General features: G+C 40.0%; 2 protein-coding genes across 6 annotated transcripts; both read left to right on the forward strand.

The window, feature by feature from the left end:
* The first annotated feature begins 3,333 nt into the window (after positions 1–3,333).
* Positions 3,334–14,889, forward strand: LOC105486870 (small nuclear ribonucleoprotein polypeptide B2). Of its 4 annotated transcripts, none has more exons than XM_011749949.3 (7): positions 3,334–3,461; positions 5,074–5,175; positions 5,571–5,743; positions 10,900–11,040; positions 12,141–12,191; positions 13,636–13,724; positions 14,155–14,889. In XM_011749949.3, the coding sequence occupies exons 2-7, from the start codon at positions 5,112–5,114 to the stop codon at positions 14,312–14,314; spliced, it is 678 nt and encodes a 225-aa protein (XP_011748251.1). In that variant the 5' UTR covers positions 3,334–3,461; positions 5,074–5,111; the 3' UTR covers positions 14,315–14,889. The 4 variants fall into 4 exon arrangements, with proteins under 4 accessions (XP_011748251.1, XP_011748252.1, XP_070935799.1 ...); XM_011749950.3 differs by lacking the exon at positions 3,334–3,461 and adding an exon at positions 3,532–3,796; XM_071079698.1 differs by lacking the exon at positions 3,334–3,461 and adding an exon at positions 3,679–3,699.
* A 2,950-nt stretch (positions 14,890–17,839) lies between these two features.
* LOC105486868 (otoraplin) lies at positions 17,840–24,833 on the forward strand. Of its 2 annotated transcripts, XM_011749945.2 has the most exons (5): positions 17,840–18,155; positions 20,752–20,827; positions 22,136–22,275; positions 23,135–23,242; positions 24,333–24,833. In XM_011749945.2, exons 2-5 carry the CDS (start codon positions 20,785–20,787, stop codon positions 24,354–24,356), a joined length of 315 nt encoding a protein of 104 aa, XP_011748247.1. In that variant the 5' UTR covers positions 17,840–18,155; positions 20,752–20,784; the 3' UTR covers positions 24,357–24,833. The 2 variants fall into 2 exon arrangements, with proteins under 2 accessions (XP_011748247.1, XP_011748248.1); XM_011749946.3 differs by lacking the exons at positions 17,840–18,155; positions 20,752–20,827 and adding an exon at positions 21,451–21,786.
* The last annotated feature ends 46,867 nt before the right edge of the window (positions 24,834–71,700 follow it).

Consider the following 71,700-nt stretch of genomic DNA (forward strand, 5'->3'; position numbering starts at 1 on the left):
TAATATTTTGTTTCATGGGGGCATCTCATGGGACTGAAATCTTAATTTTCTAGTCTCAAAGAGAACGGCAGTTGTATGATGCTACTTTAGCTGGCTTTAGGGGAGGGCAGTTGATACAATACTGAGCACAACCTACACGTCTCACAAAAAGTTCACCAAAAAAGTTCAGGTTTTCCCCACACTTCTTTGGATTAATGATCAGGTTCTCAAAGAAAAACTACCATTTCCAAACTTTATGGAATGCACACATTCTCATAACCTATCTGAGATATCACCCATTCTGGGGAGAGGGTATTCTGGTGCATGTGAAAGACACACTATTCTTAACATTAATACAGTAGTACACATCAGAGGCAATAGTCATATTCGGGTTTTTTTCATTCCTAAAAACAAGACTGTATCCACAAAGAATAAAATAGTAAGAAGTAAAATGAAAGAAAATTAATTGCACAAAATTATTTCCTCCCTGAACTGGGGGAGGGAGAGTGGTGCTTTTTAGGAAGTTTCAGCCAATATTGTCCCAACCTCCCAGGAAAACATAAACCTGATTTGATGCTCAACAATAACGCCTAGATTTGTTTAATGCTTGTTGTGAAAATAATTCCACTCTAGATAAATTTCTTAATGTAATCACCATCTAGGGAGAGAAAGAAGATACAGACGAATTGCCATACATTTTGTGGCTCTATCTAACATAAATAAGACAAAATTTATCCACCAGTTTTATGATACATTTTCCTTTATACATGGCTCCTCAAAACTACTGCAGCAGGATACCAAAAACATTTAATGAGAAACATAAAACAGGTGCAGATAAGGTAGAAAATATATGTGTATTCGGAGTCACTAAGAGACACCTCAGTTATCATCCTTACAATTTAGACATCTTGGCACAGTTTTATTCCCTACTGTTTGTAGTAATTTTTCTGCTACTCCGAAAATAAGCGAGTTTTATCATCTGCAGATGCATGACACTTGGATAGGGTGGTTATGGCGCTGCCTTCTTGTTTCTCTCGATTAAAAAAAACCTGTTTCACAGGAAAGTAAATCATGATGCCTAACCCAAATATGAAAGAACAGACTGAGCAGAACTAACAAAACTCATTTTCCCTTCTAGTTTTAAAAAATGTGAGTTTTGGACATCTGATTCCTGATCTGACCCTCAAGAAGTGGATCTGGTTATAAAGTGATGATGTTTTACAGTACATGTGACCATAGTTTAGCTGCTATAATATCCTTAATATAGTTATATAACCAGGCTATGCAAGGTTTCTCACAAAACCAGAAAAGCTACTCGATCCCTATCATTCCCTTCCTGCACTGTTTTCAATTACTGGCTTCTCAGATCATTCAGGAAACCACTGAGAATCATTAACGGGTTACTGGAATGCACAGAGTGACTTCCCAAGGACAGTGCACTGGCTCTTTTCAGAAGAACCTGGAAAAGTGCATGCAGACCATTGCAGCTGAGTTGGCAATGGATGATTTGCTTCTCACAGTGTAATGTACAATAGCTGTAATTTAATTGTTAATAGAACATGATATGCAGTCTGTCTTCAGGCCTCTGTGTTTCCTGTGGTATTTTCTTCTAGGTTGGAGTGTCTTTGCATAATCACATCTTATTCTCTTTTAACAGTTATCAACTCTTGGCTAGATCCCCTTATATAATAAAGAGTATAGTTTATTCTCAGTAGTTTAGCCATCCTCATTATCAACAAATAGAACTAACTGTTGAGATGCTCATACTAATACGCAGAATAGCTTGTCCTTTGTTATTTAGAAATTGTTTACATTAAGTTTATATTCTCTTTTAATTTGTTAAAGATATAATTCTTTGACTGAGATAGGAATTTCTCATTTATTTCTTCTTATTTATTTATTTATCTATTTATTTCAGAGATGAGATCTCACTGTGTTGCCCAGGATGATTTCAAACTCCTGGCCTCAACCAGTCCTCCTATCTCAGCCTCCGCAAATGCTGGGATTACAGGTGTGAGCTACTACACTCAGCCATTTCTTGTAGTATTAGATCTATATAATAAAAGGATGTTTTTCTGTGATCCCTTAACATTTTCTACACTCATCTGCATGTTCAAAGCATATTTGTTTACTGTTGCCTAGTTTTCCATGTCATTCATTCATGTATCCAATACATATTAATTATCAGTCACTATTCTCATTACTAAGGGTACTTGAGTGAACAGAGCAGACAAAATCCCCACCCTTAAGAAGCTTATATTATTTTCAAGTTGTTGCAACTTTAGGTGTTTTTTAAAAAATAAAAATTCCCAGCTGATAAAACTAACTTATTTGACAGCTACCTGCCTCACCAATATAACCAAGTTATAGCCAGAACTCAGAAATAACATTTTTGAGCCTCACCAATATAACCAAGTTATAGCCAGAATTCAGAAATAACATTTTTGAGCATTTATTTTGTGTCTGGTAATGTGCCAACCACTTTACATTTATTTTAGCTCATTTAATGCCTACAACAACTAGAAGGAGATACTATTAGGATCCCTATTTTACAGACAAAAAGAGTGAAGATCAGAGAGATTAGTTAAGCAGAGGGTACAAGATTAGGTTCCACTTGACTCTTAACAACCATTTCATATTCCAGGTGATGCTTTACAGACATCTGATGAATGGATGAATGAATGAAAGCATGGGAATTTTTTTTGGGAATTCCCATTCAGCTTGGCATAAATACTAACTCGTTAGACTACCCTAGAAAAATCTAGACTTTTTGTGGGAAGAAAAGAGTGGGAAGGGTGGTAGGGAATTATTTTTTCGAGTGAGTTGAGGCAGATGATCTTACAGATGATTGGGTTCTACTCAGCATGGTTGCCTTATCTGGTGAGAGATAAGAATTGGGCAGACACCAGTTCTGTTTGCCCTGGGCCCTCAAACTGGGTAGCCTCTGAGATTCAAGTTCATCAGCAGAGTGTTGGAGGACAGTTCCTGCAGAGCCCCAGGAATCAGAGGAGACCTGGAGGCCGGAGGAACCGGCTATCCTAAAGGTGATTTTAAACCGGGGCAGCCAGAGCCCAAAGAAGGGCGAAACCAGGACTAACTGCCCCGTAGCATGAGAGGCAGAGCCTGTAAAATTACATAGGATTTGTAAAGGTGGAAGGCACTCTTGCGCGGGGCAAAGCTTCGCAAGGTCGTGGTAAAGGAAATGATTCACTCTTCTTCCCTATTCCCTCGCAGCATTGTCCCCACAAACCCCGTCCCTTTCCCCATTTCCATTTCCGGACTTTTCTCCTGCCCGCAGGGCATACGCACGCGCAAAGAGATTACCTACCAGCCTGGGCCGCCAGAGACCAGGAAGCATCGATCTGCTCTGCGCTCGGCTTGTAGACTTGTGGGCGCTCGATTGAGGAGCGTGGCAACGTTACTTCCGGTGCCTGGGTCCGTTTCCTGCTTTTGGTTCTTACGGGAGACTGCGTAGGCCTTAGGTGGGTTCGTGCACCTTTTACCTCGCTGTTTCGGTTTTCCTGGCTCCTCGGCCCTTCTCTCCCCTGTTGCAGCTGGGAGCGGACGAAGCGCGAAGCTGGGGTGGGGACGCGTTTGGCCCGGATTTGGATCTCGGAGTACCCGAGTAGGCTGGGGGCGAGGAAGAGATGGGAGACTGACTCAGGGGCCGGGCATCGCGTGGCAGCTCCCTCGGACTTCGTTAGGGGGCCTCGGGCGAAGGTGCTTGTGTCTGGAGAGGCGGGAGGCTTGCGCTTACGAAGTAAAGGATAATGTCCGTCTGCTTGTGCGAGGCGCTGACAGTTCACTGCGCTTTCAGGTGTCTTCCAGCGGTTTCCTTTTGGTAGTGGCGGGTAATTCAGGGTGCCCCTGTAACAGTCCAGCCCACGATCAAACCTCGCATGAAACCCCGCAAGAGCCTCCCCTTTGTCCCCCTACCTTCAGTTTGACCTCTGCCTCAGTCACTTCCCTTTCGTCGTCTCCTTTGTGACCCTTGCCGCTTCTCCAGATTTCGATTTAGGGGGTCCCAAGGCTTGGAGAAGCGTTATGTTTTACCTGTTACCTGCACAAGTGCAGCCCCTGCTTGTAGGCTCTTCCCTTGTCAATCATCCAATGCTATTCACGTACAGTGGATGCTCCGTAAATATTTGTGACATAAAGGAATATGTGGGGCACACAAGGAAATCAAGCAACTTCACAGTTTGCAAGTAAAAACCACGTTAAAAAAATGCAATAGTGTGGTGGACGAGGAAGAGAAGTGTAGAGGAGAAAGCAAGGGCTGAATTTCCAGGCTTGATGCTTATTAGCTGTGTGACCTTAGGCATGTTCCTTAACTGGTAATAGCTGTTAATAATAGCTACTTTAAGTGCTTACCGTTGATTCAAAACTGTGCTAGAACTCATTTAGTCTTCTGAGTTCGGTTGGGTAGGTTCTGTTACCATTCTCATTTTACTGATGAGGACCTGACAGATTAAGGAACTTCCCTCAGGCAAACAGCTAATAAGAAGCATAAATAGGATTTGAATTCACATATGGTTGGTACTAGAATCTGAGTTTAACGGTCATGCCACACTGCTGTCATTGAGCTCCCTTCTTTCAAGTCGGTTAGAGGTAACCTTGGAGTCCAGACAGCTTGGTGATACTGTATACAAATTAAGTAATAGGTATGGAAGGACTTTGTAAGTGCACCCAAGAAGTAGTTGACAAACTCCATTAATGTCTAACCTTATGATTTTCACTGGATGTACATTTGCTACTTGGTCATTTTTCTTCAAATCTACATTTTAAATTATTGAGGAGGTGGAAAGAAAATATCACTTGTCATAAGTGAAAAGTAAGTGTGAAAATAAATGTGTTGAATTAAATGATGTTACTAAAATCTGGCTAGGTATTGGTGCTCCAAGTTTTGAGCATGAGAAACTCTTCTCCTTTTGTATGAAAAGGAGGGCTAGTAGGTGCTGGAGGTACACTAAAGGCTTTAGCCAAACTGACATCATCTAACAATTGGGATTGAAAGAGAAGTGAAAGGTTAATAATTCGTGTGTTGTGTCCTTATGCCACAGTCCAGTATAATTTACTCCTTCCTTTTTATAACAGATTTTTTACTGTCTCCTTCTGAAGAATTTAACACAAACATGGATATCAGACCAAATCATACAATTTATATCAACAATATGAATGACAAAATTAAAAAGGAAGGTAAGTGCTTTTAAAAATACTTGTTCACTACTAAAATGTGTTTATTTACTACTGTCTTAAAAATTGTATTGCCTCAAAACCTCTTACCTCATCGTCTTAGTGCCTGAAATAATGGTTTATCCCATTACCTATAGGGATTTGAAGACTTTTAAAAAACAAAAATAGGTAGGAATTGACAGTGTGTACAGTCTGTTTCTACTCATAGATATAATGGTTTCATCTGACTTATAAAATTACATATAGCCAATGGGAATAGTATATGTTTTTATAAACATTAAATATATATAACTATAAATAAGTGAATGGTGGGGAGGCAACTCAATGCAGTATCATTTTATGAAGACTTTTGTCATTATCTTATTACCAATGACTTGTTTCTTTTCTAATTTGGACAGAATTGAAGAGATCCCTGTACGCCCTGTTTTCTCAATTCGGTCATGTGGTGGACATTGTGGCTTTAAAGACCATGAAGATGAGGGGGCAGGCCTTTGTCATATTTAAGGAACTGGGCTCATCCACGAATGCTTTGAGACAGTTACAAGGATTTCCATTTTATGGTAAACCAATGGTAAGCCAATTCTATTATTTCACTTTAATCAAGAAATTAATGATATTGATGGTACAGTAGATTTGTAAATATGCTTGAAACTGTGGCTGTTGCTTTCTGCTTTTAATTACGTGTGTTTGGGTTTATGTGTTTTTATAGAAAAACAATAGCAGTAGAGTTTAATTTATGACGGTTAAGATGGCTGAAAACAAAATACATTGAGATGTAGAATATTTAAAAAAATAATGGCAGTCTGGGCAATAGTCTTATCTCAAAAAGTTAGAAATTAATAATAACCTGGAAGACTTGAAAAGAAACCTGTTTGTAAACTTGTAAAACATTACAAAAGTCAGAAGCTAAAGGGGAAATTCAGTCTGAAGTTTTAGAAAATGCTATAGTGAAATACTATATGTCAGAAGCTACACAGTCTAGATGAAACAGTGATCTAAAGAAAAATGATAGGTTCAAACTCATAGGTTTTAGGAATAACAATGGAAATGAAATTGTTTGGGGAGTTTTAAACTCAGGAATGACATAATGAGATTCACATCTAGCTGCTGGATGAAGGTCTCATTGTGGGAGGGACAGAAAGGAAGTGGGAAACTCAGGAGGCCCTTGATGTAAGTCAGAGATGTAGAGGATTAGATAAGGGTGACCACAGAGTGTGAAGCAAGGGATTCTCTATGTCTGAGGGAATATACCGTACCTTGGGTGTGGATTCCAAACTGCTTTTTTTCTGCGATTAGAATGTGATGTGAAGGAGTGTTGGACAAAAAACCAAAGGCCAGGGTTTAGAGGAGCTGGGTCTTCATTCTGGTTGTACTGTTAACTGGCTCTGTGCATGGGTCAGTTTTACCACCTCTGAAGTGTAAACAAAGTGGTTCTTTGGTCTAATGCAGGCATCAGCAAAAACTGTAAAGAAGTACCTAATACTTTAGGCTTTGTAGGCCATATGTGGTTTCTGTTACCTATTCTTTTATGTGCTTATGTTTTTTAACAACCCTTTAACATTATCAAAAAAAGTTCATGCAGGCCATGGGCAGGGTTTGGCTCAGACTGTGGTACAGACCACTGATCTAATCCCTTCATTTTACAGATGAAGAACCAGGCACAGAAAGTTTAATTGTTCATCTAGGTTAAAGTAATATAACCAGCGGCAGCATCAGGAGTTGACAACTAATCTAACAACTAGTATTGTGATTTTTTTTTTTCCTGTATTACAGGTCAGCAAACTTTCCATATAGTAAATATGTTACACTTTGCAAGCCAGATAATCTGTGTTGCAACTACCACTTAACTCTGCTTTTATAGCAGGAAGAGCAGTCACAGATAAGAACAGGCAGTGTTCGCTGCAGACAGTAGTTTGAGGACCCCTGTTTGGTTGGTTGGTTGGTTTGTTTATTTATTTATTTATTATTATTATTATTATTTTGATACGGAGTCTTGCTCTGCCGCCCAGGCTGGAGTGCAGTGGCGCGATCTCAGCTCACTGCAAGCTCCACCTTTCGGGTTCACGCCAATCTCCTACCTCAGCCTTCCAAGTAGCTGGGACTACAGACGCCTGCCACCATGCCTGGCTAATTTTTTGTATTTTTAGTAGAGATGGGGTTTCACCATGTTAGTCAGGATTGAGGACTGCTGTTTTATACCACGATGTTTAATTCAGGACTGAACACCTTTTTTTCTGTTACTAGAGCAAGTTCTTCTCATCCTCTATCCAGCCCTTCTTTTCCCATCACTTCCCAGCTGACTAGACACCATTTTTGTGGAAAGGCTTATCCCAGGAAACTGTGGGATAGTATCTGTGTAATCTAATTTTTAGTAAATTGGTGTTGCCTGAAACCAGTGGGTCTCGCATGGTAGTATGAAGAAACACCATAATTGAGATCTCAGTTGGCAGCGGCACGGGGTCTGGGTTTTAGCTTACATCTAAAATTACCTTAACTTGAAAGTACAGTTTCTTCCCATAGAGGGTTTAGAGCTATTTTGCTAAGTGGAGATGACAAGTTTGCATGTGTCTGTTACTCAGATACAGGAAAGGAAATGGTTTGCTGTGTTGGGCACCAGCTTCACCTTGCCAACTAATTATTTTTTAAAATTAGTGGGAAAAGTGTATTAGATTGATTATTGTATTGAAGCATTTTGGGAGGTCCATTCTTTTCCTACGGAAAGGTAACAGATACTGCCAAATCTCCAGCATCTTAGAAGAGGGGAAATAGAGTTTTTTGGGCTGTCTTGTTTATGTCTTATTGTGGTTTTAGTTGCTCTTCTGTTTTAACTCCAACATACCAGATCAGAAATGAACAAAATTTGCTATGACTTGGAACTCAGAACAGAATTACTCTCTCTGATTCAAGGACATTTAGTTAATGCCAAAAGTACCTTAGTAAAATAGAACCGTCTTCCTAAGGGCTTCGTCATGAAAACTTTGGCATAAGTAAATCTTGCCCTTCTCTAAGTTGTGGTTAGACTTTTATCTCTAACAGGTATTTAGTCTAGACTAGGGTTTCTCAACCCTGTCACTTTGGACGTTTTGAAATGAATGATTCTTTGTTGCAGGGGCTGTCTTGTTCATTACAGGCTGTTTAACAGCATCCCTGGCCTCTACCTACAGGGTGCCAGTAGCATAACAACGAGTAATGTGTCCAGCTAGTGCCAGTTGTGCTCTGGCAGACAAAATCACCTCTGGTTGAGAACCACTGGTTTAAATGAACCAGCTAAGAGCTATTGTTGAGATCAGATATTTTCACAGGTGACTCGGTCATAAGGACAGACAAATCAGGTCACCCAAGATCTATTCAGGTCAGGCACAAGGTTGTAGATCCAAGGGAGTTGTGAGGGAACCCTTACGATGAAGTCAGAAGTTAGTCTAACCCTTCAAGCTGTCTCCTTTTGGTTAGATGATGATGGCAAGACTAGCAGAGTTGCATGCAGGGATAAGCACACTTAGAGCCACTGCGGTACAGCAGCCCAGACCAGCCAGAAAGAGCCTGGGATTCTGAGGTGTGGGTTTAGGCTTACTCCTTCCCCTCTTGTTTCCCCAGTGTAGTCATCTCTAGCTGAAGTAAAAGAAGAGGAAGAATTGATCTTGGTTTTGACAAATTCTCTGCTTTGTTAATCCACACTACTTTAAATTGTTTCTTGTTCTCTTCAGATCAAGATCAAATTCTTGTTATACAATAAAAGGCAATAAAATTTTGCATACCTATTTTATACAAAGTAATTTGTACAGATTACTACAGAGCAGTAATTTGTAGGATTATTGCATTTTGATCAGAGAGGCAGTAATTCTTTCAGCTCCGGGGAGGAAGAGTTTGCTTGAAATGGAGGTTGGAGATTACAGATAGTCATATCTACATAACAGTTTAACTCATGGCAGAAATATTCAGACAGTTCATTGGCGCTGAGTGTAGTTATGTGATAATGCTTTAGGCCAGGGCTACTCAAAGTGTGGTCCCCAAGCCAATAACATTACCACCTTTGTGCTTGTTAAAAGTGCAGAATCCCAGGTTCGCCCAGACCTACTACATCAGAGCTTTTACCTGCTTTCCAGGCATTTGGAATGCAAACTATAATTGATGAAATGCTATCCTGGACAAGTTTTTGAACCTTTCCCTGTTGTAACAGGTGCCTCTTGGTGCCAGCATGGAAGGAATATGCAAGTGGTCCAGTCACACTATCTGTGATTCCATTCTTTTGTTTTCTTTTAAAACATTTTAAAATTTGGTAAGTTGTTTCCGCTGTTAAAGTCATTTCACGTAAAGGTGATAGATTCAAAGGAAAGTCATTCCCAGTCTTCTTCTGTACTTTAACTATTGGAAGTAACATTCCATATGACACATCCCACAGCTGATTGACACGTCGTTGCTTCTATTGAGAGTCACTGGTAACGGGAAGGCAACTCTCTAATGCATTTTTTGTTGTTGTTGTTTTTGTTCTTTGTGCATCTGTTTTTTTAAACATACGTGCTTATAGCAGCTTTATTCATAATCGCCAAAAACTAGAAACCAAATATCCTTCATTGGATGATGTAAAACAAATTGGTACATCAATACGATGAAATACTACTTGCCGTTAAATGCAACGGCATAGATGAATGTCAAAGGCATTATGCCAAGTGAAGGAAGGCAGCCTCTGGGTTACGTGATGTATGATCCTATCTGTGTGACGTTCTGGAAAGGGCAGCAGGGACAGAGAACAGATGAGTGTTTGGAAGAGGAGGGATGGGGTAACAAAGGGGAAGCATGAGGGGATTTTTAGGTGATAGAACTGCCCTGTGTCCTGTTTGTGGTGGTAGATACATTAATCTATACAAGTGTTACAACTCAGAGCAGTACATCCAAAAAGTTACCAGGCAAAAAAGTTATATTTAAGGCCCCAAATTTATGATGTTTAGAATTCTGAAAAATGAAAAAAAAATTCAAATAAACTTATTAAAAATGGTTTAAAAGAAATTTTCCATCTAATTTTCTGCCAGAAAAGTTGTTCTGTGGGGGCTCTGCCACACTAGCCCTAGTGTTCTGTGGGCCTATTCTATCTGTAAAACAGCATTAGTCTAGAACAGTGATTTTCTTTCTTTTTCCCAAGCTCCCTCAAATCGCATCCCCAGGTGCTCCCTCTGTGATTGTGGGGTGCGGGTAGGTTTGGAGGGAAAAGGGCATTTGGCCTCCACTGGGCTCTGGAGCCACAGTTCTAATCAGGCTGAGCAGTTTTGCTTTTGTTTGTTTTATATGTTGTTTGTTGAAAACCTCTGGATTAGAATAGCTGGTTCTGAGCCGGATTCCCAGGCACCGAGGAGATTTGAACAGTTCTGGATTCCAAAGCCCGCTGATGGAGCCCACTCATTTGTCCCTTTAACACTTCAATGCACTTTTCTCTGTTCTTCGATTACATGGAGAGAAGCCGTGGCACAGATATTTCAAAGTCCTATGTTTCTCACACGAAAATGTATGGGTTTTTTAATCTAATAAACACACTTGAATCTTACTTTGTCTAAATTATGAATTATATCCCACAGTTTATTTCCATTTGGCACTCAGTATATTTTGACAGATTTCCTTAAGGATGTGTTTAAAATTAGCTTGTAGTGTATTTGCGTAATGAAATTTGAAATATTAATGACTAGTGTAAACATCCTTCAGCATGAGAAGTAACCTGTTTTCAAATAATTAAAACAGCGAATACAGTATGCAAAAACAGATTCGGATATAATATCTAAAATGCGTGGAACTTTTGCTGACAAAGAAAAGAAGAAAGAAAAGAAAAAAGCCAAAGCTGTGGAACAGACTGCAACAACCACAAACAAAAAACCTGGCCAGGTAAGATAGACCAAAAAAGTTCCTGTTTGTCTTAGTGTTAAAAACTTGATAGATGCTTGTCTTACAGGTGAGGAATGATCTTAGGCTTGTCCGTATATGTGCATAAATGTGTGTTTAAAAGGTGGTTTTAAGAAGCTAGAATGGTTGACTTCTAAAATTCAGTACTAAGAAACAAAATATAAACCTTAACATATGCAGATTTATAGTAAGCAACTTTAAATTTGCATGGCATTTAATTCCATCATTCTCTAAAATATGTTAATACTTTTTGGTTTATTTCTCAAGTTTTGCTGCCTATAAATAATACCGTAGTTATTGTTTTTAATCATGAGTACTTCACTCAAAGTGTCTTTGAACAATTCAGTAATACAAAATATAATTTGAAATACCAGATAAAAGTGAAATTAACTGCTGGGCCTCATGGTGGCTCATGCCTATAATCCCAGCACTTTGGGAGGCTGAGGTGGGTGGATCACCTGAGGTCAGGAGTTCGAGACCAGCTTGGTCAACATGGTGAAACCCCATCTGTACTAAAAATACAAAAAATTAGCCGACTGTGGTGGTGGATGCCTGTAATTCCAGCTACTCAGGAGGCTGAAGCAGGAGAATCGCTTGAACCCGGGAGGCAGAGGTGGCAGTGAGGCAAGATTACGCTGTTGCACTCCAGCCTGGGCGACAAGAGCAAGACTCCATCTCAAAAAAAAAAAAAAAAAAGTGGAATTTACCAAAAAGTAATTACTTCTGGATTGAAAGTGATTAAAAGTCAGTTTTACTAAATGACTTATGTCCAGCTGTTTTTAAAAGTAAGACTAGACCTTGGTTTTCTGTTATATTTCTTCATAATTTTAAAGCTAAGAGGTTAAATTTTATAATATACTATGTAAAGTTTAGGGCTAGCCTTAACAAAAATAACCAACAAATTAAGAACATGAATGTTTGAGTCAATGTTAAGATATAAATTCTTAAAGTAAAATTAGATGGAATAAGAAGGATATCTGTTGGAATTAATGTTATTTTTAATGCAGTATTTATAAATATAAATACCTGCTGCCTTTTTGGAGGGATTGGATATTTAAACTCTCCCTATTTCTTTTGCTTAGGGAACTCCAAATTCAGCTAATACCCAAGGAAATACAACACCAAATCCTCAGGTAATTTTTTTTCCATGTCGTGCTTACCTTAAAATAAGATTGTAAAAATTACAACGGTAGTATACAACAATTTGCATGTCTCCAAAAACAAACTGATTTCATCTGCAAGACATAGTGCGTTAAATTGTCCCCACTGTAATGTACAAACTCACTCCTGAAGAACATTTTAATTCCTTTTTAGAGGGAGAAAACAACACCTGACTTTATTTCTTGTTTTCCATAATGAATCAGTGACAGAATCAAAATGATAGACTTTAAACTCTGCGAGGGCTGGGAGCAAACATTTTTGTTTTCCCTGCAGTACCTAAAGCTTTCCACAGTTGCATGGGTGAGGGTTAACTGGAAGGGTCAGGGGCTCTCTTCCATTCCATTTGGTTGAAACGCTAGTGTTTTCTGGAGACTCATACACTCTTTGGGCATATAGTTTTATAGTTACCTTTGCACTTCCTGAACACAAATAAATTTCAGCCTTTTTTTTTTTTTTTTTTTTTTTTTAAAGCCTCCTTGTACAAATGTTTTGGAAACTCCGTATTAAATCTCCCCACAATGTACCTCAAAGAGAAAGCCTCAGTAATGTGCTGATGGTTTCATACTTTTGTTTTCAGATGCTGGAGTCTGGCAAGATCCTTAAATCCATAGAATTCTCTGTACCACTGAGGTTTTTCTCCTCTTGTTTTAAGTTACTTGGATTTTTCATCTCCTCAGCATTTATAGTCCAGTTCACAAATGCCAGCACTTAATCCTCTAAGCCTTGAGTTGTTCACTAATTGTTTTTTACACTTGCTCTTTTCTCTTTAATGAAAGTAGCCTGAAGACAGAGCTCTTTTCTTATATACAAGACCCTTTCTCTGGTTCCCCATAACCTCTGGGTGGGATATCAAATGAGTAATATCTAATAAACTAAGTGTTTGTTACTGCTTGTGTGTATGTAACTAGATGCTATGCATATCTCATTTACTTGCCAAAAATAAGTACATTAAAAGTCCCTAAGCAGTGGTTCTCAGTGGTAATCGTTCTAGTTCCTTTTTTTTTCTTTTTTTGGGTTTAATATGCTGGGAAGTAGTAATAGTAAAGAGGAATCAAGTATCTGATACTGAGTTTGGTGACCAGCTATGGAGGGGTGACATTGCTGGCCATCTGTAATTTTGTTAAGATCTTTGATTATGTTATCCAGGTGACAAAATTCTCCAATCACGACTCACCTCCAGATGTGTAAAATATAATTGTTTCATATACTGTTAAACACTTAAGAGATTTGCAATTTTCCAAACCTTTAATGTCTTGACTTGAATGTCTGCCTTGCTTAGTTACTGTAAGGTTTTGATTTATTTCTCCAGTGTCATTGTTTTTCAGCTTTATTGTTTGATATAGTAAGATTTCACGTGCCTAGCTTACAATGCTGTTTAAACTTACAAGCTAACTTTGCCTTTTTACTTTTTAATAGGTCCCTGATTACCCTCCAAACTATATTTTATTCCTTAATAACTTACCAGAAGAGACTAATGAGATGATGTTATCCATGCTGTTTAATCAGTAAGTTTTTTCATAAATAAGTCTGTTTTCTGAGAGCTTCCTCACAGGACAAGTAGCACTTCCATGGGTTGAATCCATTGATCACACAGCAGTAATTCCTTACAGGTTCATTGATTTGGTCTGGGATGAATCATGAATTGGAGCCAATTTGCCGATTTAGCAAATAAAGAGCGAAATTTCCTCTAATGTTTGAATTCTTAACTCTGATTGATATAACAAAGCTTTGATATAATATAAAATAGAATTAGTTTATTCTTGCAGTTCCTCCATGGTGTTAATTATATTTTAGGCTCTTCCATCTACTCAGTATTCTTGGGTAAGGTATGGTTATTTTTCTTGGACTAGTATTAGGAAGTTGCTTAACAAATTTTAACACAAAGCCAACATTTATGTACTTGCTGTATACGTGAATTGTTTTCCTTCTTTATAGGTTCCCTGGCTTCAAGGAAGTGCGTCTGGTACCAGGGAGGCATGACATTGCTTTTGTTGAATTTGAAAATGATGGGCAGGCTGGAGCTGCCAGGGATGCTTTACAGGGATTTAAGATCACACCGTCCCATGCTATGAAGATCACCTATGCCAAGAAATAACATTTGGGACAGTCGTCTTTAAAGGACTTGGTGTTATTTATAGTGTTTGTTTTGATAACATTTGGCTGGGTCATTTTAATAGTTAGAGATTAGGGGGAGTAAAAGTGAAATTTTTGTGAAGGACTTAAATTATCCAGTGTTTCTTTAGCCTTGGTGAACTATGAAATACGAAGACCTTAATTTTGTACAATAAACTTTGTATTCTGTGTATATAATGCTTTCTTTATTGACTCATTGCCCTATCATCAAATGACTGTTCTGGTCTAGAACACACTTAAGGTTTATAAAATTGTGTAATAGGATGCTTTTCTAGTGTTATTTTGATGGAGCTAATGATACAACATCATTGAACCATTTTAATAAAAGTTAAGTAGAATTAGATCACAGAAGTTAGTAGGTGACTGTTGTATTAATGGTAACAATGATTGTTCTGGGTATTAGAAGAAAATGAGATCCAGGTGGGATCTAAATTTGATCTTTGTATCCTTTTAAGAAATGAATATATTATTTTGCTGGTAGTAGGGATTCCACAGGTTTTCTTCATTCAGTATTAAATAAAGGCTGTGCTTACTGTTTACTGAGAAAACGGAACGGGAATGGTGTCTTCAAACTGCATTTAATGCTCTTTCCTTCGTGAGGCAGGACTGTTTTGAAGTTAATGCCCAACCTCTTTAGTGAAAGACCTCCAGGGTAAAAATGTTACTATCTATAGTCTTTTTTTTTTTCCCCTTAAGACAAATAGGCTGATTAATAAAGAGTTGCCAGTGCTAAGCTTGCTACTTCTTTGTAATTCTTAGACACCAATGTTCAAATATTTCCAAAGCCCATTTTCTTTAGCTTTTGATTTATATTTAAGCCTGTTGATTCAGTCCTCTGCTGAATAAACCATGAGTATCTCCAGAAGTGGACAATTTGTTTTTACAAGTATAGTACATATTGATAGTAACAACAACAAGAAAACAGTACTTTTTTTTTGGTGTTCCTGTGTTACTATTCCTTGAACAAAACTTTTATCACTTGGAATTTTTATTGTCTACTTATGGAAAGACCACTTTTAGACTTATGTAGACAGATTATCACATCACTCTTATGCATACATAAAGGGGAAAAATTTTTTCCTATAACTGCCACATTTAGTCTGACTCTCCTGAATAACTTTTTTAACCCAGTTGTCAAGCTCCTGTACTTTTGTAAAATATATTAATAGTGAATTACTAGAAAATGGGCCATGCTCTTGTATATTACAGTGATGTCAATTGCTGATAAATTTTCTATACTGTACTTTTCTAAGAACTGAATGTAATTCACAGACTGATCCCGTGCCCAGGCCTGGCCATACTTTGAGTGGCTGTATTGGAGCAGAAAGGTCAGGGTGGCTCACCTGGGGTGAGAATGAGGGGGGTGAATAGTAAGAGGGGTCGTGTAGGTCTTCTTAAGGATTTGCTTATAATCCGAGTGACATGGGGAACAATTTTAGAGAATTTTTTAATGTGGTTTAGAATTTACATACAATAAAGTTCACCTATGTTAGTGTTCCCTTTGATGAGTTTGGGCTATTGTATATAGTCATGTAATAATCATAAGTACAGAGCATTCCATCACCCCCAAAAGTTCCCTTGTACCCCTTTGCAGTCAGTCTATTTCCCCCTACTCCTGGCGCTAGTCAACTACTGATCTGCTTTCTGTCCCAACAGTTTTGCCCTGTCTGGAATGCTTTGGAAATGTATCTATTGTTGCCTATACCAGCAGTTCCACCAATGAATGGGCATTTGGGTTCTCCAATTTTGAGGCTATTAAGAAAGTGGCTATGAACATTTACATACAAGTCTGGGCATATGTTCTGTTAGATTTCAAGCAGAAGAGTAATAAGTTAGTTTGATACAATTTCTGATTTATATAAAAGTTGCAGAAATAGTACACAGAACTCTCATAAACACTTCAAATTAATCACCAATGTTTCTAGGCTTCTGGGCTATTTGAGGTTGTGGTTACGTTGACCCCATTATTCCATGATACTTCAATGTGTGTCTTAAGTACAAAACCACCCTCCCACATAACCACAATATGACCATCAAAACCAGGAACTGGCTGGGCGCGATGGCTCATGCCTGTAATCACAGCAGTTTGGGAGGCTGAAGTGGGAGGGTCATGTAAGACCAGCTGGGGCAACAGTGAGACCTTGTCTCTACAAAAAGTAAATAAGCTCGATGTGGTTGCGTGTGCCTAAAGTCCCAACTACTGGGGAGGCTGAGGCAGGAGGATTGCTTGAGTCCAGGAGGTTGAGGTTACAATTATGTGTGATCATGCCACTGTACTCCAGTCTGGGCAACAGAGTGAAACCCTGTCTCAAACAAAACAGGAAATAATCCCATGTTATCATCCAATCCAAGTTTTGTTTGTATTCCAATAATGGCTCAATAATCCAATCCAGGATTGTGTTGCATGTAGTTGTCATGTTTCTTTAGCCTCCTGCTGATTCCTCAGCTTCTCATCTTTCATCATGTGAATTTTATATAGTCTGTCTACCTTTGGATATATCTACACAGTTATGTTAAAAACTATGAATGTATAAGAATGTCTCTGCAGTCTTAACAGCGTTGAGTTCATCCTGGCTTTCCCCCTTCCCCTGTGTGTAACTCACTTCTCCACCAGTCCCATTAACTTCAATATATTCTATTCACTTATTTTCCCAAATCTTTCCTATGCAATCAAACTCTATAAAGTAATCCTTCAATAAGGAGCAGGGGAAAGGAAAAAGGAGTTAGCGATGCTTTAAAGAAGATTTGATCAAACTAAGATCTTTTGACCTTCCCTATCTCACTCATCTTTGGGAATGTGAGTTTTGAGGAATGATTGAAGGGAGTAGATGTTATTTAATATAGTGGTTCTTAACTTTGGCTGCATATTAGAATCATCTGGTAGCCATTTTCAAATACCTATGCTCAATCTACACCCCAGATCAATTAGTCTCCAGGGATGAAGCCTAGTCATCAATATTTTTATAACCCAACCCACCAGGGTGATTCCATTGTCACCCAAGGTTAAGAACTAACAAAGCAGGTTTCTACTTTCATGAAGTAGGGTATAATAGATCATTGGCTCAAATGGTGTTTTTCAAAAGCAGTATATTGATAAATAGAGGATAATGTTAGATCTGGAAATGGTTGTGATGCAGGGCAGGCAGGCCTCAAGCTTGGGGCTTAGCCTAGGAGGGTTCTTGGCTTTGCCCAGGAAAGAATTCAAGGGTGAGCTGGTGGTGTTAATCAACAGTCTTTGGGTAAATAGTACTGCCTCTTGCAGAGCAGGGCTAATTCATACACAGTGTGCCCAGAGTTGGCAAAGTATTGGCTCTTGGCAACTGCATTTACACCCAGTTAAACTCACTTTTAGTTACATGCAAATTAAGGGGAGGCTCAATACAAATTGAGGGGCAGATTATTTAGAACTTTCTAGGAAAGGGGTGGTAACTTCTGGGTCATTGCCATGGAAAGCGACAGTAACTTCCAGGTTGTTGCCATGGCATTTGTAACTGTCATGGCACTATGGGAGTGGGTTATGCTAATGAACGATGAAGACAGCTGAGGATTGCTTCCCTTGACATCTCCTTGTCCCTGCTGGTTTCTTCACTTTATACTGCCTGGACCAGATCCTATTCTGGTCAGCAGGGTTGTGACCAGAAAACAAGTTCTGCTGGTCTCCTACCTCAGTTGCAGGAGACTCAAAACTCCATTTTAAACTTTAAGCCTTATAGTATCTTCTGTTTGAGTATTTAACAGGCATTTGTTTTCCCTTGAAAATATATCCAGCCAAGACCTTATGAAGAATGTGAGCTAAAATTACGGTATTTTACTTGCCTGGGAACAGTACTTCTCAAATGTTAATGTGAATACAAGTGACTTGAGTATCTCGTTAAAATGTAGATTTAAGATTGTGTCTCGGGGGTGAGGTCTGAGAAACTTCATTTCTATAAAGTGATGTCAGAGTTACTGCTCTGGGGACCATGTTTTGGTGGCAAGTTGCAAGACCCCAGAATTTCTACCCTGGTGATTTATTAAATGACTCTTAGAGGTGTTATCAATCTCTTTTTAAAGCCAGGGACTTTGCCCAGGGGAAAAATACATACATACATATACACACACACACACACACACACACACACATCCCTATGCATACAATTTCAGAGCAATTGTGCATTCATTCAGTGAATACCTATTTAATGCACACCAAGTATCTTTTCCGGGTGCTAATGACAGAGTGAGGAACAAGATAGCAAAGATCCCTGCCTTGTGGAGCTTTCATTATAGTGTTGGAAGACAAACCGCCACCAAGTAAATAAAGCAGGCATGTCAGCTATGATACGTGCCTTAGGACAGTGTACTGCAGCCACGTGATACAGGGATTGGGTGGAGGAAGGTTTGAAGTGGCTCTTTTAAATTGTTGTGTCTATGGAGGCATCTTGGCCAGGGACCTGAATGCTAGTATCTGGGGAAAAGCATCCTAGGCAGTAAGTTCAGAGTGCCTGAAGCAGAAATGAGTTTAGTGTTTTCAAAAGACAGAGAGAACTGGTATGGGAGGAACAGAGCGAGTAGAGGAGAGAGCAAGAGGTGAAATCCCAGAGGTAGAGGCGCCTGATCCTACAGGAGCTTGTAGGCCATGACAAGGAGGTTGCCTGCACTTCACCGAGTCCATGCTTAGATCCTAAAGGAACCATGGCCTCCATTTAAGAACTCCAGACAGAGAATCTAATTTAGGAACTGAAGGGGAAAAATGTCATTTAGGGATTAAATGTTTGGAGAATACATCTGAAAATCTAGAGGAACAAGTATGCAAACTGGGGCCAGAACCCTTACTGAACCCCCATTGGCCCCAGTGTCTTCGGCATAACTGCCAGACACAGCTACTTGCTGAATTATTGCAAGTTCAAATTCCTATTTGCCTGCAATTTTACCAAGAAGCCTCTAACTGCTGTCCTGTCTCTGCCACTTTAGAATTCCAGAACATCACAAGCTTTCGCAGGCTGCACTCAGAAGGCTTCGTTAAATCGTTACTTTATTTCTTCACCTTCAAATGTCCAATAATGGCTTCACATTAGCATTAGCCTGATTTTCTAAGTCGTGATAGTTTGAATGTCACATTTTGCTTTTTGTTTTTAATCATTTTATTTTGCTTTGGAGGGTCCTATATGCTCCCCAATGGGGAGTTTTTGCAGTCCCCATTTCTTCAAGTGCCTCTTAAATGACAATTGTCTTTTAACTGTCCTATGCTGAGGGCTGGTTTGAGACTGGAACAGTCCATAAAACAGCTGCACAATCAGGATTAAGAAGATTTAATCAATGCTTTAGTTTTCCCAGAAATTTAGACCTTTAGCTTGATTATAGCGGAAAAATCGCAGAGGCATTCTGCTTTCAAAAATAATTTCGAATTCAATCTTTCCTTGATGTGAAACAGGAAATAAATGATTTATTCTAATTTGTCAATTCTAAGTTGACAGTGATGAACTGAAACAGCACCGAACCATGATCCCTCTGGTAACCTTTAGATAGGATGGTTCAAAAAGACCACTCCAGGACAGGTGCGGTGGCTCATGCCTATAATCCCAGCATTTTGGGAGGCTGAGGAGGGCGGGTCACTTGAGGTCAGGAGTTTGAGACCAGGCTGACCAACGTGGTGAAACCCTGCCTCTACTAAGAATACAAAAATTAGCTGTGCATGATGGTGCACACCTGCCATCCCAGCTATTCGGGAGGCTGAGGCAGGAGAATTGCTTGAACCCTGGAGGCGGAGGGTGCAGTGAGCTGAGATCATACCAGTGCACTCCAGCCTGGGAGACAGAGCTAGACTCTATCTCAAAAAAAAAAAAAAAAAAAAAAAAAAAAGCAACAAAAAACAAAAAGACCACTCTGGCATTTGCTGTGCCTGTTTCCTTGTCTATAATGAAGGTATTGAATAAAGCAAACTTTCCAATCAGGGCCAGCTATATAAAAGATCCTCCCTTGAAGGTCACACACACACACACACACACACACAGCCACACATACCCACACCCATAGCCACACCAAAACTCTTCTACATACACACACGGACACACTCAAACAAAGCAATAAAACTCTATCACACACACACACATATACCCAAGACAAAAAAAAGTTTTTATTATATTTTGCTTTACCAATTTATCCCTTGGAAAATTGTTTTGCACCAAGTTATTTAGTAAGTTAAGTTCTTGTCCCTCATTTTATGAGGTTACGAGTTTGGGGTTGGGGGAGAAGCCACTGCTCTGAAGTCATATGATCAACCAAGGTGGAGAGGGCATCCTGACAGGGATCTCTATTCTAGAAGCAATGGATAACAACAGGGGAAGGGCCACATGATGGGAGAGATGCCAGCCTCAAACACCCTATAAAAAGCGGTAACTTACTGTCTCTCTCTTCTAATAGAAAGCAACCCTCGGGGCCAAAATCTTTTAAAAAATGTACTGCTATATCTTGAGTGCCCAGAGCAATACCTGGCACAGTAAGTGCTCAGTAAGTATTTGCTGAATAGATGGAGCTAGGTACTGGTCCACTTTGGTGCCTCTAGGAGTGCTCCTCTCGCCATAGGAAACATGCTCAGAAGTAGGAAGTTCGGGGTAACATAAACTTGTAACTTCATTCTCTTCTCTTTGACTTGTCACCCTTGAGCATTTGAGACTGAATTGCGAAAGTCTTAGAGAGAACAGGTAGGGGAAAGATTGGCCCATTTCTCCCAACCCACCTGTCTCTTTCCCCACTGGTAGGGTCTGAATGTGGCATCAGCTAGTATGTTAGATTTCATCTTTGGCCTGGGACAGGCATGCCTTCTAAGAATCCTACCATGAAAGATTTATAAACATAAGAATCCTTAATTTATCTGTTATGTAAATCCAGATTTATTAACTGGATTTGTTCAAATCAAAATTATTTGTGCTATAGATCTCACATTGTCAACAGATCCTACAGCTGGTCTGTTTTTGCTCATAAGCTGAAAGAGAATTAGGAGTGAGTTAAAACGAAAAATGGTTTGAAATTCTCATAGTCCTCTCAGCAAAGCCCTGCTGATTGATACAATAAACCACTGTTAAAGCAGCATTAACAATAGTGGACCATTTTGGATATTATCTGTGTGTAGAAAGACACAGAGTTTGACTCTGTTTAGAAAATCAGATGCTAAATAGCTCCTGAAACCGGGTAGCTTGTTATGAAAACAGAGGGGTGGTAGGCCCTTCTAATTGGCCAGAGTATTTACCCAGAGGTCTGGCTTTCACATAAAAGGCAGGAGGAACCACTGGAGTCAGTCCCCGCTTCCAGTAAGAGGTTAAGGTAAAACAGAAAAAAGGAAGATGGCAAGAATATTGTTACTTTTCCTCCCGGGTCTTGTGGCTGTGTGTGCTGTGCATGGAATATTTATGGACCGTCTAGCTTCCAAGAAGCTCTGTGCAGATGATGAGTGTGTCTGTAAGGATTTTTTTATGCTTTTCATTATCTTTCTATTACATAATGGAAAATATATCCACTAATAGCATAAAATTGAATTGTACTTTGAAGTGAGTCTTCTCCAATGTGTATATTATCAACTTTGTTTCTTCTGGTCTGCATTTTGGTGTCTTACTATGGAGAATTCACTTGGCTGAGTTTTGTTGCAGCTTTAATATCTTGGCTGTCTTCTTTCTCTTGGATAGACACCAGCTGTAAACTGGAAATTATCAGTCACTCTGATTTCCTAGTTTTTCTAATACACACTGCCTTTTACTGTTATAAAATTCAGGAGCCTAAAATGTAATCATTTATTTATTTTTTCTTCCAGATACTATTTCTCTGGCTAGAGCTCAAGAAGATTATAATGCCCCGGACTGTAGATTCATTAATGTTAAAAAAGGGCAGCAGATCTATGTGTACTCAAAGCTGGTAAAAGAAAACGAAGCTGGAGAATTTTGGGCTGGCAGTGTAAGATGAGATCATTTAAAATGAACACCTTCAACCTATTTTAATGCTTAATACTAGTTGTTAAGAACCATGTAGCGATTATAGATGGAAATGCAAAAATTCAGGTATAGTTGCTATTATTGCACTTTAAAGAAAGAAAGATCAATTTCATAACAAAACCAAATGTAGGTTAATATGATATTTTGGCAAAAAAAGAGTCAAATACATGGGGGCTTGAACATCCCAAAGAATTTGAATCTTATCCGAAAACGTCTGAGATTTGCCAAGTAGAAGGCGTGTGTGTTGGCAGTGAGTCTAAGTATCAATACTCTTTCAGGAAACCTTGCACCCTCATTAATTCCAAAGAATCAGCGTTTTTCAGTTAAAATATACAGGGGTGGTCTCTGGGGAGGGATGAAGCAGGGTTGATTTTCTGTCCTCATCTGCAACCCTAAAGGTGAATTCTAAATTAATGAAGGATTACATTTAAATCCTTTTAAGTCTGTTCATTTGAATTGTTGAAAACTGAGAAATTTGCATCATTTAAAATAAGTGTCTACAGTACTTTAAAAAATGTACTGTCTTTATATATTTATGAGTTCAAAAAAGATTTCAGGCAACTCACAAGACTGCATAAAATAAAGTCATGCCAAAGTAGTGAAATAAGGCTGGGCCACTAAAGAGTAGATGCACAACTCCTGCGGGTTAACTTAGTGCTCCAAGTAAACTTCGGATTTTCCGCAGAGCCCCCTGGACCCCAGGGTGAAAGAGAGGTATTGGCAGCTATGATTTTCACCGTCAGCAAAGAGGATGCCTGCGGGTTTCTCAGAAGACACTCAGCATCAGCTTTTTCCTGATTGCTATTCTTCTGGGCACTTAGGTTTATGGCGATGGCCAGGACGAGATGGGAGTCGTGGGTTATTTCCCCAGCAACTTGGTCAAGGAGCAGCGTGTGTACCAGGAAGCTACCAAGGAAGTTCCCACCACGGTAAGCATCTCAAAAGTGACTAGACAAGGACTCAGATCTTGGGGCAACATAGACTGGTGTCAAAAATGAATCATGCAACCTACAAGATGTATAGAACAAAACCCCCAACTTTCAATGACGATTTTTCTGAGAGAGTGAGGTTTGGGGGACTATGTATAACTATTGTCAACGTTGAAAGATGAGTAAACTTTCTGTATACCACCGCCTTTTGTCTTATTTCAGTTTACTATTTTTTTGTCTCATCTTTTTTCTTTATTTTTTCAGCTTCATTGGGTTATAATTGACAGATAAAAATTGCATACATTTAATGCATACATTATGTTTTGATATACCTTGTGAAATGATCATCACAATCAAGCTAGTTAACAGATACATCATCTCACAGTTACCTTTGTGTGTGTGTGTGTGTGTGTGTGTGTGAAAACATTAAGATCTACCCTTTTAGCAAATTTCAAGTATACAATACAGTACCTCTTTTGTTTTAGATGCGAGTTATCTTGCAAAGCAGTCTATGTAACAAAGAAACAAACCAAAGTCAGTACTAACTGACTCTTACTGACGGTTTTCACTAAAGATAGACTGAGAAAAAAATTATCACATGTTTTTGATCAAATGAAAATATTCTAAAACAATCTTTGAATGTCTTATTTTTGTGGTAAATAGATTCTATTTATGTATGAAATAAAATTATACTCTTCCTAATGCCCTGGGGTCCTGTAAACTCAGGACAGAAATAAAAGATGCTTTCTGAGCTACTTTGCAAGATGCTTGTTTTGAAGTGATTCTCCTGGAGCTAATTGCTGTGCTTCAAACACTGCCCATCCTACACAAATGGGACTCAGTTGTCGTCACTTCTTAGCATTAAGCTGAAATCTGTCAGATAACCATAAATTAAAGGTTCATTTGAGGACCTTCATTGTAAGTAGTTTTTGACTTAAAGTGGTAATTATTTCATATTTTTGGGGGGTCAACCTTTACTTACTTGAAATTCAAATTTCTCTGATTAGATATGGTTTTAAATACAGAATCTACATCTGTTTTTTAGCCTAGCCTATTCAGTTCAATCTTTTTTGTTTTTGTTTTTTTCCAGGATATTGACTTCTTCTGCGAGTAATACATTGGTTAAAACTGCAAATAGAAAGAAAACACCAAAAATAAAGAAAAGAGCAAAAGTGACCAAAAAATGCATGTCTGTAATTTCTCACTGACATTTTAAGGATCTGTTACCTTATAGAAGAGCAAGGGCTTAGGGGTTGGAGGTGGCAGATAAAAGAGGATTTTCAACTCAAAACTTGTTTCCTGCTGGCCTGGTCTTCCCACGAGCTAGAGCGGGGAAATGTTGAGCTCAAATGGGTAAATTGAGACCCGAAAATTATTTTTTCAACCTAGAGAATCTCCTCTTACAGGGGGATGCATATAAAAGATCATGTATGTGTAGTTATTTCTAAGTAGTGATTCTTCCCAGCTCTTTGATTTCCCGTATATAAAATAGGTGGGTCATAGGTGGGTCATGTTCCCTTTAGACATGACATTTTCTACTCATTTGTCTTTCTGGCCAATTGGATTATTAATAAAGGGGCTGTTTTACCAAGGAGTATTCTAGTATTTTTGTTACCTTTAATATTTGATGCCTTTTGGAGGTAAAGCTGTTTGGGGGGAAGAAGAGTTTTTGGACCCATAGATGTTTGGATGATGTCTCTAATTTGTCATTTAGAAAAATCTCAAAAGTCATTTCAGTTTAGTAACTTGCCTTCTAAATGATCAATTTACTTCTCCCCCAATTTTAAAGAAGTATGTGTATATTTAACAGGGGAAGGTAGTTTATCGAAATATTTTTAATGGAATAGTTTTCCCTTAATATGTATCCTTGCTGGATATTATTCAAGCTTCAAGTCATCAAAAGACCCAACAAAACAAACAAACACAAAAGGTCTGTAGGTTATTTTCTCTACTTCTATTCCAACTTTGAATTTCCTCTTCCTGTGCAAATTCCTCTAGTCAAGTGTGATATATCAAGAAATCTGAGGAGGATGCAGGTTTTGTGGTCCTGATGGGCCCACAAGTTTTTCTATATTTAACTGGAAATATGCTTTGATTTTGTGTTATTAATATAATTCTTTTGATGTAGTCATGATTTTTTTCTTTGTTTGCATATAATTAAAATGCCTGTACTCTACTTAATGTCAAAATTTCTGAGTTTTTTCTTAAACATTTTTCACCTTAGAGAATAAAAGTGTGGGGGACTTAGGAATGAAGCTTGGTTTTCAGTTCTCTGTGATCTGGACATCCCCTAAGCGTGAAGAAGAGAGCAGAAGAGGGCGTTTAGGGTTAGCCACAGACTTGGCCCAGGGTCATCTTTTAGCTCTGTCAACTGTGATTTTGGGTGAATATCTTTTTACCAAATTCTTATGTAGGTCAGTCAAATAAAGTGGTACCAAATACAAAACACAATAAAACAAAATACCAATGTTTATTTGTTTCTATTTTACTTTATTCCAAAGAGGTTTCAAGTAGCATCTAGGGCTCTCGATAGAATTTTAGAGTAAGAGGTATTTATCCTATTTCTGCTTCTATTTGCCTCTCGCTTCCTGGCCTTTCCATTCCGGAAACACCAAGAACCCCTGAGATGCCCAGCACCCCCATTGCTCCCACCGGGCCTTAGCTACGCAGCTTCACTCCCCATGCATGGGGCTTCCAGGGCAGAACTCCCTGCTTAACTCAGTCAGCTCCAACCCATGAAAACTGAGCTCTTCCAGGAGTTGGAAGGCCATTGACTGATTTATATCTCCTGGGGCCTATCTGCATTAAATGAAAGCAAGCACTTGCAGGACTTTAAACACACATCTGTCCTCTAAAAATGCAAATGGCCAACCGTGGACCAGCAGCAGCAGCAGCAGCAGCTGGGCCTCACCTGGGAGCTGGTTAGGAGGCAGAGTCTCTGCCCACTGCATGCCTTCTGTGTCAAAATATGCATTTTTAACAATAACTCAGGGGATTCCTATGCACATTAAAGATTGAGAAACACTGATTTTAGTTCCCTCTACTCATCTTACAGAAAAAGAAATAAACAAAAGGCTAGAGTACATAGGAGATAGAGCAACTCTCTCCAAGTTAAACAACAGGATTGAACATTATTATCAGTACTTTCCCAACCCTACCACAGCACTGTCTTGATTCTCCACTGATGTCTACCCAGAGAAAAGGAGGCAGAGTGGTACCAGGGTGAGAGTTTGTGGGCAATGAGGCCTTTTGGGACCCCTTTCCAGTTGATGAATCGTTTCTCTCCCCTTCCCACTAAGAGAAAGGGCATCTTAGCACCTCTAAAAGGTTGTCAACTGTTAACATAAGAATTTTAGTCTAACGATCCTTGAGGGAACCCTAACTTGTAGGCTTCTTGATACCCCAAGCTAAACGATGTATATCTATATATCTCTCTATGTATCTATATTAAATACATATATATTTTAGGCAGCCCAAGTCTTTGCTCTAGTTTATTAATCATGTGCCAGGTAGTTGGGCCTGGCTGCTTGAGTACCTGTGACCCAGCTCCATTCTGGTGAGTCCCCGGCTACCCAGACACATTCTGTTTTAGCCAAGATTAAACAGAACAAGGGCGCTGCTACTGTTTGTCTTTTAGTCTGAATATAGTTAATTTCATTTAGGAAGGGCTTTAAGTTTTACTATGCAGCTTGTACTGCCTCCTTGTGAGAGAAAAAGAAGATGTTTAATCCTCCATCTCTGACCTCACAGAATACGGGAAGTAAGACTCCTACCTACGGAAGAATAAAGAACCAATGCAGAGCAGTGGATGTGGGGAGGGAAGGCAGGTAGGTTTCATGAGTCAGCTTAGGGCAAGTGGTAGACTTTGCCTAGAGCAGAGCCCTTGCAAGGTATTACCAGGGCAGGATGAGGCAAGTAAAGAAACTGATCAGAGGTGAGAGGAGTCAGGGCATGGCACATGATAGTTGGCAACAAAATGAAATCATGTGGAAAGGAAGTGCGTTGGGTGGCACTCGTTGCTCCGAAAAGTTAGGTGATGATAAAAGATCCCAGGGCACCTTGGAGCTTTGAAATAACTGGGCTGCCATTTTCTAGCTGTGCATACTTAGATAAGGTTCTGACTGTAACTGCAGGACCAGCCCAAACCAGACCTAACTCTGTCGATAACAAAATGTTGAGTTGCCTTTTAAGTATAACAGAGCCCAAACCTGCAAGTCCTATTGCCCAGGCATGCACAATACAAAAACCTTTGACCCCTAATGATACCCAAAACCAACAAATCCTCCCTTTGGAACCGAGAAGACCAGGACAGGACTGGAACCTGAATGCGAGAACACTTTTGGAAGTGAGGGGTCTGTTGGCCCTAAAGATCTGGGGCTAAAATCCTCCTTAACATACCTTTCTGTAAATGGTCAAATTTAAAGCCCTCCGATCAGACCCTGCCAAGCCAACATTCCCAAATCCTTTCTCTTGCCCACGGTGATGGTTAATATTGAGTGTCAACTCGATCGGATTGAAGAGTGCAAAGTATTGTTCCTGGGTGTGTCTGTGAGGGTGTTGCCAAAGAAGATGAACACTTGAGTCAGTGGACTGGGAGAGGCAGACTCACCTTCAATAGGGGTGGGCACCATCTAATCAGCTGCCAGTGTGGCTAGGATAAAAACAGGCAGAGGAACATGGAAGGACTAGACTGGCTGAATCTTCCAGCTTTCAGCTTTCTCCTGTGCCAGATGCTTCCTGCCCTCGAATGTTGGGCTCCAAGATTTTCAGCTTTTGAACTCTTGGACTTACACCAATGGTTTGCCAGGGGCTCTTGGGCCTTTGGCCACAGACTGAAGACTGCACTGTTGGCTTCTCTACTTTTAAGGTTTTGGGACTCAAACTGGCTTTCTCGCTTCTCAGCTTGTAGATGGCCTATTGTGGGACTTTGCTTTGTGATCACGTGTGCCAATTCTCCTAGTAAACTTCCCTTCATATACACATATACCCTATTAGTTCTGTCGTTTTAGAGAACCCTGACTAATATACCCACTGGCCCCTAGAATCTCATGTTCTTCTCACATTGCAAAATATGATAATCCCTTCTCAATAGTCTCCCCAAATTTTAACTCATCCCAATATTAACTCAAAGTCCAAAGCCTAAACTCTCGTCTGAGACTCAGGCCACATACCTCCCATCTATGAGCCTGTAACATAAAACAAATTATTTACTCCCAAGATACAATGGTGGTACAGCCATTTGGTAAAAATTTCCATTCTAAGAGGGAGAAATAGGCCAAAAGAAGAGGGCAGCAGACCTTACATGACTTTAAAACTCAGTAGGGCAGACATTAAACCTTAAAGCTCCAAAATAATCCTTGACTCCACGTCCTGTATCCAAGGCACACTGGTGCCAGGGGTGGGCTCTCAGGGCCTTGGCAGCTCCACCCCTGTGGTTTTGCAGGTGAGCCCCCATGGATGCTTTCATGGATGAAGTTGAGTGCCTGTGGTTTTTCAGGCTCAGGGTGCAAGCTGCTGTTGGCTGTATCACTCTGGGGTCTGGAGGGTGGTGGCTTTATTCCCACAGCTCCACTAGGCAGTGCTCCAGTGAGGACTCTGTGTGGGAGCTCCAACCCCATATTTCCCATTAGCACTGCCCTAGTAGAGTTTCTCTGTGGGGCTCTGGTACTCCTGCAGCAGGCTTCTACCTGACCACCCAGGCTTTCTAGTAAATCCTTTAAAATCCAGGTAGAAGCTGCCAAGCTTCCTTCACTCTTTTGCTCTGTGAACCTGTAAGCTTAACACCACATAGAAGCCACCACGGCTTACAGCTTTTGCCTTCTGGAGCAACAGCCCAAGCTGTGTCTGGAGCCTTCTGAGCTGCAGCTGGAACTGGAGTTGCCAAGGTGCAGGCAGTAGCATCCTGAGGTGGCACAAGGCAGCAGTGCCCTGGGCCTGGCCTCTGAAACCATTCTTTTTTCCTCCTAGGCCTCTGGGCCTGTGATGGGAAGGGCTGCCTCAAAGGTTCCTGAAATGCCTTCAAGTCTTTTTGCCCATTGTCTTGACTATTAGCATTTGACTCCGTTTTAGTCATGCAATTCACTCTAGCAAGTGTTGCTTCCCAGCCTGCTTGGATTCCTTTCCTGAAAATGCTTGTTCCTTCTTTAAGACATGGCCAGGCTGCAAATTTTTCCAAATTTCTATGTTCTACTTTCCTTTTAATTATAAGTTCCAATTTTAAGTAATTATTTTGCTTCCATCCCTGATTGTAGGTTGGTAGTTATGGCAGCCATACCATATTTTGAATGCTTTGCTGCTTAGAAATGTCTTCTGCCAGGTATACCCTAGGTCATCATTTTTAAGTTTAGTCTTCCACAAATCCCTAGGACATGGAGACAATGCAGCCAACCTCTTTGCTGGGATGTAACAGAGATGACCTTTGCTCCAGTTCCCACTAAGTTCCTAATTTCCATCTAAGACCTTGTCAGTTTGGCCTTCTCCGTCCATATTTCTATCTGCATTTTGGTCACAACTATTTAAACAGTAGCTAAGAAGTTCTAAACTTTCTCTCATCTTCCTGTCTTTATCTGAGCCCTCCAAACTCTACCAACCTCTGCCTGTTACCCAGTTCCAAAGCCACTTCCACATTTTCAGGTGTCTTTATAGCAATGCCAGACTCCTTGGTACCAATTTTCTGTGTTAGTCCATTTTGCATTGCTATAAAGAAATATCTGGGACTGGATAATGTATAAAGACAAGAGGTTTATTTGGCTCCTGGCTCTGCAGACTGTATAGGAAGCAGAGCATTGGCATCTGCTTGGCTTCTGGTGAGGCCTCAAGAAGCTGGTACTCAGGTGGAAAGTGAAGGAGGGCAAGCATGTCATACAGCCAGAGAGGGAGCAAGAGAGGGGAGGAGGTGCCAGGCTTTCTAAAACAACCAGCTCTCACACAAACGAATAGAGCCAGAACTCACTCATTACCTTGGGGAGGGCACCAAACCATTCGTGAATAATCCACCCCCATGACCCAAACACCTCCCACCAGGCCCCACCTCCAACATTGTGGATTACATTTAAATATGAGATTTGGAGGGGGCAAACATCCAAACCATAACACCATCTTAGCAAGGATCACCATCCTAGCAAGGATCACCATCTTAGCAAGGATCACCATCTTAGCAAGGATGGTGATATGGTTTGGATATTTGTCTTCTCCATAGCTCATGTAACAACACTTCTGGGGGAACCAATCTCAAAAAGAGAGTTTCTCACTACAGTGTAAGCACCTTGAGTTTCCATAGCTTGATGACACTTGCTATGAGGATAGAAGTGTATTCTGTCCCTCTGTTTTCTTGATGCTAGAAGTCCAAGTCTCTGGTTAGAAATTTTGAACCTCACTCTGAAAAGAGTCTTGTGCAAGATCCAAAGCAAAATGAAGAGAGAACGCCTCCACAGACCACAACAGGTGCCCATCTGGAGACTGAGGTACTGTGGCTTTTACTCCTTTGTATTAGTCTGTTCTCACGCTGTTAATAAAGGCATACCTGAGGCTGGGTAATATATAAAGAAAAGAAGTTTAATTGACTCACAGTTTCACATGACTGGGAAGGCCTCAGGAAATCTACAATCATGATGGAAGGAGAAGCGAACACATCCTTTTTCACATGGCAGCAGGAGAGAGAATGAGAGCCAAACAAAGGGGGAAGTCCCTTATAAAAGCCTTATTTTAAAACCATCAGATCTAGTGAGATAGTGAGAACTTACTATCACAAGAACAATATGAGGGAAACTGCCTCCGTGATTCAATGATCTCCACCTAGTCCCGCCCTTGATACATGGGGATTATTACAATTCAAGATGAGATTTTGGGTGGGGACACAGCCGAACCATATCATCCTCCAAAAATGTATACATGGGTGTGGGATGCATGCCAATGAGAAGTTTATTCTGGATAGATTATGAGATTGCATGATTTTATTTTGAATATAACTTTTTAAAGTAATCCTATAATAAATACGAGTGATTTGAATAGGCTATGTTTGACTGGTTTCCTCATATTATGCAAATGTCAGTGGAAGACATGAAGTGGGGTTCATTATAGGTCTCAGAACCTCAGGAATTATTCCACATTGTGAGGAATGATGGCTCAGGCTTCTTTTGTTTGTGGGACCGTGTTCATCTAACCACTTACTTCCCAATTCACTTATCTAAAAAGTGGGTAATGCCTTTGGGGGGTAACCAACTTTGGGATAATTGTGAGGATTAAGTTAGATACTGCATGTAAAATAACCATGTACGCAGTACTGCGTACACGGTTTTATGTAATAAATGGTAGTAAAATTAAATTTTAAATTTAAATTTTAAAATGAGAGGGTTTTAAAACATTTTGAAACGTTTGAAGAACTAGACTACTTTCTAGTGAATTAAAAGTATATCTTGAGCATGTTTTCTTTCTAGAACACTCTTGTTTTTCTCCACAGTTTTTTCTCAAATGGTCTGCAAGGCATGTTATTAATACTTTGCATAATGATGAAAACTGTCTTTCTCTCTCTCTCTGTCTCTTGAGAAACGTTATTCTTAATGTCTGGATGGGTACTAGGAAAAGAGAACAAACCAGGAAGGTCTTGTTCTCTTATACATTCCCATGTTCCTACCTTCAGTCCTTCTCTCCCTCAGTCTCTTGGATCCTGGAATGAATAACGTTGCAAATGGCAGGAGGCCATTCTACTCTCCCTGCTGTCCGACACTCAGCCAATGGTGACTTCACTCAACTGTAGCCAATTCTGTGAGCACTTCTCCTTGGGATGACTAATACATAAGCAGCTAGTGATCCTTTTGAATAAAACATTTATAGTGCTGTAGAAACTACTAATAATGACCTAGTTAATGGGTTTTTACATCTGCAGGACACCTCATTTTCAGTGGATGGGCTTTTGAGTTCCTTTTCTTGGCTACTTCATGGGAACAAACATTCAGGAAATGGCAAGAAAGAGCAATTTAACGCAGGGCTTCAATTATCTGCTGAAAGCACCATAAGCTCCTCCCTGAAGACTAGGTGGCATATTGCTGTTGTAATAGACTCCTTTTGTTAAAAGTTATGCCTCTTTTAGGCCGGGCGCGGTGGCTCAAGCCTGTAATCCCAGCACTTTGGGAGGCCGAGACGGGCGGATCACGAGGTCAGGAGATCGAGACCATCCTGGCTAATATGGTGAAACCCCGTCTCTACTAAAAATACAAAAAACTAGCCGGGCGAGGTGGCGGGCGCCTGTAGTCCCAGCTACTCGGGAGGCTGAGGCAGGAGAATGGCGTGAACCCGGGAGGCGGAGCTTGCAGTGAGCTGAGATCCGGCCACTGCACTCCAGCATGGGCGACAAAGCGAGACTCCGTCTCAAAAAAAAAAAAAAAGGTATGCCTCTTTTTCAAGGAGCATGTGGTTGAAACTGCTACTTTTGCTTTCTGCAAAACTGTAAGAGGTAAGCCGGGAATCAGAATTCCCATCAGATGTTAAGATTAGAAATCAGTCCTTTAAATGCCTGGCCAGGAGTTCATAAGACCCTTTCTGAAGCAGGCCTAGCAAGGGCTTTTTTTCAGAATTACTATGTGAAATGGCAAAGTGAAATGGAATAACTGAAGTAATTGTCGGAATTGTCAGTAGAGTTTTACCAGAAGAAACGTGGGTTATTGTAGTCGCCATCGCCCTACAATCCCTCCTTCCCACTCCTGAATTGCTTTTGTGAAGACATAGTCTGTGTGAAAAATATCTGAGTCACAGATGACTTAGTTCTTTGTTCACAATGAACATTGTGACTAAATTCAGCAGCAGTTTTTGTGCAGTAAAGTTTTAGAAAACCATGGTATATTTCCTAAGCTTAGAAGATGAGAGTGTCATTCTCTCTAGCATCACCCACTTCTGACCTCAGATAAACGGGGCCCATCACTGCTTCTCATGTTTATTGGCTGAGGGGATGTGAATATCCTCAGGGATCAGGTTTAGTACAGGGAAATATTCAGCTTATTCATGTAGTATTTAAACTAATCTCTGGAGGAGGTGGGTATTTCTGCTATGAGTGAAGAGAAGAAATAAGATCAAATGCACTAGGAAAAAAAAATCTCATTTCTTCAACACTCATCCTCATCTATCTGAAAATGGTGAAAACAATAAGAAAAAAGCTAATAATATTCCTTGTTATACCATTGAAACACAATTTCACCACGTAAACATCTTCTCGGCTGCATCCCCTGCAAATATCATAGTATATCAGTAACTTAATCAGAAGAATGATATATTGATCCACATACTTTGTATAATCTACCCTCTGTGTAAACTAGCCCATCATTAACAAAGAGAATGCCCCCCATCTTTTGATTTAAATATTTTTCTAAATGGAAATTACTTTTCTGTCACACGTGAGCAATTGTTTTAATCATTTTTCTCAAGTGCACGCTATGCTAAAGTCAGCATGTTGTGGGGGTAATAAAATAGGTGGTGCTGCTAATATCTCACCACTTCTGCCTCCTTCCATCCCTTCCAGCTCTCCCTCCCTTTTCTCTATTCACTTCAGCTTGTGAATTTATTCTGGCCAAATGAATCAGTTGAGATGAGAACACTGATTTGTTTGAGCAATGCTATGTTGAACTGGGGGGGAAAAAAAAAAGGCAATGCTGGTGTTTAGGTTTCTACAAACCAAAGGCAGAAATCCCGAGTCACAGCCAGGTTTTTACGCAGTTGAAACACCCACCCAGGTGTGCACCCTCCCCTCTCACTGGATCCATTCATGGCTTGTCAGATCTCTTCCAGCTCCTTCACCTGCCTTGCCCCTCATGACTCTGAACTAACTTAAGGATCTTTTTTATCTGCTCTTAGATCTTTCCCTGGGCTTCAAACTACTACTCTTAGTGCTGCCACAAATGGATTAGCAGACAAAGTTCAAGCCTGAATTCCCAGGAACCGCAAGCAGACACATTGGTTTCTGGGAACCACTTTAGCCAATGCTGTGATGGACAGTAGACACGGAGAGGTCAACTGAGCCTGCTGAGGCCCGGGAATAGACTTGCAATGCTGGTCTGTCCTGCAGGAAAAGGCCAAGGGGTACAGAGCCTACTCTAGGTAATATGTGTTCCCAAATCCCACGGTTACCTGAAGCAGCCAGGTAGACAATCATGGGGGAAGAAATCAAAAGTTTTGAGCATCAAGTTTTAAACCAGGGTCTTGGGTCAGATTCCCCAGAAGTAGACCCTGGAATGAGGATTTATATACAATGATTTATCAAATAATGACTCCCAGGGAAAATAGGTAAGGCAGAGAGGGACTGCAGGACACAGAAGGGGAGGAATCTCAGACAAGCTGCAATCTCAGGCAGGATCCTATAGTGGCTGGTTTGTGCCTGATCCCACAGGGACCTCTGGGAGCTGGAAAGTTACATCTCAGAGTTGCCTGGACCTAAGGAGAGGAAGCTGAGCTTTCTTGTGGCCTGTCAGTTATGGATTCAGGGTTTTGGTGAGAAAGCAAAATTTTTAGGCAGTTTTGCATATAGATAAAGAGGCCTCAAGGCAGCTGGAAGTTCTGGCATTGGCAATAAAAACCACCGAAGCCAGGAGGTGTGTGAAAACACACTACAATGGCATTCAAGGGCATTTGGGTGTTGCATTGACTTTACTGGCTCCGCCCAAGGTGGCTTTTCATTTCATTTCATCCTTTCACAATCTAGTCCCTGCCACATCCTCTGTGGGTCGAGTCGCTAATACAGCCTCACATTTCCTCCTTGATTTGCTTCTGCTGAAACTTTCTGCTGTGCACGTCAGCCTTAAGTGAGAAGCTTTGTTGGGACAAGGATGACCTCCAGTGGTTAGTTTGAGATCTGGCATCCAGAGAGACATTTCTGGACCAGAATCAACAACCCAGGGTGTGAGCGGTTCTCAACAGCATTTGGAATTCTCACTGTCAGGGCTGCCTTCTCAGGCACTCTCCAGACTTCCCCTCACTCTTAGCACACATGAATTTAAAATCTGCTTGACACATGGCATAGATATGGGTATTAACATGCCTTGCTTGCTAACCTTATAGTAAATTTGATTGATTTTGAAAATTCACATATTAGGGGAAAGCTGATATTTCACTTTCAAACCTATTTGTATGTTTGTTTTGATATGGAGCCCTGCCGAGTTCTTAGATAGTTTTAGTTGATTTATTCCATTTATAGAAAAGCAGCAATAGCACCTTGAGCTCAGAGAGTAGAAACTTCCTAGAAAACAATGAACACAACCTGTAGTTCCCTCCAGGGGCACCAGGGGGTGGTTGGAAGGCACAGAACCTGGTGTCTCAAGTCATTCACTCTGGAAGCAGGGATTTGAAGCCAGATAACCTGGCTGCAAGACCCACAAGCTGTCCACAACACCCTGCCAGAATATGATTAAACAAACGTAAATCTGGATTTCTACGTCATCTAACAGGGTGGTTCTCAACTCAGGGCTATTTCGACCTCTCATTCCTCCCCTCTTCCCCTTCCCCCAGGGACATTTGGTGATGTCCAAAGACATTTTTGCTTGTTCCAACTGAAGGGAGTATCTAGTGGGTAAAGGCCAGGGATGCTGCTAAACATCCTACAAGCACAATACAGCTCCTCACAAAGAATAATCAGGACCCAAATGACAATGTGCCAAGGTTAAGAAACCCTACTCTAAGAGATGATATTAATCAATCAGTGAATTTTGAAAGAATGATAAATGCTGAAAGGCCTAAGCAATTATCTGGGTGTACATTTGTTTTCTAAGTTCATTCTGGGGCACATTTGCTCAGTAACAAGCCATTGGGTACCTGAAAAATAGATTTGTGCAGGCTTATCCTGGCACACATCTCATCACATTGGCCAGAGCTGTCAAGACAGAACCTTCATTCTGCTTGTTGCAAATGAGCACTGGCGATTCCCCTTCTCCATGATTGTAAGCACGTTCCTTTTGCTTCATGCTCGAGTTGTGCACATCCTGGCTCCTGATTTAGCATTTCACCAAATGCCCTTCATGTGCTCCAGCAAGCCTCCCGGTGTGAAGGGTTGACACATGATGGGGTCTGAAGGCTTATTTGCATTTCTTCTTGGGTCTGTTTTCCGTCTCCTCTAGGAGATTGCTTAATTGCTTTTCAAACAGCTATCATGTCCTCCTAGCTTTACAGCTTCTTCCCAAAGATGATTACAGCATCTTATCATTTTTCAAGTAAAAATGGTGCTTCCTTACCCCTCTGTAATGTGTGCAGTGTCGGTTTCAATAGCACCAGCTGTCTCTTCCCAACATGGATCTCTTTTTTCCTTTATTTTCCCTCCTTTGCTATTGTCATCCTGTTTAACCTTTCTCAGAAGAGCTTCCTCGGCACAAAATTATATTTATAGAGTCTCTATGCATCTGTGGATACAATTAAAATTTAAACACTGCACATTTAGTCTAATGTTGACACTATTCATTTTGTAGAGAAAAATTTATTTGAACATTAATAACTAGATGCGCCAAGTACTTTTCAGTGCATCAATTTTAAGACAGGGAGAAAGAGATCATGCAGTTCTCATCTATTAGAATTGTGAGTTTGTTTGAAATATATGTGTAATTGGAGACCCAAAGCCTCATTTGAAACGTGTTACTTTATCTCATATTCCAAGCATCTGTGAACATAGCTTTTGAATGAATCCTAAACTTAATCCCAGTTCTAGGCCAGCCCGTTATTGCTTCTGAGTTTGAATAGGGCTTGCATGACCTTTTTTGATGTTGCTATCAAATTTAAGTTTACAATAAATAAAACATTCCCCACTCTTCTCCCAAAAACCTCCTGCCCTGCATTTTTCAAAATAGACGATCTGAACTAAGAAAGTAAAAGATGGCTAAAATACATACTGGGGATTGGAGGTCGGTTTGATCACCCCAAACCCTGCACTCTGTGCCTTCTCTGCTCCTGAGACCTGCCCAGGGAGGGGCACCCACAAGGTGAAAGAACCCAGTGGGCTGCAAACTGTCACCTTAATTAACCATTAGATAAGCACCCAAAGATGCCAGCATCTCCCAAAAAAGGGCTTCTGTGGCATAGGGTGGACTCGATGATGGGGCTCATCCTGGGAAGTAACATGGGATTTTCTACTTCCTGCTTCCTTGAATCTAAGTCACCTGGTCTGTAAAACAGGATTCACCTAGCCATTTAGAACAATGGCTGATGCTGTCAACTACAGATGGAGAAACTAAAGCAATAGAGAGGAAGAAGATTAGGTGCTACTGACACCTGGTCCACACCTCCCACATCTCTTTGTCGGATGGCATTTATGGTCACCGGAGTTTGCTCTATACTTTCATGGCACTTTGGAAGTGCAGGTAATGAACACCCCCCCTGGGAGGGCCGTTAAGCACAGCTGATAGGGGTTGATGGATAATAATATATCAGTACGCTCCACCCTGTGAGGGCATACCTCTTAGGTGTGCAGTCTCCACTGTCTCCCAGAGGTCTGGAGTGAATGAGCTTCGGGGACCCACAGAAATGGCTTTGCTGATAACACACCCACCCTTTGTGGCTTTTGTCTCTTCCCTGCCTCACTTTGCCACTCTCTTACTGATGTTTCTTGGAATCATCTCCCAAATAAATTATTTGTACTCAGATCCTTAGTTCAGCGTCTGCTTCTTGGGGAAGCCAGTACTAAGACCAAATGTATGACTGATTCTGTCCTTAATAGGCAGATCCTGTCCAAAGCTGCTGAAAGCATGGAGCATGGGAAGGACCTGGGAAGAACACCTGGCACTCAAAAGCACAGAAGGTGAAAGAAAAGGTGTCGACATAGCTGCATGCCCTCTTGGCCCTGTAGTGTCCACCTGCTATGGTTTAGATGTTCTCACAAAACCTCAAGTTGAAATTTGATCCCCAGTGTTGGAGGTGGGGCTTAAAGGGAGGTGTTTTGGTCATGGGGGCGGGTCGTACATGAATAGACTAATCCCCTCCTTTGGCTGGGGGAGGAAGTGAGGTTTTATTCTATCAGTTTCTGAAAGAACTGGTTGATGAAAAGAGCCTGGAACCTCCCCTCTTCCTCTTTCTTTCTCTCTCACCATGTGATTTCTCTGCACATAGTGACTCCCCTTCACCTTCTGCCATAAGTGGAAGCAGCCTGAGGCTCTCACCAGATGCAGACGCCCAACCTTGAACTTTCTAGTCATCAGAATCGTGAGCCAAACAAACCCTTTTTCTTTATAACCTAGCCTCAAGTATTCCTATATAGGAACAGTAAACAAGTGAGACACTACCCACTAGTAGAACGTGGCCCATGAGTTTCTCAGATTCTGACCAACTCGGTTTCCAATTCTTTCTTCACTGGGGAAGTGACAGTGGAAAGCACAGTAGCAAAATAATTGAAAAATTTATTTTCAGGTTCCCATTTCACACTCCACACTCCAAATAAAAGAACAAAGCTGAAACAAATATTTCTCCTCACTATAGTTCAGGTTTATCCCAGGCTACTTCCGCTTCAGAGTAGCAGACGTTTCAAGCCGCCCTCGGTCAGAACTCTCTGAAAGCTCACATCCCTGCAGGAAGAAGAAATACTATTTGTCTCTATTTCATATTCAAAGCTTTTTACCATTCCCAGCCACCTGTCACTTTCAAATTCATCAAGCTAGGACTGACTATTCAAACAAGACAGTTCTTTAATTCCTCCACTTTCTGGTAGGAACATGACTCAGAGCTATGAAAACCTTGTCGTACAGCCTTTTGGGTGCATTTTATTAAAAGGTAAGATTGTGCTCTAAGCAAAGGTTAGGCAAACATTTGCTTAATGCCTTAGAACTCGACAAAGAGGGAACATTTTCTCAAGTCAGGCAGCTGAATAAAATGGCTGCTAGGTTGAGAAAGGTCTTTACTTAAAGGTCAAGCCAAAATATAATGGGAAAGAAAAATAGTTTAAAATAGTTTTTTTTTTTTTTTTAAGGGAGACTGGTGGTTCTAAGAGGAGATTTGCTGCTGCTGCTTCTTTCAAAGTTTCAAAAATTCATAGGTCAGTTTTAAAACACAATTATTCTCAAAAACAAATGTATAATTGAAGCAGTGCCACTACATTGGCCCTCAGCGCAGCCTTCAATTTAAACAGGAGGCAAGTTCTCAAGCATTTGGAGACGCCAGCCGCCCTCTTTCCCAGCAAGACCTAACCAGCTCCTTTGCAGCACCTGGCTTCTCCAGGCAGCTCCATGTTCCAGATTGCCAGACTGTGTCCTGCTTGCTGCCATTTCACCGTTTCCATCAGATCCCATTTCCCAAGGGCACATCTGGGTTGGGAAATGCAGCAGCAACTCTTGAACTTGTTCTGGGGTCAGAAACATTACACTTCACAGGTGCAGCTAGCCCAGTGCCTTTCTGCCACAGGGAGGAATTGTGGGGCTGGCAGGGAGCTGGGTACAACACCCAGGTCTGAGAAGCTTCTCAATTTTCTGGGAGACACACATGTAGGAGGCCACCAAGAATTCGAGCAAGCACCAGGCAATACATACTTGTTTCATGGCCAGATGAAGACTTGGGGATGCTCTTTTTTTTTTTTTCCCAAGCTCTTAACCACGCTCTCTAAATTCCAGCGAATTTTCTCATCCAAATCTGATTTAATCAAACCTTCTCAGGAACTTCTTTGGACTTGTTATATTGTGTAGAAGCGGCACTTTGAATACCTGGATTTGATAGGTGTTGTTGCCTCTGTGAGATGTATGGAAGGTAGATCAATTCGTCTAGATACATGGGTTCCAGTTGTACCCATATACTTGGAAACACTTCTTTACTAGTTGGTACACAGTTATTTCTCTGAAGCCCCCAAGAGTGTTCCTTCACTGCCACACCTGCCTTATAAGCCCCTTCCCTGGTATCACCAGGACCTCAAACAGTTACAGGGTGAACGTCCGGAAGACCGTCTGTCCTCCAGGACTCTGCTCCATTCTGATGGGCTGGTGCCTGCTCTCTCTCTGTTGTACTAATTCAGTGAGACTGTACTTCCTTCTCTCTGGGATCTGGTTCTTTAAGACCTCACTGGTTTGGTAGCTCTCTGAAAGCACAAACATATTCATATATTTGGTGCAGCTTTTCTGTTTTCTCTTAGTGAGAGAGTTGGTAAGTCATAAGCCAGTCTATCACCACTAGTAGCAGGAACCATCAGAGTATTATGTGAAACAGATGTGTCCCTTGGGTTAAGAGTTTGATTACTTGCAGCCAAATGAATTCTTAACTGATAAGCTTGTTACGGCCAGGACTGTGCTAGGTGTGGATCTATGCTATGTTGATGTGGATCTCTGCTATACTTGGGTGTGTGGTCTAAAGGAAGGAGACTGGGCAAGCTGCCTTGATCAGAGAAGAGAACTATAACAAGCAGACTCCAGAACAAAGTAAATACTTAGGGTAATCAGAGAAAGATAATTTGGATTTCTTCATTCAGAAGCAAAAGGCGAAGAGATTCATAAAGTATACTAACAGGATAAAACGGTTATTAGAGAGAAAGGTTTGGAAACTGCTGAATGGTAATAGTTCTAGGTTAATAAATTACTGAAACTCAAGAGGAAGTCATTTAGTTTTAGCTTTGCCATTAAGCTCAAAGCTGAAACTTCTTGGCACATGATTTATAACACTCAGAGCTCTGCAGATTTTATTAAAGAGTATTAAATAAAGCCTGACACCTCCCAAGGTGTCCCACAGCCTGCGATATGGAGAGAGAAAGGGCTTTTCCAAGGTCAGATGTTAGGCATGGGTATAAGTGGATTAAAGGAGACACACAGTTAAAACGCTCATGCACGCGCACACACACAGGTAGTTGGTAGGAATAGCCTGTCGAAATCTCATGCCTTCTGTGACACATTGAATTTTCCAGATATGGCCCCATCCTCATGCCCCATCCCCCATGTTCCTTTTCTTGGCACTGGGTGGGCCTGTGACTAGGTGAACAGGATGCTGTGTGACTTCTAAGGATAAGTCCCAGGAGTCATACAACTTTCAGTGGCCCTCTTGGAACTCTTGACCTTGGATCCTGCCCCCAACCACATGGAAAGGCCACTGTAGGCTGTTCTGGCTATAGGCCTTATCTGAGGTCCTAGATGACAGCCCACATTGACCACTCATCATCTGTGTCATCTGCAGCAGCCATGTGAGTGAGACTTAAGGAGATTCCTGCCCCATTCTTTGAGCATGCCACGTGGAGCTGGGATGAGCTGTCCCCATTGAAAAACTCCTTTTTCAGATTCATAGGGAAAATACATGCTTTAAACCACTTAAACTTAGTTTAGGAGTGGTTTTTCATGCAGCAACAGCTAACTCCTCTTCCCTATATCTGAGTGTAATGCTTATGAGAGTTGCTCAGATATCACTTAAGACAGAGAAAGAACCTGGAGAGACATACAGTGTATCAGGAACATTAGCTGCTCCAACAAATATTAAAGGCAAAGTTCTGGCTTAATAAAGCCTCTTTCTAGATCTGGCATGAGATCTTTCCTTGTGGAGATGATTGGCAGAAATATAAAGGCAGTTCTGGCCCCAATCTTTAAATGGTACTGGTTTTAAGGTCCCTGTGCGTGACTTTTTTTGAGAAAAAAATTAAAGATAAAAGTCAAAGGGTATTTGACAGAGACTACCAATTGAATTCCCAAATTCATTTTCTCCTTCTTCCTTTAGTAGTAGTAAGTTCCTGAATTTTAGCAGTGCACAGACCACTCAGAATCAAGATTCCTATTTCAGGTGCTTGTGATGCTTCATGCTGCTGCCCTGCAGTCCAGGTAACCTCATGGCAGCCCTGGACGACAGGTTCAGGCATCAAGTATACATGGAGTCTTTCTATTCTTTCTTCTCTGAAGCTGTGAAAGGACAAGTATGGGCACGATCTGGACCTGCAGGGACAACTGCCCTCAGTCAATGAGGGATGGAAGTGGGTGATGGAGGCTGCCACCTCCCCTTCCTTGGATGGACTAATTCTGAGCTGTGCTCTACAAGGTTCCCCAAAGGCTTCCTGTGGGATTGAACCCCAGATACCCAGAGCAGCAAGAAGCTCAATGACACTCTGTCTACTGGCTTTTCTTCTTCCCTTGACTCACTTTTATTACTCAGCCACTTCTATATTCTGGAAGCACCTCCTAAGTAAAGTACTTGTGCCCAAGTTCTTATTTCAGGGTCTACTTTTGAGGAAACCCCAACTAACACAATTACGTTTCCCAGCTTTTCTTGCAGCCAGATGTCACCATGAAACGCTCTTCTGCTTCCCTGTGCTGCTACTCTATAAATTGTGATGAATCTTTTGTTCCCCTTAGTCAACAGTGCTAGAATATGGCCTGTTGTCTCAACTTGCTTAGTGTAGCAGTTAAGATTTTGAACTTCAGAACCCTAGAGCCAGACTTCTAGGGTTCAAATCCTGGCTCAGCCACTTGTCAGCTGTACAATCTTTGGATGGCAGCTTAATCTTGCTGTGTCTCAGTTTCTTCATTTGTTATATATATATATTTGTTATATATATATTTTTATATATATATATATATATATATACATATACACACACACATATGCACATAATGATGATAATAGTAATCTTGTTGTGGGTGCTAAGTAAGGAAACATATGTAAAGTAATGGGAAAAGTGCCTGATAGATTGTAATAGTCTGCTTTGTGTTACTGCAATAGAATACTTAAGCTTGGGTAATTTATAAAGATAAGAGATTTATTTAGTTTATGATTCTCTAGACTGGGAAGTTCAAGATTGGGCAGCTGCATCTGCTGAGGGCCTCAGGCTGCTTCCCCTCATGGAAGAAAGTGGAAGGAGAGTGGGCATGTGCAAAGAGATCACACAGTGAGACAGGAAGCAAGAGAGACAAACCAAGGAAGCCAGACCCTTTTTAACAATCTGCTCTTTCAGGATCTAATTCATTCTTATGAGAACTAGAACTCACTTACCCTTGCAGGAGGGCATTACTGTATTCATGAGGGATCCACCTCCCACTAGGTCCCACCTTCCAACACAGCCACATTGGAATCAAATTTCAACATGAGTTTTGTTGGGGACAAGCCACATCTAAACCATAGCATAATGTTAAATCATAAAAATAATGTTATATATACTCTTAATAAAATATCTAAGCACTTCGTGATAAATAAAAATGGTTAATTCCCACACTTGAGCCTAGGTGCACCAAAGTGTGAATGATTTGGAGACCAAGGCAAGAACCTGGGCTCTGGAATCAAATCAGAAGAATGCCTTAATTGCAACCGTGCTGCTATTGTTGAGAAGACAATTTGACAACTCACTGTTGGTGAAGTAACTTTCTGAAGACTTGAACTTCATGCAGTTCCTCCAGAAACAGATACAGGTGGAGGGCCCAAGGTTAGGGATGAGGAGCACGTGATGATAGGGCCATGTGGCACCTCAGGGACTTGCTAATCGGTCATGTAATTAGGAGCCTCTTGCTTGACTCTGCTTGCTCTAATGTTTGTGTGGTTTGTAATGTCTGCGTAATGTGAGAAGAGACAAGCCAAAGAGAAAATAAAGATGGTTTCTTGCTTTTCATGAAATGCTTACCTTGTCCATAGGCACAGAGACACACTCATTCAGCTTAATTTCAAGAAGGCTTATTTTGTGTCTGTATTAAATCCATCAAGAATCTCAGCTTAGGATCCCTACACTGAAAATGAAACTGTCATTGGATAGATTTTAATCTTGGAAACAAGTTTGGGGAAAGAAAAGTTTTTTTTTTAAAGGTGGAATATGTTTTGAAAATGTTGCAGACAGGGCCACAAGACATGAACCAAGACTTAAATATCAAAAGATGATATTCACTCTGTGTTCCTAGTTTAGATTGCTCAGAAATTTCCATCTCAAAAGTGGTTCCTTTTCTTTCTTTCTTTTCTTTTTTTTTTTTTTTTTTGAGATGGAGTCTCGCTCTATCACCCAGGCTGGAGTGCAGTGGCGTGATCTCCATTCACTGCAAGCTCCACCTCCTGGGTTCATACCTTTCTCCTGCCTCAGCCTCCCAAGTAGCTGGGACTACAGGCACCCGCCACCACGCCCAGCTGATTTTTTATATTTTTACTAGAGATGGGGTTTCACCATATTAGCCAGGATGGTCTCGATCTCCTGACCTTGTGATCTGCCCATCTCGGCCTCCCAAAGTCCTGGAATTAGAGGCGTGAGACACCATGTCTGGCCCAAGGGTGGTTCCTTTTCAATAAGGAGTTGGAAAAAGCTAATTAGTTGAATGGGGTTCTATTGTTTTTGTCATGTGAAAATAATGGATTCATTTTTAATCCTTTTAAAATCATAATTAAAAACACAGCATACTTGCTAAGTGTCAGTACTGCCTTGCTTCATTGAATCTCAAATTGATCTGATGAGATGAGCAATTTTATTATTCCCATTTTACAGATGAGAGTATTGAGGCATAGAGAGGTTAAGTAACTTAACAACAACGTCAAACTAGGATTTGACTTTGGATAATCTGGCTGGAAGCTCACTATCATAACAATCATATTTTGAGACAACTGTGGCTCAAAGTTTAAATTCTTTTATGTTATTTCCTGAAAAATCTGAAATTTGGAATTTGGGACTTAAGAAACTTTTATTCTTAACAGACACTGATGGTCTTCTAACTGTTTCTCCTCTATGTTATATTCATTTTTACTCTCTCTTTTTCTAATTGAAATTAGGAATAAAATTCTTATAACTGAAAATTCACCATTTTAACCATTTTAAGAGTATAGCTCAATGGTTATACTCTTAAAATTCGTAATATTTTTCAATCATTGCTAACATCTAATTCCAAGGAATATCACCCAAAAGAAAACGCTGTGCCCATCAAAGGGAAACTCCCCATTCTACCTTTCCCTTAGCCTCTGGTAAACTTAGTGTACTTTATGTCTCTATGGATTTGCGTATTCTGTACATTTTCTGATAATGGAATTATATAACATGTGACCTTCTTAGCCTGACTTTTTTTTAACTTAGCATAATATTTTAAAGTTTATGTTTTAGTATATATTAGTACTTCATTTCTTCTTATGGCTTTATAATATTCCATTGTATGGATATGACACATTTTGTTTATCCATTGATAAGTTACTGGGCATTGGCTGTTTCTACTTTTTGGCTATTATGAGTAACACCTATGTAAACATTTATGTACAATTTTTTTGTAGACATGTTTTCACTTCTCTTGGATATATACATAGGAGTGAAATTGCTGAGTCATATGATAATACTATGTTTAACTTTTTGAGAAGCTGCCAGAACATTTTGTAGTGACTATACTATTTTACACCCTCATCAGCAATGTATAAGGGTTCCAGTTTCCCCAGATCCTTTCCAATACTTATTATTTTGTCTTATAGCCATTCTAGTGGATGTAAGAGGCATTTCATTGTGACTTTGATTTGCATTTCCCTACTGACTAACAATGTTCAGCATCTTTTCATGTGCTTGTCACTCATTTGTATATTTTCTTGGGACAAATGTTTATTCAAGTCCCATGCTCATGTCTTAATGAAGTTGTTTGTCTTTTTGTAAGAGTTCTTTATATATTCTGGTTACTAGACCCTTATGAGATACATGGTTTGCAAATATTTTCTCCCATTATGTGGATTGTCTTTAGACCTCTTAGTAGTGTTCTTTGATGCACAAGACATTTTAGTTTTAATGAGTCAAATTTATCTCTTTTCTTTGTTATTGCTTGTGCTTTGGTTTTGTAGTTAAGAAACCATGGCCTAATCCAAGGTCATAAAGATTTGCATCTATTTTTCCTTCCAAGAGTTTTATCACTTACATTGAGGTCTTTGATTCATTTTAGTTAATTTTTTTATATGATGTTGAGGTAGGGGCTCAAATTCATTCTTTTGCATGTGGATATTTAGCTGTCCTAGAACCATTGTTGAAAACAACAGCCTTTCCTCATGAAATGACTTTTGTATCCTTGTTGGAAAATCAAATGATATATGGGTTTATTTCTGGATTCTGAATTTTATCCCATTGATACATATATTTATATTTATGCCAGTAACACATTTTCGTTTACTGTATCTTTCTAGTAAGTTTTGAAGCCAGGAAGTTTGAGTCCTCCAACTTTATTCTTTTTTTTTTTTTTTGAGATGGATTCTCGCTCTGTTGCCTAGGCTGGAGTGCAGTGGCATGATCTTGGCTCACTGCAACTTCCACCTCCTGGGTTCAAGTGACTCTCCTGCCTCAGCCTCCCAAGTAGCTGGGACTACAGACGCATATCACCACACCTGGCTAATTTTTTATAATTTTAGTAGAGATGGGGTTTCATCGTGTCAGCCAGGATAGTCTCGATCTCCTGACCTTGTGATCCACCCGCCTCGGCCTCCCAAAGTTCTGGGATTACAGGTGTGAGCAACCGCGCCCAGCCCCTCCAACTTTATTCTTATTTTTAAAGATTATTTTAGTTATTTGTATTACCCTATGATTTCATACAGTATTTAGGATTAGCTCATCCATTTCTGTACAAATGAAACCTGGAATTTTGATAGGAATTGAATTGAATATATAGATAAGCTCGGGAAGTATTGCCATTTTAAGAATGTTAAGTCTTTCAATCCACGATTATGAGGTTTTTCCCCAAGTTATTTAGGTCCTCTTTAATTTCTTCAGACAATATTTTGTTGTTTCGATCTAAAGTTTTGCAATTACTTTGTTACATTTATTCACAAGTACTCTATTTCTTTTGATGATATTGCAAATAGAGTTTAATTTTATTTTGTTTGTTCACTGCAAATGTATAGAAATAAATATTTGTATATTGATCTTGTATCTTGCAACTTTGCCAAACTCACTGATATGGTTTGGATATTTGTCCCCTCTAATTCTCATGTTAAAATGTAATTCTCAGTGTTAGAAATGGAGCCTCGTGGGAGGTAATTGGATCATTGAGGCAGATCCCTAATGAATTCCCATCCCTTGGTGATAAGCTAGTTCTTGCTCAGTTAGTTCATGTAAGATCTGATTAAAAAGTGTGTGGCACCTCCTCCCTCCCTCTCTCTTTCTCCAGGTCTTACTATGTGATGCACCTCTTCTTCCTTTGCCTTCTGACATGATTGTAAGCTTCCTCAGGCCCTCAGTAGAAACAGATGCTGGCACCATGCTTACTGTACACCCTGCAAAACTGTGAGCTAACTACACTTCTCTTCTTTATAAATTACCCAGTCTCAGGTATTCCTTTATAGTAAAGTCAATGGCCTAATACAGAAAACTGGTATTGAGGAGTGGGACATTGCATTGCAGATACCTGAAAATGTGGAAGCAGCTGTGGAACTGGGTAATGGACAGAGGTTCATAGAGTTTGGAGGGCTCAGAAGAAGACAGGAGGATGAGAGAAAGTTTGGAACTTTTTAGAGACTTGTTAAGTAGTTGTGACCAACATGCTGATAGGGATGTGAACAGTGAAGGCCAGGCTGATGAGATCTCAGATAAAAATTGGAAACTTACTGGGAACTATAGTAAAGATCACCTGTGTTAGGCCTTACCAAAGAACTTGGCTGCATTGTGTTTATGTCCTAGGGATCTTTAGAAGTTTGAACTTAACAGTGATAACTTAGGACATATGGTTGAAGAAATTTCTAAGCAGCAAAGCATTCAAAGGCATTCAAGGTTTGGACTGGCTGCTTCTAAAATGCTATATTCATATGTGGGAGCAAAGAAATGACTTAAAATTGGAACTTACATTTAAAAGGGAAGCAGAGCATAAAAGTTTGGAAAATTTGAAGCCTAGTTATGTGATAGAAAAGAAAAGCCCATTTTCTGGGGAACAATCCAAGCGAGTTGTGGAGTATTCACCTGCTAGAGAGATTAGCATGACTAAAAGGGAGCCAGATGCTGATGGCCAAGACAATTGGAAAAAAGCCTGGAAGACTTTTCAGAGACCAATGAGGTAGCTTTTTTCATCAGAGGCCAATAGGCCTAAGAGGAAAGAATAATTTCTTAGGAACCCTGGTTTCCTAGGGTTCTGCCACCCTGTGCAGCCTCAGGACAGTGCTCCCTGTATTCAGGCTGCTCCAACCCCAGCCTCAGATCAAAGGCCCCCAGATACAGCTTGGGATATTGCTTCAGAGGGCACAAATGTTATAAGCCTTGGTGGCTTACATGTGGTTGTAAGCCTGTGGGCCCACATAATTTAGGAGTGATGAAGGCTTGGTGGCTTCCACCTAGATTTCAGAGAATGTATCAGAAAGCCTGGGCTGGGCACAGAGGCTCATGCCTGTAATCCCAGTACTCTGGGAGGCTGAGGTGGGTGGATCATTTGTGATCAGGAGTTTGGTACCAGCCTGACCAACACGGTGAAACCCTGTCTCTACTAAAAACACACACACACACACAAAATTTAGCGGGATGTGATGGTGCTTGTCTGTAGTCCCAGATACTTTGGAGGCTGAGGCAGAAGAGTGGCTTGGACCCGGGAGGCGGAGGTTGCAGTGAGCCAAGATTGCAGCATTGCAACTCCAGCCTAGGTGACAGAGCAAGACTCTGTCAGAAAGAAAGAACGAAAGAAAGAAAGAAAGAGAGAGAGAGAGGGAGGGAGGGAGGGAAGGAAGGAAGGAAGAAAGGAAGGAAGGGAGGGAGGGAAGGAAAGAGAGAGAAAGAGAGAGAGAGAGAGAAAGAAAGAAAAAGAAAGAAAGAAAGAAAGAGAAAGAAAGAAAGAAAGAAAGAAAGAAAGAAAGAAAGAAAGAAAGAAAGAAAAAGAAAAGAAAGAAAAAGCCTGTTGCCTAAGCAGAAGACTACCACAGGGGTAGAGGCCCCACAGAGAAACTCAGCTAGAGCAATGCTAATGGAAAATGTGGGCTGGATATCCCACATGGAGTCCCCATCGGGGCACTACCTAGTGGAGCAATGGGAAGAAGGCCACTGCCCTCCAGACCCCAGAACAGTAGAGCCATTGGTAGCTTTCATCTGAAGCCTGGAAAGGCTTCAAGGACTCAATTCCAACTTGTAAGAGTAGCTACATGGGCTGCACCCTGCAAAGCCACAGGGGTGGGGCTGCCCAAGGCCTTGGGAGCCCACTCTTCACACCAGGGTGTGGGATATGGAGTCAAGGATTATGTTGGAACTTTAGAATTTAATGCCTGCTCTGCTGGGTTTCAGACTTCTGTGGGGTCTATTATTCCTTTCTTTTGGACAATGTCTCCCCTTTTGGAACAGGAATGTTTACTAATGCCTGTATCATTATTGTAACTTGGAAGTAAATAACTTGTTTTGATTTTACCGGTTCATAGGTGGAAGGAGATGAGTCTCAGATGAAACTTAGGACTTTGGATTTGATGCTGGAATGAGTTAAGACTTTGGGCGTCTGTTTGGAAGAGATGATTGTATTTTCCAATATGAGAAGGACATGAGATTTGGGGGACTGGGGGCAGAATGATATGGTTTAATTATTTGTCCCCTCCAAATTTCATATTGAAATGTAATCCCCAGTGATGGAGGTGGGGCCTTGTGGGAGGTAATTGGATCATGGAGTGGGTCCCTCATGAATGGTTTGGCACCATTCCCTTGGTGATATGTTAGTTCTTACTCATGTGAGATCTAGTTGTTTAAAAGTGTGTGAAACCCCCCCCTCACTCTCTCTTGCTTCTGCTCTCGCCATGTGATGTGCCTGCTCCCCCTTCACCTTCCACCATGATTGTAAACTTCCTCAGGCCCCAGCAGAAGTAGACGCTGCCACCATGCTTCCTGAACAACCTGCAGAATTGAGAGCTCATTACATTTCTTTTCTTTATAAATTACCCAGTCTCAGGTGTTCCTTTATAGTAATACAAGTGGACTAATGCACTTACTTATTAGCTCTAATCATCTTTTCATGAATTTTTATAAAAGTATTATTTCTATACAAGGTGATGTCATCCTATATGTAGAAAATACATTGTTTTACTTCTTTCTTCCCAATCTGTGTGTGTCTTTCATTTCTTTTTCTTGCCTAATGGCCCTGGCTAGAGCTTCAAAGACAATGTTGAATAGAAGTAAGGGGAGTAGATTTTATCTTTTTCCTGATCTTAGGAGGAAAGCATTCAATTTTGTCACCATTAAGTATGACATTAGCTGTGGGTTTTTCATTGATGTCCTTTATTAAATTGAAGAAGGCTCCTTCTATTCCTAGCTTGTTGAGTTTGTTATGTATTTTTATAGTAAAAGGGTATTATATAGTTAAAGGGTATTGTACTTTTTCTGTATCTTTTTTAACACACTGGTCAAGTGCTCCTGTTAAAATATAAAGCAGACCACGCTACTCTTGTGTAGTGATATCCAGTCTTTCTTAGATTAAAACCAATGTCCTCACCATTGTTTACGAAGAACTAAAAGTTTGGTCTTCTTACCCCTCTGATATCTTCTCATTTTTCTCTTGTCCATGCTCTCTCCTTTCCATTTACAGTGGTCTTCTCATTGTTTTTCAAACATTCTGGGAAAGTGTCTTTCCCTATGCTGCATTATTTTTGCTTGAAACCTTCATCCCCAGATACCCTGTTGGCTAAGTCCCTCTCCTTCCTGAACTCTTTGCCCAATTTTCACCTTCTCATTGAGGTCTTCCCTGACCCCCCAATGTAAGTTTGATCATCTTCACAACATTCTTAAACCCTCATATTCTATCCAGCTTTATTAATAATTGCTATCTTCTACGTGCTGCACAATTTATTTGTTTATTATGCATATTGTCTACTCTCTATTTCCTCCAGTAGAATTTAAGTTCCACCAGGGCATGGATTTCTATCTGTTTTGCTCACTGTATGTAACCTTAATACTTAGAAGAAGGTCTGAGACGTTCTTCTCATTTTTTGGGTCAATGTTCTAGGCAATAGTGTGTTGGCAAATGTTTAACGACAAGCTCTTCTAAAGAAAAAAGAAACCCTGATTTGTAGCATTTGTCAATTTTCATGGTGCAAATACTCCCACCCTTGCTGATTTCAAGCTACCAACTAGATGTTACTGAGTGAAGAGTTAGGAAGATGTGAACACAGCTGGCTTTCCCGGCACAACACTGGTCCTGTGCCAAGGACAACATATGGAATTTATCTCATGTGAAAACTCTGATCAACTGGCAGAGTCTGTATAGACACATTGTTGAAAAGGATACTGAAACTTGGCCCAGGCTCTGCAGGAAATGTGTCCCAATAATTGGGAATGCTGCATAGACATAGGAAGGACATTTGTCATTCCATTTTAGAAAATTTATTTAGGAAAGAGATAATGGGGATCCTGAAATGTCTTTATTTTTCCAGTTCACTTTTTGCCTCTTTTAAAATGTTTTCTCTCTTCTTATGAGCCCTCAAGTTTTCAGCTGTACCACAGATGAGAAATTTTCCTAATGGGAAAAACATTTATTTATACAAAAAATAGTTTTAAAATACTTTCAATTTCCAGGCCAGTGAAATACTCTGAGTATCATGGTTATTGTGGCAGTATTAGTTGTACAGGAACTCTTGTAAAGGTCAAGTGTTTGTGTCAAGCAACTGTCAAATCACCTTCTCCATTTGTTTTTGTGAGTTAGAAACGTCTTCAAAAGTGCACGATTCTTTTTCTTTTTTCTTTTTCTGTTTTGATGAATGGATGCCAGAAGAACTAAGGAAAGCTTTTATTTCGGATCTCAGAGTACATGGAAAACCTTCAAAATAACATAATGAAGTCCTACTATTTTGGTAAATTGGCTTCCCAGGTAGAAGAGAAAGCAGGTGAGACATAAAAGAGATAGGCAGCCCTTTAGGATGGCACTGCCACAGGCATCAGCCAGCAAGTGGTAAAGGTGCTGCCCTGGGTCTCCAGATAGCAAATAGCTGGATGAGCCTCCTGAAAAAATGGAAGAGAAGAGAAAGAGAAAGGAGCTGATGACAGTTTTTGATGTTATAATTTTTATCCCTAAAAGCAGAACAAAGACTAAATTTATAGTTCTTTTTAAAATATGCTTCTTTCTTCTTTTATTTTACTATTAGGAACTGGGTAGAATTTATTCAACTCTATTTGAGATCAGAGAAGGCTATGCATAGAAAATGGTAGTGGGTGCACCCACAGTGGCTCCAACATTTTTTTCAACAAATGTTTATTCAACAAATATTGAATGAGCACATACACTGTGTGCCACGTACTCTTCTAGGCCCTAAAAATATGATGGTAGAAAACAGTTCAAACTGTTAAAGGGCAAACTTATTGAAGGTAAAATTATGACTCTCTAAGAAATATAAAATAAGACTGGGTCCAAGATTTTATTTAACTGATTTATTAATGAGAGAACCAATAAGATACTACAACTGATTCAAAAGAGAATTACAAGAACCTCATGTATATAAGTAGTAAGGAATACTGAAAAGAATTTTCAGATGGATGCAAAATTGATCTGTCTATAGAGAACAGCTAATTGCATTCCACAGAACATAAATCATTTGCATTTCTATGGGCAAAAATCATTTGTTTTGTTATCAGTTTTCTACAACTTACAGAGTTATAAACTACTTCAAAGTCAATAAAAGGCAGAAAATTCCAGAAGCAGGCTCTGAAAGGACACTCGGGAATCTGTATTTCTCCTATTTCAAAGCATGACATGGTTTTCTCAAGTAACACTCGGTAAATATTTGGTCAATGAATAAGTAGTAAACCAGAAACAAAGGAAGAGCATATTTCAAGAAGAAAAGTGTGATCAACTGTGTCAAATTCTGCAGAGAGGGCAGGAACAACGAGAATTAAGAATTGGTCACCGATTTGGAAACATGGAGGCTTTAGTGAAATTCTGGGGGGCAAAAGCTCAATTAGAGTGGGCTCAAGGGCAAATGGAAACTGAGGAAGCAGAGAGAACTAGCCCATTGTTTGGGAGTAGCTTTACTAGAAAAGGGAACAGAGAAATGAGGATTTAGCTAGTGGAAAACATGAAGTCAAGGGAAAACATTTTAAAAGATGAAAGATAATTCAGCATTTAGTATGCTAGAGATAAATTGATAGAATAGCAACAGTAGGGAGGGAATGACTGTGAGAGGGAAGATCATGAATAGGTGAGAGTGAAGATCATGAATAGGTGAGAGGGAAGCATGTGCAGCTCACGTGGAGAATTACCTGAGGTCAAAGAATGGAAAATTCATCTGTTCACTGGGAATTCTCTACTTCTCTCTGAATTAAAAAACAACAAACAATACCAACAAATCTAAACCTGAAGGTAATTTATGAAGAGCCACCAGACATACCCCACAGAATTTACTAAAAGGTGGCTAAAGCAGCTCTACATGGTGGCTGTCATCTCACCCCTACTTGGGGACTGTGCTATGTGATATGGTAGCTACCAGCCAGATACAGCTATTTAAATACAAATTAATTAAAATTAAATACAACTGAAATTTTCAGTTCCTCAGTCATTCTAACTATATTTGAAGTGCTCAATAGCCACATGATGTTAGTGCTATTGCACTGGACAGTACAAACATAGCATTATTTTCAGCATCCCATGAAGTTCTGTTGGAAAGAACAGAAGATTAATCTCCTGTTAATAGCTTCTCTAACAATGTCAGTTCTTCTTTCATGGCACAGGTTTTCTTTCAATGTCTATTTACATTTGGATTTCATTAGCATTTTGAAATAAAAAGTGGGAAAATGGCAACTTGATGAATATGGATGAGGCATTGTCTACTCAACTTTGGCATGAGAATAATATATAATTATGCTTATTTTCCATGGTCTAGAAGCATTGGTGGAGAGTTGCTATAGTAGGCGGTCCCCCATCTATGTGTAAAGTGCTATCATTTTCCCCTACTCTGCTGCATCAATTTTTCCCCCCAACTGTATATTTAGGCATGGTTTAGATATGTTTCCCTGTCCTGGGCTGATTTGAGCAGAAAAAGAAGCTAGAGAGATGGTAGGTGGTGAGAGAACAAGGAAATAGCAGTAAGACTACACTGGAGAGTCCTTTTCTTCCAACCACCCCTCAAATATGGATTAGTGCAAACTTCATAGATGTATTGGTATGTGTTGATTCTCTTTCAGCTTGTAATTTCTTTTCATTACATGAGTAAACACGTAAACACATTCTAAAAAATTAAATTTTAAAGCTTTTTCTTATTCCTTATATTTATTGTCATTTATCTTACACAAAAAACTAATTTAAGCATCATCTCATGATGTCATTCTTTTTTATGGCTGTGTAGTATTCCATGGTATGTATGTACCACATTTTTTTTAATGCAGTCCACCATCGATGGGCCTCTAGGTTGATTCCATGTCTTTGCTATTGTGAAAAGTGCTATGACGAATATACGCATGTGTGTGTCTTTATGGTAGAACAATTTATATTCCTTTGGGTATACACCTGGTAATGGGATTGCTGGGTTGAATGATAACTCCATTTTAAGTTCTTTGAGAAATTGCCAAGCTGATTTCCATAGTGGTCGAACTACTTTGTACTCTCACCAGTAGTGTGTAAGTGCTCCCTTTGCTGTGGAGGGACCTCACTGACATATGTTCTTTCTTGACTTTTTAAAAATGCCCATTCTGGCCTGGCACAGTGGCTCATGCCTGTGATCCCAGCACTTTGGGAAGCTGAGGCAGGTGAATTGCCTGAGGTCAAGAGTTCAAGACCAGCCTGGTCAACATGGTGAAACCCTGTTTCTACCAAAATACAAAAAGTGGCCGGGCATGGTGGTGCACACATATAGTCCCATTTACTTGGGAGGCTGAGGCAGGAGAATTGCTTGAACCTGGGAGGTGGAGGTTGCAGTGAGCTGAGGTCATGCTACTGCACTCCAGCCTCTGTGACAGAGCAAGACTCCATCTAAAATAAATAAATAAATAAGCAAATACCCATTCTGACTGGTGTGAGACAGTATCTCATTGTAGTTTTGATTTGTATTTCTGATGACACTAAGCATTTTTACATATGCTGTTGGCTGCATTTGTGACTTCTTTTGAGAAGTATCTGTTCATGTCTTTTGCTTATTTTTTAATGAAGTTGTTTGGTTTTCGTTTGTTGATTTACGTTTCTTACAGATGCTGGATATTACACCTTTCTTGGATGTATAGTTTACAAATATTTTCTCTCATTCTGGAGGTTGTCTTTTTACTCTGTTGATAGTTTCCTTTGCTGTGCAAAAGCTGTTTTGTTTCATTAGGTCCCACTTGTCAATTCTCATTCTTGTTGCAATTGCTTTTGGGGTCTTTTTCATGAAAACTTTGCCAATGCCTATGCCCAGAATGGTATTTCCTAGGTTTTCTCCTCGGGTTTTATAGTTTTGGGTTTTACATTTAAGTCTTTAATCCATCTTGAGTTTATTTTTGTATTTGGTAAAAGAAAGGGATCCAGTTTCAGTCTTTTGCCTATGGCTAGCCAGTTATCCCAGTGCCATTTATTGAATAGGGATTTCTTTCCCCATTACTTGTTATTGTTACTTTGTCAAAGATCAGATAGTTGGAGGTGTGGGGCTTTATTTCTGGGTTCTCTAACCTGTTTCATTGGTCTATGTGACTGTTTTTGTACCAGTACCATGCTGTTTTGATTAGTATAGTTTGAAGTTCGATAGTGGGATGCCTCTGGCTTTGTTATTTTTGTTTAGTGTTGTCTTGGTTATTTAAGGTCCTTTTTAGTTCCATATTAATTTTAAAATAGTCTTTTTTCTGTGAAAAATGATGCTGGTAGTTTGATAGGAATAGCATTGAATTTGTAAATTGCTTTGGGCAGTGTGGCCATTTTAACAATATTGATTCTTACTATCCATGAGCATAGAAGATTTTTCCATTTGTTTGTATTGTTTGATTTTTTTCAGCAGAGTTCGTTGAAGAGATCTTTCACCTCCCTGGTTAGCTGTATTCCTGAGTATTTTATTCTTTTCTGGCTATTGTAAATGGGATTGTGTTATTGATTTGACTCTGGGCTTGAATGTTATTGGTGTATAGAAATGTTCTGGCTTTTGTACACTGATTTTGTAACCTGAAACTTTACTGAAGTTGTTTATCAGATCTAGAAGCCACGGGGCAGAGACTGTGGTGTTTTCTAGGTATAGAATCATATTGTCTGTGAAGAGAGATAGTCTGACTTTCTCTCTTTTTATTTGGATGCCTTTTCTTTCTCTTGCTTGTTTTCTCTGGTTAGGACTACTAGTACTATGTTAATAGGAGTGGTGAGAGTGGGCATCCTCATTCTGTTCTGTTTCACAAGGGAAATGCTTCCAGTTTTTGCCCATTCAGTATGATGTTGGCTGTGGGTTTGTCATAGATAGCTCTTATTATTTTGAGGTACGTTTCTTCAATGCCTAGTTTGTTGAGGGTTTTTAACATGAACAGATGTTGAAAACCCTTCTGTGTCTATTGAGATGTGGTTTTAAGTTCTGTTTATAGGATGAATCACACTTACTGAGTTTATTGAGTTGCAAATGTTGAACCGACCTTGCATGCCAGGAATAAAGCCTACTTGATTGCACTGGATTAGCTTTTTGATGTGCTGCTGGATTCAATTTGCTAGTATTTCACTGCATCTACGTTCTTCAGGGGTATTAGCTTGAAGTTTTCTTTATTTGTGGTCTCTACCAGGTTTTGATATCAGAATGATGCTGGCCTCATAGAATGAATTAGGGAGGAGTCCCTCCTCAATTTTTTGTAATTGTTTCAGGAGAATTGATATCAGCTGTTTTATGTTTGTGTGGTTGAAGTTGGCTGTGAATTTGTCTGTTCTAGTGCTCTTTCTGGTTGGTAGGATTTTTATTACTGATTTGGTTTTAGAACCAGTTATTGGTCTTCTCAGGGTTTCAATTTCTTCCTAGCTCAATCTTGGGAGGTTGTATGTTTCTAGGAATTGATTCATTTCTTCTAGGTTTTCTAGTTTGTGCATAGAAGTGTTTGAATTAGTCTCTGAGAGTTTTTATATATTTCTGTGGGGTCGGTGGTAATGTAATCTTCATCATTTTTGATTGTGTTTACTTGAATTTTCTCGTTTTTCTTTATTAGTGGTCTAACAGTCTTATCTATTCTTTTAATGAACCAACTTTTGGTTTCATTGATCTTTTGTGTGAATTTTCACGTCTCAGTTTTGTTCAGTTCAGCTCTGATTTTGGTTATTTCTTTTCTTCTACTAGCTTCAGGGTTCATTTGCTCTTGTTTTTTCCAGTTCCTCCAGGTGTGATGTTAGGTTGTTAATTCAAGATCTTTCTAACTTTTCAGTGTAGGCATTTAGTGCTATAAACTTTCCTCTTAACACCATGTTAACTTTGTCTTAGAGATTCTGGTATATTGTATCTTTGTTTTAATTAGTTTCAAATAATTTCTTGATTTCTGCCTTAATTTCATCCTTTACCCAAAAGTCACTCAGAAACAAGTTGTTTAATTTTCATGCAATTGTATGGTTTTGAGAGGTCTTTTTGGTATACATTTCTATTTTTGTTGTGTTGTGGCCTGAGAGTGTGGCTGGTATGATAATTTCTTTTTTAATTTGTTGAGATTTGCTCTATGGCTGAGCATGTGGTCTATGTTAGAGTATGTGCCATGTGAAGATGAGAAGAATTATGTTCTGTTATTGGGTGGAGTGTTTTGTAAATGTTTGTTAGGTCCATTTGGTCAAGTGTTGAGTTTAGGTCCCAAACATCTTTGTTTTGTGCCTGATGATCTAACATTGTCAGTGGGATGTTTAAGTCTCCTACTATTGTTATGCAGTTCTTGCTTTTATATCCAACTTGCACTTTGTACCTTTTAAGTGGGGGCATTCAGCCCATTTACATTCAAGGTTAATATTGATATGTGCGGCAGATCTTATCATTTTGTTGTCAACTGGTTGTTATGTAGGCTTGATTGTATAGTTGCCTTTTAGTGTCAGTGGGCTATGTACCTAAGTGTGTTTTTGTAATGGCAGGTAATAGTGTTTCATTTCCATATTTAGCAGCTCCTTAAGGAGTGCAGGGGTTGGTATTTTTATTTCAGACAAAACAGACTTTAAGCCAACAATGATCATAAAGGACAAATAAGGGCATTACTTAATGATAAAGGATTTGATTCAACAAGAAGACCTAACTATTGTAAGTATATATGCACCCAACACACCCAGATTACTCCTTAAGTTCCCTTACCTCTTGTAAACCAGGTCTGGTGGTAAGAAATTCCCTGAATTTACTTGTCTAGAAAGGATTTTATTTCTTCTTTGCATATGAAGCTTAGTTTGGCTGGATAGGAAACTCTTAGTTGGAATTTTTTTAAGTATGGTAAATGTAGGCTTCTAATCTCTCCTGGCTTGTAAAGTTTCTGCTGAAAGATCTGCTGTTCATCTGATGGAATTCCTTTTTTACGTGATCTTCCCCTTCACTTTAGCTGCCTTTAATATTTTTCTTTCATGTTGGCCTTGGAGAATCCGATGACTGTATGTCTTGGGGATAGACATTTTGTATAGTATCTTGCAGGGATTCTCCGAATTTTCCAAATTTGCATATCAACCTCTCTAGTAAGATTGGGACATTTTTCATGGATAATATCCTCAAATATGATTTTCAAAATGCTTGCCCTCTTTTCCTCTCTTTCTGGGATGCAGTGCGTTGTACGTTTGGTCTCTTTACATAGTCTCATATTTCTTGGAGCTTTTGCCTATGTTTTACATTCTGTTTTCTTTATGTTTTTTTGACTGAGTTTTTTTTTTTTTTAAATTTTTTTAAGAACTGGTCTTCTAGCTCAGAGACTTTTTTCCTCAGCTTGGTCTATTTTGCTGTTAATACCTCTAATTGTATTATAAAATTCTTGTAATGAATTTTTTAAACTCTAGAGGATGTTTTGTTCTTTCTTAAAATGGCTATTTTGCCTTTCAGCTCTTGTGTTGTTTTATTGGATTCCTTAGATTCCTTGGATTGGTTTCAACTTTCCCCTGAATCTCAATAATCTTTGTTGCCATCCAGATTCTGAATTCTATGTGTGTCATTGCAACCATTTTAGTCTGGCTAAGAACCATTGCTGGGGAGCTAGTGCAGTTATTTGAAGGTCAGAAGTCACTCTGGATTTCAGAGTTGCCAGAGTTCTTGTGCTGGTTCTTTATCAATTGTGTGGGCTGATATTCCTTTAATGTTTGAAGTTGCTATCCGTTGGATGCGGCTTTCTGCTCTTACATTCTTTGATACCCTTTAGGGTTTGACTGTTATATAAGTTGGATTTAGTTGACTGGCTTCATTTCTGCATGACTTCAGGGAGCCACAGCACTCCTGAGCTGTGTGTGCTAACCCTGGGTGGCTGAGACCAGACCCTTGGTTTGTTTCTCTGGCTTCTCAAGGTTAAGCACCTTCTGTGCTGGAGGGGCTAAGGTGTTTCCAGTTTGTTGACAACAACACTCTGATAAGTAGTGACAGCAATATCACGTCAGTGGGTGATAGCGAGGCAGGAGGAATCCTTTCAGCGGGGTCCTGCATGTGTGTGCAGGCAGAGGGTAGCAAATATTTATCTATTTATTATGTTTATTGGTAATTTTCTTCTTCCTTCTAAAAATATAATACCCATAAAGTCAGGAATATTTGACTATTTGATTCTCACCTGATACTTGGTATATACTCAATAAATACTTATTAAATAAATGTATACATAATTTAAAATCAGAACAGCATTAAAAAAACTTTTGGAAAATAATGTAAATAACCAGATCAGAAAGTTGAGGTCCAAGTATGGAGGAAGCTGAAATTTGGCATGATTTTTAAGAAATAGTAGAATGTGGTAAGAGACTCCATTAAGCATTGATAGTTATGTTCTCTACTTACAAGAGTCATGAAATAGGAACAAATAGAGATGGTATACTACATGGCCTGTGATGAAAGAAAAACAGTTTCGATTATACAGATGCTTACAGTTTTACACTCTTAGAATAAAATATGCAAAAAGAATAAAAATAGGGTAATACCAAAATGTTAATATTACCAATCTTGGTAGTGCAAATCTATAGCTAGGGGGATTGGGAAGGTAGAAGAAAGTAAGATGGAATGAATTAAAATGGGCCTAATATCTTCATCTTCTAACAAGAAGAACTAAGAACTTTTGAAGGTTTATAAAACAAGAAAATGTCTTTTAAAATACAAATATGTTTGCCAAATTTTACTCACATGAGTTTTACTATATCTTACACAGTCTGTATTTTATTTACTTAAATTTTCTTTTGTTTGAAATAACTTATTACTTAAACACATTTTTTATAATCTTCATATCAGTGAAACAAAAACCCAATTTTTTATGTAAATAGGAGTTATTTATAACAACAGTCAGTTGATCTAATTAATTAATTATATTTATTTATTTATATTTGAAATGGAGTTCCACTCTGTCGTCCAGGCTGGAGTGCAGTGGTACCATCTTGGCTCACTGCATCCTCCGCTTCCTGGGTTCAAGCGATTTTCCAGCCTCAACATCCCGAGTAACTGGGATTACAGGTGTCTGCCACTGTGTCCGGCTAGTTTTTGTATTTTAGTAGAGATGGGGGTTCATGAAGTTGGCTACACTGGTCTTGAACTCCTGACTTCAAGCAATCTACCTCCCTCTGCCTCACAAAGTGCTGGGATTACAGGAGTGAGCCACTGCACCCAGCCAATTTATTTTTTATTATTAACAATTTTTTTAATTCTTAATTTTTGTGGGTACATAGTAGGTGTATATATTTATGGGGTACATGAGATGTTTTGATACAGGCAGAGAAGATTTATTTTATTTTATTCATTTGTTTTTAAATTTATTTTTTATTTCAATAGGTTTTTGGAGAACAGGTGTTGTTTGGTTACATGAATAACTTCTTTAGTGGTGATTTCCGAGATTTTGGTGCATGCATCACCCAAGCAGTGTACACTGTACCCAGTGTGTAGTCTTTTATCTCTCACCACCCTCCCACCTTTCCTCAGAGTCCCTAAAGTCCATTGTATCATTCTTATGCCTTTGCGTCCTCACAGCATAGCTCCCAATTATGAGGGAGAACATATGATGGTTTTCCATTCCTGAGTTACTTTGCTTAGAATAATAGTCTCAAATTCCATCCAGGTTGCTGTGAATGCCATTATTTCATTCCTTTTTATGCCTGAGTAGTGTTCAATGGTATATAACTACCACATTTTCTTTACCCACTTGTTGACTGAGGGGCATTTGGACTGGTTCCATATTTTTGCAATTGCGAATTGTGCTGCTATAAACATGCATGTGCAAATATCTTTTTCATATAATGACTTCTTTTCCTCTGGGTAGATACCTAGTAGTAGGATTCTGGATCAAATGATAGATGTACTTTTAGTTCTTTAAGGAATCTCTACATTGTTTTTCTTTTTCTTTTCCTCCCCCCCTTTTTTTTTATTATTATACTTTAAGTTCTAGGGTACATGTGCACAACGTGCAGGTTTGATACATAGGTACACATGTGCCATACTGGTTTGCTTCACCCATTAACTCATCATTTACATTAGGTATTTCTCCTAATGCTATCTCTCTCCCAGCCCCCTACCCCACGACAGGCCCCATGTGCGATGTTTCCCACACTGTGTCCAAGTGTTTTCATTGTTCAATTCCCACCTATGGGTGAGAACATGTGGTGTTTGGTTTTCTGTCTTTGTGATAGTTTGCTGAGAATGATGGTTTCCAGCTTCATCCATGTCCCTGCAAAGGATATGAACCCATCCTTTTTTGTGGCTACATAGTATTCCATGGGGTATATGTGCCACATTTTCTTAATCCAGTCTATCATTAATGGATATATGGGTTGGTTCCAAGTCTTTGCTATTGTGAATAGTGCTGTAGTAAACATATGTGTGCATGTGTCTTTATAATAGTATGATTTATAATCCTTTGGGTACATATACTCAGTAATGGGATTGCTGGGTCAAATGGTATTTCTATTTCTAGATCCTTGAGGAATTGCCACACTGTCTTCCACAGTGTGGAACTAGTTTACACCCCCCACCAACAGTGTAAAAGTGTTCCTATTTCTCCACATCCTCTCCAGGATCTGTTGTTTCCTGACTTTTTAATTATCGCCATTCTAACTGGCATGAGATGGTATCTCACTGTAGTTTCGACTTGCATTTCTCTGATGACCAGTGATGATGAGCATTTTTTCATGTGTCTGTTGGCTACATAGATGTCTTCTTTGGAGAAGTGTCTGTTCATATCCTTTGCCCACTTTTTGATGGGGTTGTTTGTTTTTTTCTTGTAAATTTGTTCGAATTCTTTGTAGATTCTGGGTATCACCCCTTTGTCCGATGGGTAGATTGCAAAAATTTTCTCCCATTCTGTAGGCTGCCTGTTCACTCTGATGGTAGTTTATTTTCCCATGCAGAAGCTCTTTAGTTCAATTAGATCCCATTTGTCTATTTTGGCTTTTGTTGCCATTGCTTTTGGTGTTTTAGTTATGAAGTCCTTGCCCATACCTATGTCCTGAATGGTATTGCCTAGGTTTTCCTTTAGGATTTTTATGGTTATAGGTCTAACATTTAAGTCTTTAATCTATCTTGAAATAATTTTTGTATAATTTTTATATAAGGTGTAAAGAAGGGATGCAGTTTCAGCTTTCTACATATGGCTAGTCAGTTTTCCAAGCACCATTTATTAAATAGGGAATCTTTCCCCATTTCATGTTTTTGTCAGGTTTGTTAAAGATCAGATAGTTGTAGATGTGTGGTGTTATTTCTGAGGCCTCTGCTCTGTTCCATATATGTATATACATATGGTCTCTATATCTGTTTTGGTACCATTAGTATGCTGTTTTGGTTACTGTAACCTTGTAGTATAGTTTGAAGTCAGGTAGTGTGATGCCTCCAGCTTTGTTCTTTTTGCTTAGGATTGACTTGGCAATGCAGGCTCTTTTTTGGTTCCATATGAACTTTAAAGTAGTTCTTTCCAATTCTGTGAAGAAAGTCATTGGTAGCTTGATGGGGATGGCATTGAATCTTTAAATTACCTTGGGCACTATGGCCATTTTCACGATATTGATTCTTCCTATCCATGAGCATGGAATGTTCTTCCATTTGTTTGTGTCCTCTTTTATTTCACTGAGCAGTGGTTTGCAGTTCTCTTTGAAGAGGTCCATCACATCCCTTGTAAGTTGGGTTCCTAGGTATTTTATTCTCCTTGTAGCAATTCTGAATGGAGTTCACTCATGATTTGGCTCTCTGTTTGTCTGTTATTGGTGTATAGGAATGCTTGTGATTTCTGCACATTGGTTTTGTATACTGAGACTTTGCTGAAGTTGCTTATCAGCTTAAGGAGATTTTGGGCTGAGATGATGGGGTTTTCTAAACATACAATCATGTCATCTACAAACAGGGACAATTTGACTTCCTGTTTTCCTAATTGAATACCCTTGATTTCTTTCTCTTGCCTGATTGTCCTGGCCAGAACTTCCAAGACTATGTTGAATAGGCATGGTGAGAGAGGGCATCCTTGTCTTGTGCCAGTTTCCACAGGGAATGCTTCCAGCTTTTGCCCATTCAGTATATTTTCTGTGGGTTTGTCATAAATAGCTCTTATTATTTTGAGATACATTCCATCAATACCTAATTTATTGAGGATTTTTAGCATGAAGGGATGCTGAATTTTTTCAAAGGCCTTTTCTGCATCTATTGAGATATTAGTGTGGTTTTTGTCATTGGCTCTGTTTATGTGATGGATTGTGTTTATTGATTGGTGTATGTTGAACCAGCCTTGCATCCCAGGGATGAAGCAGACTTGATCATGGTGGATAAGCTTTTCAATGTGCTGCTGGAATCAGTTTGCCAGTATTTTATTGAGGATTTTCACATTCATGTTCATCAGGGATATTGGTCTAAAATTCTTTTTGTTGTTGTTGTTGTTGTTGTTGTGTTTCTGCCAGGCTTTGGTATCAGGATGACACTGGCCTCATAAAATGAGTTAGGGAGGATTCCCTCTTTTTCTATTGGTTGGAATAGTTTCAGAAGGAATGGTACCAGCTCCTCTTTGTACCTCTGGTAGAATTCGGCTGTGAATCCGTCTGGTCCTGGACTTTTTTTGGTTGGTAGGCTATCAATTATTGCCTCAATTTCAGAGCCTGTTATTGGTCTATTCAGAGATTCAAATTTTTCCTGGTTTAGTCTTGGGAGGGTGTATGCATCCAGGAATTTATCCATTTCTTCTAGATTTCCTAGTTTATTTGCGCAGAAGTGTTTATAGTATTCTCTGATGGTAGTTTGTATTTCTGTGGGATCAATGGTGATATCCTCTTTATCAGTTTTTATTGCATCTATTTAATTCTTCTCTCTTTTCTTCTTTATTAGTCTTGCTAGCGGTCTATCGATTTTGTTGATCTTTTAAAAAAACCAACTCCTGGAATCATTGATTTTCTGAAGGGTTTTTTTGTGTCTCTATCTCTTTCAATTCTGCTCTGATCTTAGTTATTTCTTGCCTTCTGCTAGTTTTTGAATTTGTTTGCTCTTGCTTCTCTAGTTCTTTTAATTATGATGTTAGGTTGTCAAGTTTAGATCTTTCCTGCTTTCTCTTGTGGGCATTTAGTGCTATATATTTCTCTCTAAGCGCTGCTTTAAATGTGTCCCAGAGATTCTGGTACGTTGTATCTTTGTTCTCATTGGTTTCAAAGAACATCTTTATTTCTGCCTTAATTCTGTCATTTACGCAGTAGTCATTCAAGAGCAGTTTGTTCAGTTTCCATGTAGTTGTGTGGTTTTGAGTGAGTTTCTTAATCCTGAGTTCTAATTTGATTGCACTGTGGTCTGAGAGACTGTTTGTTATGATTTCCATTCTTTTGCATTTGCTGAGGAGTGTTTTACTTCCAATTATGTGGACAATTTTAGAATAAGTGTGATGTGGTGCTGACAAGAATGTATATTCTGTTGATTTTGGGATGGAGAGTTCTGTAGATGTCTGTTAGGTCTGATTGGTCCACAGCTGAGTTCAAGTCTTGAATATTCTTGTTAATTTTCTGTCTTATCGATCTAATATTGACAGTGGAATGTTAAAGTCTCCAACTATTATTGTGTGGGAGTCTAAGTCTCTTTGTAGGTCTTTCAGAACTTGCTTTATGAATCCAGGTGCTCCTCTATTGGGTGGATATATATTTAGGATAGTTAACTCTTCTTGTTGCATTGATCTCTTACCCCTACGTAATGGCCTTCTTTGACTCTTTTTATCTTTGTTGGTTTAAAATCTGTTTTATCAGAGACTAGGATTGCAACCCCTGATTTTTTTTTGCTTTCCGTTTGTTGGTAAATCTTCCTCTATCCCTTTATTCTGAGCCTATGTGTGTCTTTGCATGTGAGATGGATACATCTGAATACAGCACACTGATGGGTCTTAACTCTTTATCCAATTTGCCAGTCTTTGCCTTTTAGTTGGGACATTTAGCCTGTTTCCATTTAAGGTTAATATTGTTATGTGTGAATTCCATACTGTCATTATGATGCTAGCTGGTTATTTTGCCCATTAGTTGATGCAATTTCTTCATGGTGTCGATGGTCTTTACAATTTGGTATGGTTTTGCAGTGGCTGGTGCCAGTTACTCCTTTCCATATTTAGTGCTTCCTTCAGGAGCTCTTGTAAGGCAGATCTGGTGCTCACAAAATCTCTCAGCATTTGCTTGTCTGTAAAGGATTTTATTTCTCCTTCACTTATGAAGCCTAGTTTGACTAGATATGAAATTCTGGGTTGAAAATTCTTTTATTTAAGAATGTTGAATATTGGGCTTCAGTCTCTTCTGGCTTTTTAGGGTTTCTGCAGAGGTCCACTGTTAGTTTGATGGGCTTCCCTTTGTGGATAACATGATCTTTCTCTCTGGCTGTCCTTAACACTTTTTTCCTTCATTTCAACCTTGGTGAATCTGATGATTATGTATCTTGGGGTTGTTCTTCTTGAGGAATATCTTTGTGGTGTTCTCTGTATTTCCTGAATTTGAATGTTGGCCTGTCTTGCTAGGTTGGGGAAGTTCTCCTGGATAATATCCTGAAGAGTGTTTTCCAACTTGGTTTCATTCTCCCTGTCACTTTCAGGTACACCAATCAAACATAGGTTTGGTCTTTTCACATAATCTCAAATTTCTCGGAGGCTCTGTTCATTCCTCTTCATTCTTTTTCTCTAATCTTGTCTTCACACTTCATTTCATAAAGTTGATCTTCAGCCTCTGACATCTTTTCTTCTGCTTGATTGATTTGGCTATTGATAATTGTGTATGCTTCACAAAGTTCTAGTGCTATGTTTTTCAGTTCCATCAGGTCATTTATGTTCTTCTCTAAACTGGTTATTCGAGTTAACAATTCCTCTAACCTTTTTGTCAAGGTTCTGAGATTCCTTGCATGCATTAGAACATGCTCCTTTAGCTCAAAGGAGTTTGTTATTACCCACCTTCTGAAGCCTACTCCTGTCAATTCATCAAACTTATTCTCCATCCAGTTTTGTTCCCTTGCTGGCAAGGAGTTGTGATCCTTTGGAGAAGAGGCTTTCTGGTTTTTGAAATTTTCAGCCTTTTTGCACTGGTTTTTCCTCATCTTCTTGGATTTATCTACCTTTTGTCTTTGATGTTGGTGACCTCTGGTTGGGGTTTTTGTGTGGCTGTCCTTTTTGTTGATGTTGATGCTATTTCTTTCTATTTGTTAGTTTTCCTTCTAACAGGCTTCTCTGTCGCAGGTCTGCTGGTTTGTTGGAGGTCCACTTCAGACACTGTTTGCCTGGGTGTTACCAGTGGAGGCTGCAGAACAGAAAATATTGCTGCCTGATCCTTCCTCTAGAAGCTTCATGCCAAAGAGACATCTGCCAGATGCCAAATGGAGGTCTCCTGTATGAGGTGTCTGTCGACCCCTGCTGGGAGGTATCTCCCAGTCAGGAGGCACAGGGGTCAGGGACACAGTTGAGGAGGCAGTCTGTCCCTTAGCAGAGCTCTGGCACTGTGCTGGGAGATCTGTTGCTCTCTTCAGAGCTGGCAGGTAGGAGTGTTTAAGTCTGCTGAAGCTGTGCCCACAGCCGCCCCTTTCCCCAGGTTCCCTTTCCCAGGGAGATGGGAGTTTTATCTATAAGCTTCTGACTGGGGCTGTTGCCTTTCTTTCAGAGATGCCCTGCCCAGAGAGGAGGAATCTAGAGAGGCAGTCTGGCTACAGTGGCTTTGCTGAGCTGTGGTGGGCTCCACTGAGTTTGAACTTCTCGGTGGCTTTGTTTACTCTGTGAGGGGAAAATCACCCACTCAAACCTCCATAATGGCAGATGTCCCTCCCCCAACCAGGCTCGAGCATCCCAGGTTGACTTCAGACTGCTGTGCTGGTAGCGAGAATTTCAAACCAGTGGATCTTAGCTTGCTGAGCTCCGTGGGGGTAGGATCCATTGAGCTAGACTACTTGGTTCCCTGGCTTCAGCCCCCTTTCCAGGGGAGTGAACGGTTCCATCTCACTGGCATTCCAGGCGCCACTGGGATACGAAAAAAAAAAAAAAAGAAGAAAAGAAAAAGAAAAACTGCAGCTAGCTCAGTGTCTGCCCAAATGGTCACCCAGTTTTGTGCTTGAAACCCAGGGCCTTGGTGGCACCTGAGGGAATCTCCTGGTCTGAGGACTGAGAAGACTGTGGGAAAAGCACAGTATCTGGGCCGGAAGGCACTGTTCCTCACGGCACAGTCCCTCATGGCTTCCCTTGGCTAGGGAAGGGAATTTTCCGACCCCTTGTACTTCCTGGGTGAGGAGATGCCCCACCCTGCTTCAGCTTGCCCTCTGTTGGCTGCACCGACTGTCTAATCAGTTCCAATGAGATTAACTGGCTACTTTATTGGAGACGCAAAAACCACCTGCCATCTGCGTTGATGTTGCTGGGAGCTGCAGACCAGAGCTATTCCTATTTGGCCATCTTGCAAGCCACCACTATTCTGTATCTGTTAAGTGGAACATTTAGGCCATTTACATTCAATGTTAGTATTGAGGTATGAGGTACCATTCCATTCATCATGCTATTTGTTGCCTGTATACCTTGGTTTTTTGTTTTTTGCTTTTTTACATTGCAGTTTTGTTTTATAGGTCCCTTGAGATTTCTGTTTTAAAGAGGCTCTCTTTTGATATGTTCCCCAGATTTGTTTCAAGATTTCAAGCTCCTTTTAGCTGTTTTTGTAGTGCTAGCTTGGTAGTGGCAAATTCTCTCTGCATTTTTTTGTCTGAAAAAGACTGTATCTTTCCTTCATTTATGAAGCTTAGTTTCACTAGATACAAAATTCTTGGCTGATAATATTTTTGCTTGAGGAGGCTGAAGAGAGGGCCCCAATCCCTTCTAGCTTGTAGGGTTTTTGCTGGGAAATCTGCTGTTAATCTGATAGATTTTCCTTTATAAGTTACCTCATGCTTTTGCCTCACAACTCTTAAGATTCTCTCCTTTGTCTTAACTTTAGATAACCTGATGACAATGTGCCTCAGCAATGATCTCTTTGTAATGAATTTCTCAGGTGTTCTTTGAGCTGCTTGTATTTGGATGTCTAGGTCTCTAGCAGGCCAGCGAAATTTACCTTGATTATTTCCCCAAATATATTTTCCAAACTTTTAGATTCCTTTTTTTCCTCAGGAATGCCAGTTTTTCTTAAGTTTCGTTGTTTAACATAATCCCAGACTTCTTGGAGGCTTTGTTTATATTTCCTTATTCTTATTTCTTTGTCTTTGTTGGATTGGTTTAACTCAAAGACCTTGTCTTTGAGCTCTGAAGTTTTTTCTTCTGCTTGTTCAATTCTATTGCTGAGACTTTCCAGAGTGTTTTGTATCTCTATAAGTGTGTCCATTGTTTCATGATGTTTTGATTGTTTTTTATTTATGCTGTTTATTTCATTGAACATTTCTTCCTTCACTTCTTATATCATTTTTTTAAATATCCTTTGATTGGACTTCCCCTTTCTCTGTGTCCTCCCTGATTAGCTTAATAACTAACCTCCTGAATTCTTTTTCAGGTAAATCAGGAATTTCTTCTTGGTTTGGATCTATTGCTGGTGAGCTAGTGTGATTTTTGGGGGGTGTTAAAGAACCTTGCTTTGTCATATTAGCAGAGTTGGTTTTCTGGTTCTTTCTCATTTGAGTAGGTTCTGTCAGAGGTTGGTCTAGGGCTCAAGGCTGTTCAGATTCTTTTGTCCCACGGGGTGTTCCCTTGATGTAGTACTCTCCCCCTTTTCCTAGAAATGTGGCTTCCTGAGAGCAGAGCTGTAGTGATTGTTATCTCTTTTGTGGATCTAGCCACCCAGCATGTCTACCAGGCTCTGGGCTGGTGCTGGGGGTTGTCAGCACAAAGTCCTGTGACGTGTATCATCTATGGGTCTCTCAGCCATGGAGACCAGCACCTGCTCCAGTGGAGGTGGCAGGGGAGTAAAATGGACTCTGTGAGGATCCTTGGCTTTGGTTGCTTAATTGATCTCCTCCTAGGAGGTGGCACTTTCAAGAGAGAATTCCAGCTGTGGTAGTATGGGGAAGAACAGGTGGTGGGTGGGACCTTAGAACTCCCAAGAGTGTATGCCCTTTGTCTTTAGTTACCAGGGCGGATAGGGAAGAACCATTAGGTCCAGGCAGAGCTAGGCATGTCTGAGCTCAGACTGTCCTTGGGTGGGTCCTGCTGAGGATGCTGTGGGGGATGGGGGTGAGATTCCCAGGTCACTGGAGTTGTGTTCCTAGGAGGATTAATGGCTGCCTCTATTGTGTCATGAAGGTTGTCAGGGAATTGGGTGAAAGCTGGCAGTCTCAGGCCTCACTCAGCTCCCATGCAACACAAAGGGCCACTCTCACTCCCACCCTGCCCTCACCAAGAGCACCAAGTCTGTTTCCAGGCAGTGAGCAAACAGGGCTGAGAACTTACCCCAGGCTACCCGTGTCTCAGCTGCAAAAGCAATTAAGGCTTTCATTCTTCCCCTGCCTGTGGAGTCTGCCCATCAGATTCATGCCTTCCTCAAGTTCTGGCCAGGAGACTTCCTGATGGATCAAGTTGTTACGAAGTTCAGCTGGAGGTTTTCTTCTCCATATGACCTTTGCCCAGTGCCTCTGGCAACCCTCCCCAAGAACCCCTGTGAGGCAGGGCAGAAATGGTTTGCTTAGGGGATCCAGTGAGCCCACAGGGCTTTTCCTGCTTCTTCCTCTACCCCTGTATTTACTTGGCTCTTTAAATGGACTCAGCTCTAGGTAAGGTCATAATCAGGACCTTCAGGTTCCCCAGTTGGGGTGTGTGGTCCAAGGTGTGTGGTCCAGGCTGGATGACCTCCTTTCCCACTTCCATTGTTTGGGCACTCACAGTATTTGGGGTGTCTCCTGGGTCCTGCAGGAGCAATCAACTTCTTTCAGAGGGCCTGTGGGTTCTCTCAGCTTTCCTAATGTATTCCTGCAGTCGCTCTGGAGCAAAAGTTCACAATATGAGTCTCGACACACTGCTCCTGTCCAAGTGGGAGCCGCAATCTAGTCGTGCCTCCTGTCCACCATGATCCTGAGTGCTGCTTTTTTTTTTTTTTTTTTTTTTGAGGAGGTCTCACTGTGTTGCTCAGACTGGAGTGCAGTGGCACAACCTCAGCTCACTGCCTTATTCTTTTAAAAGCATTTAAGATTTTCCAAGAAAGTGAAGGAAAAATCTTCAGGGCACAAAACAAAGAGGAAAATGGAAAACTAGGGTGCTAAGTTTGAAGCAAAGCTTCACTGGTATGAGGGTAAGAAAGCAATTTGGATTTTAATGACTATGAGTAAATCAGAAATGACCATTGGTTTTAGTCTCTTCCTGGGAGACTTGGAAGTTGGAATCTCATATAGCCAAGACTTTTGAAGAGCTATACCTTTGGATTTCAAGAAGAAAATTATAGTCTGCCCATTAACAAGGCAATCATTACAATTTAAAACAATATAGCAGATGAGTTAAATGACATTTAAAACTGTCAAAAAGAGAATTAGTAAACTGGAAAAAATTTTGAGAAACTAATCCAGAATGCAGCACAGTGCTGTTAAGGCTCTTGCTATTGGAGGCTGCTGCCTAATTAGGAGCCCTGGATCCTCTGGTCCCATCTTGTTGCAGCCCCCTTTGCTGTTACATCATTAACATATTGTGTTGTGTCACTGCTGTTGCCAGAGGCACAGACTGAAACTAATCAGGCAGGGAATTTATCACCTCCTCCTGCCTTTCAATAACCTACTGGTATTTTTCACTAACAAAACTGTCTAGAATCCAGCAGGCAAGGGAGTCCATTATGATTGGAAGGATCTACAATACTTAGCAAAGCACAGGGAAAGGGGAATACTCATTAAGTGGAAATGGATCAGTATGAAGGTCTTTATCTTCAATATTGTCACACTGCATAGGCTGATGAGGAGAAAGAGGAGGGGTTGATCTTGCTGTTTCAGGGGTGGCAGAGGCAGAAGGAAATCTGCATACAAGTGGACCCACACAGTTCAAACCTGCATTATTCAAGGGTCAACTGTACTGGCTTTTAGTTTGTACTCTTCAAATCTACTTAGGTGGACAGAAAGAAAGATAAGTGAAAAGACTAATCAGATACATGGTTTTCAAGAAGTAATGCAGGCAGATGAGAGACAGGAGATGAAAACCTATCAGGAATAGCCAACTAATTCACACTCTCTCTACT

This window comes from Macaca nemestrina, chromosome 15, assembly GCF_043159975.1.
Source record: "Macaca nemestrina isolate mMacNem1 chromosome 15, mMacNem.hap1, whole genome shotgun sequence".
Classification (NCBI taxonomy): Eukaryota; Metazoa; Chordata; class Mammalia; order Primates; family Cercopithecidae; genus Macaca; species Macaca nemestrina.

Coding starts and splice junctions, on each gene's coding strand:
- LOC105486870 (XM_011749949.3), top strand. CDS start 5,112: ATGGATATCAGACCAAATCATACAATTTATATCAACAATATGAATGAC. Junction 5,176..5,570: donor TGACAAAATTAAAAAGGAAG/GTAAGTGCTTTT, acceptor TAATTTGGACAG/AATTGAAGAGATCCCTGTAC. Junction 5,744..10,899: donor CATTTTATGGTAAACCAATG/GTAAGCCAATTC, acceptor TAATTAAAACAG/CGAATACAGTATGCAAAAAC.
- LOC105486868 (XM_011749946.3), top strand. CDS start 21,672: ATGGCAAGAATATTGTTACTTTTCCTCCCGGGTCTTGTGGCTGTGTGT. Junction 22,276..23,134: donor GAGAATTTTGGGCTGGCAGT/GTAAGATGAGAT, acceptor CTGGGCACTTAG/GTTTATGGCGATGGCCAGGA. Junction 23,243..24,332: donor CCAAGGAAGTTCCCACCACG/GTAAGCATCTCA, acceptor GTTTTTTTCCAG/GATATTGACTTCTTCTGCGA.